Source organism: Cimex lectularius, unplaced genomic scaffold, assembly GCF_000648675.2.
Source record: "Cimex lectularius strain Harlan isolate CLEC.00 unplaced genomic scaffold, Clec_2.1 scaffold198, whole genome shotgun sequence".
NCBI lineage: Eukaryota > Metazoa > Arthropoda > Insecta > Hemiptera > Cimicidae > Cimex > Cimex lectularius.
The window spans coordinates 721468-793556 of record NW_019392853.1 but is presented as its reverse complement, the minus strand read 5'-3'; the positions used below and the strand labels follow the sequence as shown (position 1 = coordinate 793556).

The 72089-nt window shown below is 35.5% G+C and overlaps 1 pseudogene; it reads right to left on the bottom strand.

Moving 5' to 3' along the window:
• Window positions 1–28073: 28073 nt before the first annotated feature.
• Window positions 28074–38044, bottom strand: LOC112127583 (annotated as a pseudogene).
• Window positions 38045–72089: the final 34045 nt, after the last annotated feature.

The following is a 72089-nucleotide window of genomic DNA, read 5'->3' as shown; positions in this document are numbered from 1 at the left end:
GTAAAATAGGGGTAACATTAAGTTAAGTAGAGTTCATTTGAAATTAAGAAAAACTACTTTGATGGGAAAAAGCTATACACGGTGAACAATACGCGTAGTGTGGTAATTATCTAATGGTGATAATTTATCTTTCCTCGATTTTGTTTAAATGAATAAACATAAGTTTTCTAAGATCTTTTTCCTCCTGTTCTTACAAAAACCCACTCCACTCGTGAAGGGCGGCTAGGACGAGGTATGAGCGCTGAAGATGATCTCAATAAAGATCGAAACGTTGGCAGGATAAAGAAAATGTTTTTCTGAAACCCACATCACACCAGACCGCATCTCACGATTTCTAAATAAATTAAGATTTCATTTGGTTTGTTTGAGCACTGCTTACTTTTTATCATTTTCATTTTTTTTCTTCAGGTTCGTGTCAATAAATAAACACCTTTACTGATAACAGCAGGTACATCTCTGATGTCCTCATTTCAAGAGAGCTGAACTTCTGCTGCAGCCACGCCCCGATCGAAACGTCTGCTGTTATTAAAATGAATGGCGTATCTGGATAGTTTCCGGTCTAGGCTTGGCATGGAACATCCACTTCCGGTCATTAGACGGAGAAAAAAATTGAATTAGTAAAATCTTTAAAAAAGATATAAATAACCAGCGCACTAACGACAATTGGGCAAAGGATTGTCAGGATGAAATATGGAACTGCCCGTATTATGTGAAAAAACTGCAATTTGACGGTATCCATCCGCGACTTAAACGTCTCACACGTTGGATGTTGTTATCTAACAAAATATAAAATTATAATTTTATTTATTTGTTTTTAAGATACCAGGTTAAAAAATATTAGACACATGTTTTTGCCACTTTTGTCAACGGGGTCTAGGAACATTTTTTTTTTATATAGGTACTATTATAATATATTAATATCATTATTTAAAAGTGGTTTGCTTTTTTATGTAGGATAACAAAATAATCTGGATGATCGTATTAAATGTGATTAGGTACATAAAAAGTAGTAAAAACCAAAACTCGCTTCCAGTAAATTAGGCCGATAAAGAGTTTCATGGAAAACACAAAAGAACAATTCAGATACGGTTTAATTACATTTTAAGTCCCATAATACGCATTTCCACAGTAAACAAAAATATACCTTTTTTGGCTGGATGTAGGGAGTCGTCAATTTGTTCCACCTTTGTCCAGCGTTCCAAACTCCTCCGAGGCTTATCCAAATTCAACGGTACTACAACGATTCTAAAGTTGAATATCAGGATATGTCAACAAAGTGTTAATTTTATGTCGCATAAATGAGAAAAACAAGGATGAAAGCAACAAAACCTCTTCTCAAACATTTTATTTTTTATCTCCAGTTATAATTTATTGACAGAGGCCAAATTTATGTAATTATGTATGGCTTGTAGGGTTCTAAACCACTGTTAAAGGTTCTGTAGATCAGAAGAGCTGTTTTAAAGTTATCGTCATTTTTGTGATTTTTTAAACAAAAATCGAGGGAAGTAAGGTGAAAATTTTTAACTAAACGACTTATTTTTTTTTCCTAAAAATTTGTACCCAGGGGTTTTGAGGGTGCAGAAAACGAATACCAACTTTGGTTCTTGGTATAAATTTATTTTAATCTAATTTTCGAAAAAATAAATCTATAGAATATAGAAAATTTATTATATGTTTGTCTCAATGCTTGAAACGTTTAACTACTAGCCGATAATTGTATATTGTGGGAAATTTTACCGTTAATAAACGAGCAAATAAACAGACCTGGAACAAAGCATATCCCTCGTAAAAGATGAGATTTTTCCCCATGTATAAGTGGTTGTAAGCCTAAGCCTCACACGATGTACACAACCGTCTATGCTTCCTCATTACGCGCCGTTTGTCTTCCTCTTCTTGTCCCATCCTTTTCAAATGGTAATATAAGCATTGTCACTTAAGGACCAATTTTATATTTGTAAAAGATTCTCAAGTTAAAAGAATAATGCTTTAATTTGATGTTAAATTTTTAATTTTAATTATAATTAATTCTCATGAGGTTTTATTAGAGGTAATTACTCACTCTTCTTATTTCATACCATCTCCTAATTTTTTTTAATTCTTTAAAGAAAGAGTTAATTTGAAATTAAAAAGGGTTAATTGGAAGTAAAACATGTTAATTTTAAATTAAAAAAGGTTAATTTCAAGTTAAAAAAGGTTATTGTGTAGTTAAAAAAAGAATACTTGGAAGTTAAAAGGGTTAATTTAAAATAAAAAGAGTTAGTTTGAAATTAAAACTTTATTTATAAAATAATATGAAAAATGTTAATTTGAAGTTAAAAAGATTATGGTGTAATTAAAAAAGGATAATTTTCAAATTATTTTGAGATCGAGAGATGCGGTCTGGTGTGACGTAGGTTTTAGAAATCCGGCAATGTTGGATTATTTCTTTTAGAACAATTTTTAGCATTGCCCTGAAGATGATCTCAATAAAGATCGAAACGTTGGCACGATAAAGAAAATGTTTTTCTAAACTTACGTCACACCAGACCGCATCTCACGATCACAAAATAATCATTAACTCACGGTCACTAAACACCACACAGATAATTTTAAGTTAAAATGGGTTCATTTAAAATTTAAAAAGGGTTAATTTGACGGAAAAAGCTATATAATACTTTCAGAAGTTCGAAATTAGTTCCTATGTTTGCATCAATTTGGATGTAAAGATTTTTTTTAATGTTTATTTGGAGATCGTGACAGGGGTCTGGTGTGACGTAGGGTTTACAATATCATTTTCTTTATCGTGTCAACGTTTCGATCTCTATTGAAATCATCTTCACGGCAATGTTGGATTATTTTTTTTATAACAATTTCTAGCATTGCCCTGAAGATGATCTCAATAAAGATCGAAACGTTGGCACGATCAAGAAAACGTTTTTCTAAACTTACGTCACACCAGACCGCATCTCACGATCTCAAAATAATCATCAACTCACGGTCACTAAACACCACACAGATAATTTTAAGTTAAAATGGGTTTATTTAAAATTTAAAAAGGGTTAATTTGACGAAAAAATCTATATAATACTTTCAGTAGTTCGAAATAGTTCCTGTATTTGCATCAATTTGGATGTAAAGATTTTTTTAATGATTATTCGGAGATCGTGACATGGGGTCTGGTGTGACGTAGGTTTTAGAAAAACATTTTCTTTATCGTGTCAACGTTTCGATCTTTATTGAAATCATCTTCACGGCAATGTTGGATTATTTTTTTTAGAACAATTTCTAGCATTGCTCTGAAGATGATCTCAATAAAGATCGAAACGTTGGCACGATAAAGAAAATGTTTTTCTAAACTCACGTCTCACCTCCAGAGTTCCTGGAGAGAGAGTTCCTCCACGACATACAATAATGACACATCTACACAGAAAATAAACACTTTGAGCCCTGAAGATGATCGCAATAAAGATCGAAACGTTGGAACGATAAAGAAAATGTTTTTCTAAAACCTACGTCACGATCTCCATATAATCATTAACTAACGACCACTAAACACTAAACATTTTTTGAATGTACATACATCATCATCCCCCGGCCATTCCTCTAGGAGACGGTTTTTGTACTGTATAAGAAATGTTTTTTGTTCATGTTGTGCTGACTTATGAAAATGTATTTTATTTTTTTGAATAAATTTCTTTTTTTTCTTTCCTTAATTCAATAAATTCACGAAGCTGCACCATCGGCTTTTTGCTCGTGCGTACCCAGAGAGAATTTGAATGCCAAACAGGTTTCCAATTTATTAAGGGATATTGTTCATGCAATGTTAGATCCTTTCTTTCGCCACTTGTTATGACCTTCGTCTAAGAAAGCGCTATCCGACAATGCAAATTTAACGCATTAATTAATCCGGATGTTCTCTCTTAAAACAGTTGCGTGTTCGTGAGGGAAAAAACCTTATCGCCGAATTATATATGCGTAGAGAGAGATTAGGGCTCAAAAATGCATACCGCCCCTAGAAGTGACTTCATGAAAAATATTATTATATTTATATGCATTTAAAAAACTTAGCCCTGTTGACAACCAGCCCTTTTTCACTGTTCGAGGAGACAGGGTTCAAAGCAGACGCAATTTAATTAAGATGGACTCGGGCAGTTCTGATTACCACTTCATTGAATTGCAAACCACTGAACTCAATTTAAAATCTAACAATTAATTATTTGAATGGTCTAGTCGAGTCCGGTGGAATAAATAAACTTTTAAAAAATTATATTGATTTTTTCATTTGTCTTTTTATCTTTTAGAACCAAGTAATAGAGTGCCGTAATTCTCAAGGAAGATGATTTATCGAAATGTAAAGCAGAAAATGGCCACTAGATTCGATACTGGTATTTGTGGTCAATATGGGAACAATATAACGCTCCTTAAATATTATTAACCTCGGTGATATTTTAACGAGGACTGTCCTGGGCATTCGCCAAGCCTGCGCGCTGGTGTGAGTGGGTTGCAATTATTGCAGACGAGGTTGAACCGTGGTCAGTTTTACAACTTCCACGCAGCTTTTGAAATTGTACAATTTTTCTTAATTGTACCACAAACAAGGCGTCTCATCGCCGGAGGGTTAAAACAACAAAACCCCGAGGGTTGACATAACATCTGTTGTTGCGAACCTCCATTAAAATAAATAAAAAAACATGAGGCACCTACTAGGCGGAGGTCTCAAGTCATGATGGATTCAGGCAACGAACAAAAAATATTTACACGATACAGATACAACTGCTCTGCAAAGCTATGAAAAGGCTACCTAGGAAAGCTATTCTTGAGCAATAAAGATCACCATACAATATCCGGGAGAAGAATTGGATACTTCATTAAAGAAAGCGGGAAATCCGTTAGTAGAGATCGACACCGGCAGGGTATGCTAAGAAGTGCTATTTATTTCATGAAGATACAAGCCAGATGAAAGTAAGGATCAAAGAGGTCGACAAAGAAGGATAAAATCCATTTTATCAAAAGATTTCCATCCACTTTTCAACAAATAATGTAGTAACTTTACTTTGTTAATTATCTATCATTAGGCATTTTAAAAAATCAATTAATCTTTATTCACTTGCATTATACATCTTAATAAATGATTTCCCATCTCTTAACAAGTATGATACCCTAGTCTTCCGTTGACGACCCTGGCTAATTTGTTGCAATCTTTTTTTATCAAAATTTTCCAGCTTTCGAGATGGCTTTCATTCAAGGGTAAGGAGCTAAGGTAATAAAAATTAGTTGTTTAGATTGGGCAGTTATGCCCGGAACACACCTGATGCAACGCCATGCGACGCTACCTGATGCTACCCGATGCAAATCCAAAGTACATTTTTCTTGTAAGATTGTATTACCTCCGAGCACATCTGCCCGATGCTATGCTACGCTAGCTACCCTACTCTACGCTCTGCGATCCCCACTGTCCAGGTTTTCGTCGAGTAGCATCGAGTACAGTCGAAGACAAAAGAACCGGACACTCATACTTTTATATAAACGACATGTATTATTGCCGTTATATTAATTACAATATACTTATTTTAATATAAACCAAATTAATCGAGATCAAAAATTCATTAGTTTTTATTTAAAAAAATAATTTTAATGGTTTGGTAGAAAATGGATCAAAACACCGGAATACCAATTTCGATATAATAAATTTAACTAACAATTTATTACACGGTTTTACTCATAAAATTTAACTGACAATTTATTTCATGGTTTTGCTCACAAAATTACATCATTTTCGTCGAGTAGCTTCAGAACAGGACACCCATATTTTTTGTGGTTTATTTCAAACTATGTATATGTAATTTTGTCGTTATATTAATTACAACATTCTTATTTTAATATAAACCAAATTAAACGAGATCAAAAATTCATGAGTTTTTATAAAAATTATTTAATTGTGATGGTTAGGCAGAAAATCTATCAAAACACCGGAATAACTTTATTTAAAAACAATTAAATATAACTAACAATTTATTACATGGTTTTACTCATAAAATTTAACTGACAATTTATTTCATGACAATTTGCTCACAAAATTACACCATTTTCGTCGAGTAGCTTCAGAACAGGACACCCATATTTTTTGTAGTTTATTTCAACTTAAGTATATGTAATTTTGTTTATACTAAGTACAACATTCCTATTTTAATGTAAACCAAATTAAACGAGATAAAAAATTCATAAGTTTTTATAAAAACTATTTATTCGTGATGGTTAGGCAGAAAATTTATCAAAACACCGGAATAACTTTATTTAACAATTAAGTTTAACAAACAATTTATTACAAAGTTTTGCTCAAAATAGTGCATTAAGAACAAAAGAGGCGTTGCGATTGTGATAGTGATTATTGTGATACACGTGGCGTGCGCTTGACATCCCATAGATGTGCACACCCTACCAAAACTTGGCAATGCGTCGGGTAGCATCGGGTAGCGTCGCATAGCGTTGCATCGGGTGTGTGTTCCGGCTTTAGCATTTGCCTCGACGTTTGCACCGTAATCGCGCACGAACGCATGGTCGATTCGTAATCAATACGATTCTAGTGTTATGAAAAAGCCGGCCGACAAGTAACATCGATTTTTTTTTTCACTGGGCACGACAAGTTTCTACTAAGGATTTGAAAAGTTTTAGAGGAAAACAGGACATAGAAACTTTCTGAGAGAGAGAGAGAGAGAGAGAGAGAGAGAGAGAGAGAGAGAGAGAGAGGGTGGGAGGGGCGAGAGAGAGAAGAAAATAATGGTGGCTTAGCTGTTAATATGTCTGATCTAAATCGCTATGCAGCCGGATATCTTTAAAGCTTTAAATAATTGAAAATCCTGTTAAAGTATACATAGCTGTTTTCCGTCAAAATGGTTAATTTAAAGTTAACAACGGTTAATGTGACGAAAAAAGCTATCTATCTGAGAATTTCCATTGCTGCTTTGGGTGTGGTTTTAAGAGCACCATAGAAAACTACATGACCATGGGTCTGACAATCGTAATGTATAACTTTAAGAGCTTTTTGGAATTTACCTCTCAATTTCTACCAGCGAGTCTTTGGCATAACCGGAATGTTTGATTTAGTTGGATATTATATGGCTAGGTGGTAACTAGAAGCTTCTCTGTTAGAGTGGTAGACGTAGTAAGGAGTTATTTATTCTTATGGGGACTGGAAAATTTGGACGGGTAGGCTATTCGATTGCTTGATGATACGATCCATATGTCCAAAGTCGTCCAAGTTATGTTTTAGAGAGTATTATTTCGTTCTTTATAATCTGATTTCAGTCCTAAAAGTCTTCGTAGTTGTCCAAGTCGTATGTTTGGTTTTTGTCGATTGAGTCTTGTGCGGTGATTCACGTCCCAAAAGAGAGAAAGAAAGAAAGAAAGAAAGAGCGAGAGCGGGCGAGAGAGAGAGAGAGAGAGAGAGAGAGAGAGAGAGAGAGAGAGCTCAAGAAGAAAATAATTATGGCTTAGCTGTTGGTTAAAATATGTGTCTTCAATCTTTAAAGGTTTAAAAATTTGAAAATCCTATTAAAGTATACATAGCTGTTTTCCTTCAAAATGGTTAATTTGAAGTTAACAAGGGTTAATTTGACGAAAAAGCTATATATCTAAGAACGTTCCATTGCTGCTTTGGGTGTTGTTTTAAGAGCACCATGGAAAATTACTGTGACGATGGGTCTGAGAATCGTAATGTATAACCTTAAGAGCTCTTTGGAATTTAGTCCTCAATTTCAACCAGGGAGTCTTTGGCATACCCATTGTGCCCTTAGTGCTCTGTCGTGGTCTTAAGGTGGGCATTCCACGTTAATATTTGAGCAAGAACTACTCCTCGGAATACATGTTTGGAGTGCTTAAGTCTATTGCCACATTCAACGCAATTAACACGTTTCCGAAAATTATGCTTGAATAACCCCTTATTTCACATATCCGTGTGTACTTGACTTTTAAAACGGTCACGATCAAGATGCCAATTATTAGAAGATTAGTGTCGGTGCTTCGGTAGAAAATCAGCAGGCTTCGACCCAAAGAAGATCAAGATTTATGACTCGGGTCGGATTGGATCGGAATGGACCGCTTCACGAGAACGAGACGGTCAATTCTATCAAATGCCGTTCCCAACTCGACCGGCTAAATGTAGCTTTCGAGAAAAACGGCCAGCATCAGTCAATTGAAATGGATTCGCATCGTCTCCATGATATCGCAGGGGTTCATATTTCCTCGGCGACGCTGAACAAATAGTTGCCCTGAGTCTGAGGCAAGCTACCTCGCCCACCACGATTCGTACGAGACGCTTTCAGACTCCTTCACATCTTTTTAAATAACATATTATCAAAAACTATAATCAATATGTTCAAACGGTGATATTTCATATTGTTTATACATTTTACTTGTTTAACAAAATCATTTGTCCCAAAAGAAAAATAAATAATTTAAGTTTAAAAAAAAAGTTCTATTCCTCTGATACGACCTCTTGGCTGAAATAGGGAAAGTCACGTTCATACAGTAAGGAGTAGCAAATGTTCAAAATCAATTATTAACTGCTTAAAAATGAAAAGGGAATTTGTAATTTATTATTACATTATTAATTTTAATTAAATTAAGCGATATATGGCTTAAGCTAGTTAGATGGATAAAACAAAATACAAAATACAAACAAATGTTAATCCTCATTTTTAATAACGGATTTAGTAAAGAATAGTTGGGGTGTCGGTGGCCGCAACGGTTTGGGCGTTGACACGGCGCTAATCACTGTAAGGTAATGGTCCCGGGTTCGAATCCAGCAGCCCTGGATTCGAACCCGACATACTTACAATGGGCTTTTTTCAAAAACACTGGCGCCCTGAGGGTTTATATGACCCCTGCTGTTGCGAACTCTCGTTAAAAAAAAGTAATCATGAAGATTAATCATTTTGTAAACAAAAACTTTTCTCCATCTTAATCCCGTTGTATTATCTTTAACCAAGGAAAGACTCAAACCGGAAGTTCGCAATATTATTGTAGGGATGAGTCATCGAGGTCACCGGTAAGTGGATATCGCAGAGGCAGTTGGCGAATCTCAGAGCGAGGTCTACAAGGCTTTAGCCCGATTCCGAGAGACCGGAAGGGAGAAAAGAACCTGTTTAGGACACTGCTTTCCGGGTAGAAATGACCAATTACGGTTATAAGTCTGAGGTCTAACCCAATAGGAGGCCTAGTAGTGGTACTCAGCGCATTACGATGAAGGACAGGAGTATAGTCATTGCTGCATGACGGACCCCATTCCATCGTGCCCGCCAGTTCTTAAATGAAGTGCAAGATGTTTTGACAATCATTACAAACGATTCGTTTGTGGGAAGTTGGCCTCATATCGTATGTCCCTTTGAGGCGAACTGCAGCAACAGGCCGCCACCAGCAACTCAGAAGAATATGGTGCGGCGACCGCCTAGAACACCAATTTGAATGCTGTTATGTTTACTGATGAGTCGCATTTCTGTCTGTAGTGATAGCAGGCGCCGAAGTGTTACAGGAACAACCTCACCGAAGTCCATGAAATGATCTAAGAATACATCCCTCAAACCAGGGATATCATTGGCACAGATTTTCGTTTTCTGGATAACAATGTCAGATCTCATAGAAGCAGAATTGTTCATCAATGATTAGAAAACCTGGGAATTTTCCATCTACCCCTTCCCTCATTGTCCCCAGACCTCAATCCCATTGAGCACATCACCATCCGCAGCCGGTTGACCTGCAACAACTGGGCGCAGCGCTGCAACGTCTATGGAGTGAAAGACCTTTCGAAATTAGTGACAACCTTATTAGCAGTATGCCTAACAGGGGTACACAGAGATTTTAGCTAATAGAGAACATTATACATGGTAATTATTGTCTAAAAAAATATTCTGTCTAATAAACAAAATTGTCGAATTAAAACCTTCACTTGTTATTTTTTCAAATCCCTTAATTAAATTTTCCTTCAGTGAAAAGCATAATTTCTAATACATTTTAATTCAATTTATATTAAAATTAAATAAAAATGGTAGGGAAAGAAAATACTACAAAATAGGCAATATCCCTATTCATTTTTGAGCCGTTTAGTTACACTTATTCATAATCATCGTTACGGCATTTCGCCGTCTTCGGGGATATAAGTAGGACGAGGCAACATAGTAAACCCACCGCTGTCACGGTACAGGATATAAAAACATGTCTGGCAAACCGACCAAACTGAAATTTTGTAATTTAATCCTTATCGATCATTATGGCCTCCCTACCCATGAATGTTGTGTAAAATCCATTGAAGATGAGAAAACAAAAAATATCATGGATTAGGAAGACAAAAATGATCACTATCGACTAAATTACTTTAAAGATTACTGAGATTTCTCCTGCTGGTCTGCATAGATCTGGACCTACACGCGTTCCTTCATTCCACCATCTTGAACAGAGGTAAAACCCACTTAAGATGACGAGAAGCCAAAAAATAGCAAGGATAGGCAGACCAAAAATGATCTCTATCGACCAAAATAGCAGTGAAGATAGCCGAGATTTCTCGTTGAGGTCTGGAGTGTGATGGGCTTGATGTCTGACGCGTTCCGGCTTTCCACCATCTTGAGCAGAGGTAAAGCCCAATTAAGATGACGTGAAGCCAAAAAATAGCAAGGATAGGCAGACCAAAAATGATCTCGACCAAAATAGAAGTAAAGAATGCTGAGATTTCTCGTTGAGGTCTAGAGTGTGATGGACTTGATGTCTGACGCGTTCCGGCTTTCCACCATCTTGAGCTGAGGTAAAGCCCAATTAAGATTATGAGAAGCCAAAAAATAGCAAGGATAGAGAATACACCATCGTTCTACACGCGACTGAATGTATTTATTAGCGTGAGCGTGTAGTGCGAGACATTTAGATTATATAGAATGTGCAAAGTTGATGGACAGACATTTATCTTACTTGAGCCAATGGTATATAAATAACAATTAAAAAGAATGTGAGTTTACCTAGGTTTAGACACTGCTTTCGAAGTAGAAATGACCTGTTACAGTTATAAGACCGAGGTCTAACCCCCTATTTGACAATAATTAATATATTAATTGTATATTAAGTTAATTAATATTAATTGTGATAACGTGAATATTCTTTTGGCCTTCGTTTAATTGAAATCTTGGAAAAGAGAAAAATAGCTCAGATCAGAATCATACGCTTATACTAAGGTAAAAAATTACACCATGAATTTGCAACATATAATTTTGTATATGTATAAACCATTTTATCCACCTCATTTAATAGTTTTGTAAATAATAATTTTTTAACGACATTTTTTTAAATCCATTTGATTGTACAATGTCTAATGTGAGGTGGGATCTTGCTCAGGCCGGATGGTCTACTCGGCTATAAACGTTGCACGTGTTACACCTGTTTAGGAAGAACGCCCTGGGCTAGTGTTCACTGGGAAAAGCAAGTTCCTCGAGTCACGGTTCTCATTAAACAGAACATCCGGGCTTTTAAAACAAAAGAGTACATAAATTAATTTAAACATTTAGTCAATTGATGTTGGTGTATTTGTATGGAACGCGAAACCGCAAAGGCTGATGTTAACGTACCCGTTTTGTGGTCGGCCTTTTTGGGTAAATTTTAGATTTACCAAACCGTAAATCGTTAATCACCGCCAATTGTGCCGTTATAGAAATTCGCAAACAAATAACACTAAAAATTCCATATGGATTTTTTAAGAAAACACTGGGTTATCGTGGGTTATACAGAGAGCAGAGCGAAAAGCAGAGGCTGCCATTTTCCCTCCGCTCTCTGACGAGAACAAGTTTTTTTCTTAAACAATCCAAATGGAATTTTTAATTTATATAGCTTCTCTCCCGTCAAATTAGCCCTTTTTAACTTCAAATATTTATTTCGTAAAACGTTTTTTTATTTCGAATTAGCCTTGTTTAATTTCCAATTTTTTAAACTTCAAATTAACCATTTTTAATTTCTTATCTTTGAAAAACTGGATGGAGATGGAATGAAATATAAACATATAAAGAAAAATTTACCTTGCCTTTTTTTCCATGTAAAATAATAGGCCTCTTAGAAGACTTTTGAAATTAAATACAAAAATATATACTCGGATTTTCATTACTTCTAGATTTTTTAAAATATAAATTAATTGGTCAATCAAATAATTATTTTATATTTTTAAAAATCTCGAATTAATAGAAGAATGGGTTGTTTTATAATTAATTTTATATAACTTTAATTTGAATTTTACATAATTAATATTCATAGGACATTTTAAAGAAAGCCCCACTGTATATTTTTAAAATTTAAAATTAAAAGAAAAATCCATTATATTTTATATTTAAGTTTATATAATTTTTAATTGTAACTGTAATGTGTGGTGATTAGTGACCGTTAATCGATATTTATTTAGAAATCGTGAGATGCGGTCTGGTGTGATGTAGGTTTCAGAAAAACATTTTCTTTATCGTGCCNGCCCTGAAGATGATCTCAATAAAGATCGAAACGTTGGCACGATAAAGATAATGTTTTTCTGAAACCTACATCACACCAGACCGCATCTCACGATTTCTAAATAAATGTAACTGTAATATTGTTTTCCTATTGTCTTCTACGAGCCCAATTAATTATATTTTAAAAACATTGGCAAATATATAGGCATTTTACTTTACAATTACTTTACTATCTAAGTTGTTAAAAGTTGAAACTTAATACCTGAAAGAAAGGTTTAATATGAAAGTACAAGAGAGGGTATTTATTTTTTTATTATGTTTATTTTATTATATTTTATTAGATATCAGTATGGGAAACGGGTTTTTGCGGGTTTTTATGATTTCATTTAACTATTAATTGTAATTGCAATTTTTTTTTCAAATGGTCTTCTAGGAGGCCAATATTTAAAAAATCTAATGTATTTTTAAAAAATTTTGTATTTAAAAATATCCGCAAATATAGGAATTTTATTTTACATCCTTATATTTCATTTATCTCCTTTTTTAAGACCCTGTTTTATCTTTAAGTATTTGAAGGCTTTAAAGACAGGCTTAATTAGAAATTAAAAAGAGTTAATTTGAGAGAAAAAAAAGCTATATCAGTCAGTACGAACTAGTATGCCTAATTCTCTAATAAAATAGCATATTTGGGATTACAATACCTTTCAATTTCTTATCTCTTGCAGAGTGTAAGTTCAAAATGTTTTACATACCTGAAACATAAAAATTTTTTGTTAGAGACCACTCTTTTGGTGTAAAAATCGAATGTATGCATAATGGCACATATCATGGAATTTCTCCGTTAAGTTAGGTTAGGTAAACGAATAGAAAGATGAAAAAAATAAAAAGGAGCTTTGAGGCTGGAGCTACTTCCATTTTACCTAGGCCTCTTGGAATAAGTTAGATTAGCCTAAAAAAAAACCCTCAAAAGATGATCTACACGCTTGACTTCAATATTTTCTCGTTAACTTCGTTTTAAACTGAGATGCCATCTTGAGGTAGCTTTATTAGGGAAAGCCGGAAAGCATTTCATCCAGAACGGCCTTCTGCTTGTAACTCGAACGGTGGAACATTAAAATAGATTTCTTTAACTGTCTTTCAACGTAAATAAACTGAAAACTTATCTATGATAAGGCGTTAGAATGCATTCAATTTGTAATCGATATGGTTGTAAAATATTGTGGAATAGGAGTAGATATGTTTTGTGGGTCGTATATCAGAGAAAAAACCTGTGCATCTTTCGGCTTTCTATCAGCATCCTCAACAAGTTCCTGGAGAGTGGGGTTAAAAGTGAGTGTACGAATGTGTGTAATCCAATCTTGTTATTTATGGGAAGCCTATCTCGAATATTTTAAGCCTTGTGGGGAGCCGCTATCGTCTATTGATAGAATGAACTTTGAGGCGGAAGCAAATAATATTCAGATCTTTCTAAAATGTCAAATACCCCTTATATCTTTAAAAATGAGATTTTCTATGAATACATCGCAAATGTATTGTATAAAAAAACATATCGTGCAATTAATTATAAGCGATACTATTTCTGATAAGGCTATCGCAAAAGAGGGGATGTGAAGCAAATTGTTCCATGATTCAATTACCTGGCGAAAAATTCTGCTGGGACTGGTAAATGGTTTAGCAAATTTTCTCGCTTCGAAATTGAGTGAGAGAACGTCACCGAGTATATGACGTCCTTGAATCCTTGGCTACAACAGCAAATAAAACTTTCTGAGGGCATTCTGTCGGAGACGTGCATTCTATTCGCCCTGCCACAATTCACACTCGCGAGGCGAGCCTTTCCCGGCTATATGACTTTTCCTCCCACACATCGAAACAAGAAAAAAGAAATTACCACGAAATTGTGGAATTTTCAAACAATTCCCCTACAAGGAGTCCATTAATCCACGTTCGATAAATCGTGTCTCCGCCCCATTGCGTCTTGGAGAGAATTTATCATCACCATTTCAATATCATCGGTTGAGTAAATTTGATCTGGACATCCCTGCTAAACGCAAACTTAAAATAGTGCCAGACATATAAATATCACCATTATTTTTCTATTTACCTGTAATAAATTTATTGAAAGTGTAATCTAACAGCAATAATATTTACTTCATTAAATTCACTAATTTTCATGGTCCGCTTGACCAATTAATATCTTTCAATTAACTAAGGTTTTTTAATTGAGATAAAAAAGTCAGTGTCACGAGCGGGATTTTGAAAAATGGCAAAAAGGAGGGAAAATTCAAAAGGTGGGGTAGAGATGGGAAGTTAGTGTCCGAGTGGATGGAGTCACGCTAGCTCAAGTGGTAGAGCAGCGGCGTATCTAGCCGAAGGTCGTGGGTTCGAATCCCGCTAGGGACACTGACTTTTTTATCCCAACTAAAAAAAACCTTAGTTAATTGAAAAATAATATTTGCATTTATTAGGAAACTACGGTGAACAATTAGTAGCGATCTTTTCAGTTTAAACATTCATATTTGACTATTAAGCAATACCGTCCATATAGCGGTGCTGTTCGGGTGTATTCCTAGATTTGAAGAAAGCCTGCAATCGGGTTCTCTCGGGACTACTGAGGAAGCTTAAAAGACTCCTCCTAAGCTTAAGGGAGTCTTCAGTTTTACCTACTACATAATTCTAAAATCATACATAACCGACAGATAATTATAAGTCATTGGGTCATCTCTATCAGCCGGCTGTCGCGCAGATGCAGGAGTACCTCGAGGAAATATATTAGGACCAATCCTCTACACAGTATACACCGCGGACATTCCTACGGATATCGTCGTTCCTCTAGTAAAGTTCCAAACAACGCGGTCGTAAACCTGAAAACCAATGCGATTTTGCTTGAGCAGTTCAAGCAGTGTGAAAGGTCACTTCCCTAGATCTGCCATTATTTCCTACGTGAAGCAAAGTGTACCCCATTTTACCCAACTACAAATCCTACTGCACCGATTACTACTTTCAAGTCAGTTGCTCCTCTGTACCAGCCGGCTCCGGCACAGATTCAGGGATATCTCAAGGAAGTATCTTAGGACCTATTCTCTTCACAGCATACACGCGGATATTACTGCTGAGACCACCATCTTTTGCTCTCACAGTGATCCGCCATCGCGACTCTATACCTAGAACCAATGGGACCTCCCTTGAGCGGTTCAATCGATTTGAAGAGACCATAAACGTGCAAAGACATGAACAATTAAATTTCCTAAATATGGCCTTCATTCCTATGTGTTCTTCATTTAATTCGATAATTTTGTTATACATAAAATTTGTTCATGCGTAAAATACTTCATGAAAATTAATTAAAATTAAAAGCTATATAAAATCAAATATAAAAACAAATTATTCTTCTATTAAATCCAGAGTTTTCTTAAATAATTGTGTTATACCATTACAGACCAATTATTTTATATTTCAAAAACACCTCGAATTAATATAAGATGATATGTTTTTATATTTAACTTTAACTTTTATTTCAGTTTAATTTTAATTAATTTTAATATGGTCTTCTAAGAGCCCAATTATTGTATATTTAAACAAATTCGCAAATAGATTATAATTTTACTTTATATACTCTATGTATTTCATACCATATGTTTTTTAATGCTTCAAAGAAAGAGATAATTTGAAATTGAAAGGGGTTAATTTGAAATTAAAAAACGTTCATGTGAAATTAAAAAGGTTTAATTTGAAGTTAAAAAGAGTTCATTCCAAATTAAGAAGGGTTAATTCGGCGGAAAAAAGCTATTACAGGCTTGAATCTCGATAAATACGGTATATTCATAATTAATTATTCAAGGGAATTTAAATCTCAGAATAAAGTTTATTTTTCAATTACAATTTTTTTATTATTACTTCGGTTAATAATTGACAACGCGTGTTGGTTAGAACGCGGATCACCTTATTCCACACATTTCGAACCTACTCTTTCCGTCATTATTATTATTTTTATTTATTTTTTGCAATATACGCTATATGAACGGAAACGGTGAACTGCATACAAGAGGAAAACGTTATGCAATTTAATCAATGACAGTACTAATTGTCCGTATTGAGGAGGCAGAGGCTCGACTGGAAACGTTTGCTACCGCAGTGTCTTTGACCATTACGACTTTGTCTTTTTACAATTTCAACACCATGTTTTGGCGCGTAAGCACTTTTTACAACTGTTTACATGGATGAAAAAGAAGTTTTTTTAGCTTTTAATTACTTCTACAACACAACAATTATGACGCGACTATGTCTGACTATAATTTCCAACATTATTGTACATTTTTCCTTACTCTATTTTTTATTTTACTAATTATGCATTTAGTTTTAGCAGATGTTAAAATTCTTTCTAATATAGCGTCGCTTGATTAATCATTAAAATGGGCGCTTTTAAGGACAAGGGACAGCTTCAAATTGTATAATACGAGAGAAAAAGAAGATCATTCAATCAAATTTAATTTTGTCAACATTTTAATTAAAAACCCATGCGTCCCGATGATAACCAAATAAAGTTTAATTACATCAATTAAATCGCGTTCAACAAGTTGTGATTTATCGGGGCTTGAATCGCGGCTTGCATTGCATTACGGTTCATTCTTGTCGGGTCTTTGTCAAGCCCGGTTAAACTTATTTGCCCATTAACCAAAGATTAATTAAGCAAAGGTCTATCGCCTTTTGACGAAAAAGACTTGTTTAATATTCAATATCTGCCATTTTCCTATTGAAGTCATAAAAAGCATTAAAAATAAAAATAAATAACAACCTTATTAGTTAGCGACAAATAATTGGTCTTGTTTCGACCTATAGGTGTTTTCCATCAAATTAATACTTTTTAAATTGGAATTAACCTTTTTTAATTTCAAATAAACTCTTTTTATTTTCAAATTAGCCCTATCTTTAAACCAAGAAAAAAAAGTTTGATATAGTATGAATTGTAAGCAATCAAAGTACAAGTAATTATGAATAATACAGAAATTCTAGCTTGATAATAATTTTTATCATCAAATTAACCCTTTTAAAGTTAAAATTAATTCATTTTAAGATCATATTTTCCTGTTTTTTTTTCATTAAAAAATAATTAGGTTGAAATACAAGCATGTAAATTAAAATTACTCTAATTTATTATCATTTATCCATCATCAATTTATCAAAGCGTGAACTAAGTTTTATTTATTAACTAAACTTAAGCTATATGTAATTTTTTATGTCAAATTACCCTCTTTAATTTCAAATAAAAATGAAAACTCCTTTTAATTTGAATTATTATTAATCAAGTAATTAATTATTAACTAAATTTAAAATTAATCCTTTCTTTAAAGCAATAAAAACGTAGGAGGGGCGTTGGTGGCTGCAACGGTTTAGGCGTTGACACGGCGCTCAGCAATGTAAGGCAAAGGTCCCGGGTTCGAACCCGACATACTTACAAATGGTTTTTTTTTTTCAAAACCCTTAGGGTTGTATATTTATATGATACATAAGTAAAATTGGCCTGTTATAAGACCATTTCAACATTAATTACAAAAAAAAATTAGAAGTTAATTACAATCACAATAATTACAATTTTTTATAAAAATAAATGTCTCATGTACTAATTCAAGATTTTCTTTAAATATAACATAATTATTTCAAAAGCCAATGATTTTTATAGTAAAAAATCGAATTTAATAAAAGATTAATTTAATTATATGTATATTTAATTTTATATAACTTTTAATTTTAATTGTAATTAAAATTCATGTGGTCTTCTAAGAAGAGCCCAATTATTTTATTTTTAAAAATCGCAAATATGTTGAAATTTTACTTTAAGTGTTTTTTCTTTCATACCATCTAATTTTTTAATGCTTTAGAGAAGTAGTTAATTTGAAATTAAAAAAGGGTTAATTTTAAGTTAAAAAAAGGTTAATTTTATGTTTAGAAAAGGGTTCATTTGAAATTAAAATGGGGTCATTTAAAGTTGAAAAAGTTTAATTTGAAATTAGCAAGCGTTAATTTCATGAAGAAATCTTCAGTAATAAATACGTTATCGATACTTTGTAAGTTCGTAAATTAGGAATGTACATTTTTAAAATGAAATCCATCTAATTTCCAGGCCGTGACGTTTAAGGATGATGTACTCATTCAAGGGGTGACGTTGATAAATGACGTAGTGCCCAAAGGATTAAAACGTTACGGGGTGAGACGTCTTTTAAAAGCTCGGGCCCTCGATTCGGAAATCGTCGATTGGTACTGGTCCCTGTTCGAAGAAGTTGCCGACAAAGTACGACAAAGCGGAAATCAGCCCCTTTCGGGATTAACTGACCAGAAAAATCGTAGCAGATTGTAAAGAAGATAAGTGGTGTATAATTATCTTCTAACGTGATTTCGTACTGAATGTACCTCTTTGGGCAGAGTGCCCGCCTTTATTATTCTAGAGGGAGCGTAGATAGTTTATATAGAAAAGGGAAAATTTACACTAGTACACGATGACCTAAGACAGTATCGTAAATTAATGGGCTTGGACAATTAATACCAATGTACATCAACAATTTTTCTCTGGATCTGGAAAAAGGTGTAGAGAAATAAATCAATAAGCAGTTTCTGGCTATTACCATTTAATGTGGCTGGATTTCGGGGTACGAAGGAGTAGATAGGCAGGTTCGGTTGGGTCGAAAGCTTGATGTGGAACATTCGAAAGTGGGATCGATCAGGTCGTTGTGGATCGTGAGGTTAGTATGTAGTAAGGAGTTGTGAGGATTTGTCTGAGGACTTTTGAATGGAAGGATTTGGATATTGGAAGTCATGGAACCCATGACCCAACAGTTCCTAGAAGTCTGGTGTTAAGTTGTTGGCTTTTAAGTCTTGTGTTGGAAGTCCACGTCAATCTGCTGTCTATGTACAGTATTAAGTATCTAATGTAGCGGAATGTTTTTTTAGCGTAAAAATGATTTAGGTTCATTCATCCATTTTCAATTTTATCTTCCTTTTTCCACCAGTGATAAGCTTAACGTTGGATTTGGATAGTTGTTTGGATAGGGTTCGGCTAGAAGACAAAAATGCGTTATAATGGTGTCGGGATGTATAGGAAAGTCAGCAGTGACGAGACCAAAATGCTCCGTTGGTTAGACCGTATTGGGAGCCAATCTTCATTCTTCTTACTACAACCTTACAAATTTTTGATTTTCATCCAGCCACAACCCTGCTACATACGGCACATGTCCTGAGAAACCTGGCACTCCCGCTGAAGGATTAGGGTACGAATAGTTGGAAGATTCAGGGATGGGGATTCAAACTCTACTAGGGAGCTTGGATTGACTGGATATTGGATGGCTTCGAGGTACCTCCAAATAGGCCGTACTAATGTTTTGTACAGTGTTAGATGTAAGTGCCTGGCTTCACTGGAAGACGGTAGCTTGTTGTTGATGTACAATGGAGACAAGATAAAGAGAAAAGGTGCAAGTGAACAGCATAATATTTGGCCGAGAATTTTTAATTTCAATTCGGAAGGTCATCCTTTAGTGAAATATTAGAGTACAATTAGTAATCTAGTATTAATAAATGTCCATTGGATTATAATTGGACAAATCCCTTCTATGAAAGTATCAATGATCAACGCACAATAAGAGGAAAATCCTTTATTGTAGATCTTTTTTGGCTGTTAATATTTCAATTTCATCGTAGTATTGACAAGGCAGACCAAGCTTTTATTTTACCGTGAAAAACCGATGATCGATCCCGAGGCGTAAGCTGTTGAGTAAAAGCTTTGAGCTTCTTTGCCAACGGGCTCAGTCCCGCCCTAAGACTTGGAGAGACGGGCCTGAAAATCTCGTAGAAAACCAATTGTCCTTTTTGAATACATAAAACCGAATTGATTGAAAGCTGTGTACTCTTTATTCAGGGGGAAAATCAGCTTAAAATAAAAAATGATATAATAACAAGCAGAAAATACTTATCGCATGGGGTTGTCAATATTCCACCATAGACCATAATAAACTTTCACATGAATAAATACGTCCACTCCCAAGATACATAAAACATGGTATCTAACGAGTACTACATACAAGAAATTCCTCCAAAAAATTGAATAGAGGATCAAAATACTCGGTATTATCAAGTGCAACTCTCTTATGGATAGCGTTGCTACACGTTCCCTAATTAGAACCAAGAAGTAACTGCCTTCTATTAAGTGGGACATATTGATCAATTTTATATGGTTCTGAGTCGGTTTTGGATAATCCTAAACCTTTAGGGTTTAGACTCTCTGGGGGTTTATCGACCGTGCTCTTGACGAGCAAGAGGCTCTCCCTTGACACTCTTTACGCATACTATATACCTAATCTAATTGAAGGTCAATGAGGTAATCAATACTCCCCCATAAGTCCTCTCACACAAAACATTCACGCTAATAAATATGTCCACTCTCAAGAAACCCAAAACATGATCTAACAAGACAAGCATTTTCCTCCACAAAAAAATTGAACAGAGTTTCAAAATACTCGCTATCATCAAGCACAACTCTCATATCAGGTGGAATTATTATACGCTCTCTCTACTGAGCCAATGAATGTCTGCCTTCAATTAATGGATACAGCCAGCCACCTTTGTCTACATTCCGAGCACACAAACAGGCCTTGGTCCAAAAGCCTGTAACTTACTCTTAAATTGCTGAAAAAATGAGTGAAAATTTAATATCCTACACTCAACAAAAATAAATAAATAATAGAACAGCGTGGGTAGAAAAGGTAAAGCATCAAATAGGCTCAATATTTTGAAAATGGCCTTTTGAATGCTCCAGTGCCAATACTGGCTGCCATCATGAGCGATTTTAGTAATTAAGATGATTCGGGAGTAATTGATTTATTAGTAATTAAGTTAGTCGCGTTGTTATTTTAATTTTATAATCCATCTTAAATTTGAATTAGAGGCAAGCGGAGAAATAGTAATCCGTCATTCTAGCTAGAAAAAAATTCAGAACTATTTGGAAATCCTACAATGCGGTCTGGTGTGACGTAGGTTGTAAAAAAACATTTTCTTTATCGTGCCAACGTTTCGATCTTTATTGAGATCATCTTCAGGCCTCAAAGTGTTTGTTTTCCGTGTAGATGTGTCATTCTTGTGTGAGTGCTTCTTGCAAGCACTCCGTAGATACACGGAAAACAAACACTTTGATCCCTAAAGATGATGTCAATAAAGATCGAAACGTTGGCACGATATAGAAAAAATTTTTCTTAAACCTACGTCACACTAGACCGCATTTCATGATTTTCAAATAATCATTAACTAACGGTCACTAAACACCATACAAAATTCAGAACGTTCATACAAAATAGTCTCAAATTAATAACCAGCTTGTGCGACGGCTTTCCCTCGAATTAAACCCATTGTTGGACGACGATGTCATACGGCCTGCGTTATGTTGTGGCCCACCACTTCACACGGATACGGAACAATGTCTCGGCACAGCGTCCTTTTCATAGATGTACTGACAACGAGTCATGGTCGAAAGCCATGTTAAATTGGTGATTTTATCCCCAGTTTATATTGTATAATTATGACAGAAAAACCAAATTGGTAACCTGGTGATGACGGATGACTAATACCTGTCACGGTCAAAGTGCAGAGCTGAGGAGAAGCAATTTAATCGATATTGTCAGTTCTCATGTAGTTGGCTGGAATTTGGCTGAAATAGAAAAAGTACAATACGCATTATTATTATTTTTTTAAAATATAAAACCGCTTAATACCACGATGTCTTCAATTATGACTGTTTTAAAAAAGAAATTAATCGGTGCATTTCCATACAAAATAAAAGTATTATTTCTCAGCAGTTACTACTAAAAAAGTTTTCTCTTCTTGGATTATAACTTATTCTTTTTTCAACATTATTTATTTACACCTGATCCAAATGTTACGCATAAGTAAGTTTGATAGCATCTTAGTTTTTCCAAACGGTCACAGCAGTAACAATAGTGCTAGCGATGCACTCAGAGGTCACATGAGAAACTCGCCAATAGTAGCTTTCAGTGTGAGGAATTAAGAGGCAAGGAGGTCTCGAGGCCATCATCGATTGAGGTCCCATTCTCAGGATGGGAATGTGTCGAGAGGGCTCGAGCAGTGAGGTTAGTATGGATCGAGAGGTTGGTGTGAAACTTTTGGAATCGGGAGCGGATCAGTTCGTTGACGGGGGTGTATCGTGTGAGCTGTTCTACCCCCCCCCCCTCGTTCTGTGCCTATAGCACACCGGTAAGTCTAATTCATGAAGGAATTTGATTAGTACACCCGGTTTCTGTGGTCGAATTTCTTCTACGGTCACATTGTACGTCCCAAAGCACTTCCTCCTGCGGGCAAGTGTAGCGCCATAGTTTGTTAGTAGGTGTGTTGTAGTCTCCTCTGCTTCTTTGCAGAATTTGCACGTACCGTGTTGGGTTACGACAGTCTTCTTTAAATGTCCGTTTAGTTTGCAGTGTCCTGTTAAAAATCCTGTTGGGATTTAACTGCTTCCCTTGATACATTATATTACTACTTTCCTTCCAAAATCTTTTAAGAGGTTCTTGGATTGTTTATGTCCAATGAGTGAGTTCCATAGTTCCTTCATTTTCTTTTTATCCTTCTATTTGAGGTACTCTTTGAAGTGTGGGTTCCTATGCCACAAGTCGGGCCCTACCAGCGATATAGCAGCCCATTTTCTAATAAGGGTATCCGCTTTGTCGTTGCCTTCTACTCCAACATGTCCTGGGACCCAGCAGAGTCCGACTTTGTTCAGCATACCTAATATGTTTAGTTTAGTTTTGCAGTTCAACACCATCTTTGAACCAATGATGTTTGAACCTAGTCTTTGATGGCTGTTTGGCTATCTGCCATAAAAGCTATGTCCTTTTTTGTACCCTTTATTCTAGTTTAATTGAGTTAATCTCTCGATTGCGTAGAGCTCAGCTTGGAAGATGCTATTTGTAGGATTCATCTTAGAGCGTAAAACAAAACAAAATGAAAAAAAAAAAAAAACCAGAAAATAGAAAAAAGAGGACTACGCGTTAGTCGTCCACTCTTATATGTTAGCGTTTGTAGCGGACTGTGTAAATATTAAATTTAAAAACAGGAGAATTATATTAATTCAGTGAATGAAAAAAAGGGGTTAAAGAATCAACAGAAATAAGGTTACCCACCATTCGGCGATTCCACACAAACAATAGATTCTTCGGTATTTCGGGTTCCGGGCTGGCGGCATAACAGACGGTGAAAGAAAGTAAAAAAGAAGAGACAAGAAAGAAAATGGTGAGGAAAACCGAAGGAAAAGTCAGAAGATTGAGGGCGGGGCGGAGGGCAAAAGTGTTTCGTCAACGTGTGGTGCAGTTTTACCAACTGAAAACAACAGGTGAGCGGTCGGGTTCCAATAATCGAATTCAAACAGTTGGCGCGGGTAAACTTTTTTTCTTCGGGAGGGGGCCCTCGAAATTAACAGCGCGACCGAACAGCCACTAGCCATCACATTACGATTTTGGACGAAACGTAAAAAAAAGTCAAAACTAAATATTCGGGTATTGGTGGGACAAACATTTAAATTATTAGGTAATTATAAAATACACTGAGAGGCAAAAAAAGTGGCCACCCTCGGTTTTTTAGTAAATACATGTATTCGTTATCATTTTGATTTATCGTTGATTATTGAATATTTATAATAAATCGTTATAATTTTTATTTTTTGTTGTTTACTGGATAGTTATAAAGAAATGTATAAGATATAGCTAAAAAAATAAATAAATAAAATATTAAACTGATTAAAAATATTATACCAAAAATGTTGATCTGGAAACAATAAAGAAAATATTCATGTCAGTACGGAGTATTTCCTCATCTTGCGTTGATCACCCCTTGTATTCGACTTGGCATCGATTTTATGAGGTTTTGACTGTGGTGCTGTGGAATATTTTCTTACTCCTCAAACAGCGTAATTATACAATACATTGAGAGGCAAAAAAGTGGCCACCCTCGGTTTTTTAATAAATATCATTTTGATTTTTCTTTGATTGCTGGATACTTATAAAGAAAAGTAGAAAATATACCTAAATAAAAAAATTAAATGAAAAATTGAACTAAGCAAAACAGTTTTACCAAAAATATTACTACGGAAACAAGAAAATATTCAATTCCGTACGGAGTATTTCCTCCTCTTGCGATGAAACGGCTTGCATTCGACGAACCATCGATTTTATGAGGTTTTGAATGTAGTACTGTGGAACATTTTCATACATCAGTACCATTCTTAATTCCTGCAAATTCTCTGGCATACTGGGCGACTTTTTACCGTATTTGACAACTCGTCCCAAAGATGTTCGATAGGGTTTAAGTCGGGACTACATGATGGCCATTCCAAACATTGATTTGAAGCCCGATCCATGTGGTCACCAAAGATACTAGCTGCGTGAGGCCTTTCTATCGTCATGCATAAAAATAAATCCGTCACCAATTAGTGACATATAAGGAACAACATTTTCTGATAACACATCGTCAATGTATCGTGCAGCTGTGCGACCTTCCATAGAAATGCCTGCCCAAACCATAACCTCCTCCATAGCGTCTATGAAGTGAAAATATGGTGGGGATATACAGCTCTCTTGTTCTTATTCAAACACTGTCTCGACCGTCAGAAGACCAATTGATGTGATTTCTTTCGAAACTTAACCGAGCTGTTCCTCGTCAAACGATCTGGGCCAGTGGCAGGCCTTCTCGCATGTAATCCAGCTTGTGAAAGTCTTCGCCTTACTAGGCGTAAACTGACATTAACTTTTCTAACTTGTTGAAGTTGTTGATCTCAACAGCGGTAGAATGTCGATTGCCGAGTACAATCAACACTCTTGACATGATGTGACATAATGACCCGACCTGATCCATGGATTCTTGAGTAACCTTTAGTATCTTGGTAGCGATGGACTTAACCGAGCTATTCTGCTCATTGGCAGACGTTCTGGACCAGCAGCAGATCTTTTCGCACATAACCCAGCTTCTGAAAGATAGGAAGTTCCCAAACAGGAATGAAGAATGGGTAGAATGTGTTTAAACAAGAGATATTCTAGGCCCATTTGCCCATTATAGGCAACTGAGTACTTAGACGGGAGGATGATGGAAAGTAAATTTTTATTCAGATACAATCGAAATTTTTATTAGTCAGTTTATACACCGTGAAATCAAGTCAATATTCAACGAGGACTTGAAACAAATGACTTTACATATTTTTGTGTTGCATTGGCCTCAGGGGATTTCGTGCAAAGGCCTAGGCATTCGTGTCTTAAGCGACCATTTCTTTTTTTCGCGAATACATCTTTGTCACGAAACCTCAAAGGATAAATATTTAAAAAATCTACTGCTATTCAGAATTTTAACAATTAACCGTCCAACTCACGCTTTTGTCAAAATAAAAATCAATTTCATTTTAAGGTATGAAATTTCACTTAACAAAAATATCCGTGAATTTCCAATAAAACGTGAAATCAAATGGTTAGAGAGGGGGGCGTCGGTGGCTGCAAGGTTTAATCGTTGACACGGCGCTCGTCACTGTAAGGTAAAGGTTCCGTGTTCGAATCCAGCTGCCCTGCATTCGAACCCGACATACTTACAAATGGGCTTTTTTTCAAAAACACCGGCACCCTGAGGGTTTATATGATGCGAACCCTCGTAAAAAAGAAAAAAAAGTGGTTAGAGCAGCGGCGTATTGAACGGAAGGTCGTGGGTTCGAATCCCGCTCGTGACATTAACTTTTTCATCTCAACCAAGACTTTAGATCAAAACAATAAATAATTGAAATAGTTGATTCTCAATTATGACTACTAAATTTTAATTATTATTGTTTCTTTATTTGTTGACAATTTTATTTGTTAAGATGGTTATTTTATTTAGAAATCGTCTACTTGATTTAGACTCATATTGTGTCTGACATTCGTTTATTTTTAGTCGTTCTTGAAATATGGCTGTGCTATTTTTGAAAAATTGGCTGTCCCCAGCAACAAGTGATAAAACAAATTTCTAATCGGTGGCAGGACCAAGAGAACGGGGTTCAAGGTGACCAGTTGTTTAGCATGTGCTAAACGTTGCTTAGAAAAGTGCGTATCACTTACAAAAATTCAAATAGCCGAGGTTTCTTTATAATAAATGTCAATTTGGACAAAAATGAAAATTTAGGTCATTTCTAAGCGTTTGATCAAATAAAACCACAAAATAAGTACACTCCGTGTATGGGTTATATAGTATCCCACTCGTTGAATACGCGCTTAAGAGACATTGAAGTCCATCGGCAAGGTTAACATAACAGCATAGCAACATTTTAAAGTTTTAGCGTTTCACGAAAGTACAAGAAAGTTCGAAAAGTTGCGTGGGATACCACGCTCAGAGGAAGTTCGCTAATTGAAACAGAGTTTTATCAACCGTCGTTAACGATAGAGACCAGTTATCGGCATCGAATAGATAGGAGCTGAACTGTTAGGCTCGATTACAAGAAATTATGGTGAGGAAAGGGTGGAGAAAGAAGCTTCATGCTCTTTGAGGTATGAGACAGGTCGGTCGTTCTGCAGCCGGCAGTATGCGTTGAAGAGAAACGGATATCGACCTCGGTTGGAACATGATCAATAGCATGCCCATAAAATTGAAAAAAAGTAAACACACCGTTTATCACCATTGGCTGTTAACAAGGCTATCGAATTCACAAACTTGTTAATTTCTCAAATTGGACGGTTAGGGTGTCGGAAGTAGAACTGCCACCCCCATCACCCACTTGAGCCGGTGCACTGGCCGCCCCCAGCCCACCCCGCCCGCCGACGTCCACGACCCCCATCACCTCACTAGCCGACACTACGGGATCGTACTTTTTCACGACGCCCGATTCAACCAGTGTCTCAAATCTGGTCGAATTCATACATATAAATATTGTTAATGGGATGTGGGTTAGTCGTGGGTCGTGAGAATGGAAGATCAATACGGGGTTGAGCGTGCGCGGGGATGCCCCTACGGGCGGCAGCCCCTCGTCCCTGACCCTCTCATAGCCGCCCTCGACTACTTACCGAAACAACGAGTAGGAACATAAGTAATAACTTACCAATCGACAACTCAAACATCAATATGTAATATTTTTACTTACATTACAAGAAATGAAAGAAAAAATCTGGTACAAATCAATTTTTACAAAACTCTAAAACTAGTCGCAAATCAACTTTGTCTTCTCAACTTTATTTCACGGTTTGGTCTCTGAAAATATTTGTGCCTGAACAAAAAATCTCAGAATATATTTCTTCAGATAAACTATAGACTCACCGTCGAATCGGTAAAATTCGAATAGCCGTCTAGTACCCAAGGTAGCTCAAATACTAGACGAGCTGGCGTCCCACAAGGGATCTTATCTGGTCCCATTCTGTTTACCATTGGCACTCCTTACTTTCCTATACATTGCAACACTATCATAACTAACCCGAACCTTATCCAAGCAACCTCCTACAGCCGTCAAATTACCTTACTAAGCATTGCTGGGAAAGAAGGATATTGAATTGGGAAAAATAAGATCAGTGTACATTTGCATTGAAAAAACACTCTCCACTGTACTTCAACAATAAGAAACAAACTTAATAATAGTTGTGAAAATAATTAAAATTATGGTCTTAATAACAAGTCAAAATTCTAAGACTGATTCGTTGACAATGTCAGCTCCATAATGCCATTGACATTATTCTGATTGTTAGTGACTAGTTATACTGATTTATTTCTACTGACGATAGTTTGAGACACCGCACCTCGATACCCAAACATCCAGCTCATCTTCTTCACTCTTTTCTCGTATAGAAGAACAACCTAGATAGTGGTAGCACCGCTAACATCAGCATATTGATAAAGATCTGGAGGAGCCTTCAATTTCTCACCAGCGGCTACTTGTGTCTGTTGACTGAGATCTTCAATCTTCGGTTCACCGAAGATGATATGTGTCGGAGGCGGGATTCTTAAACACATCTGGGTATTTATTACAAATAGGATATTTTTTTATTCGCGAATTGCAACTTGTGATACCCCTACGAGTATCATACTTGGTTTAATTCCATGTTTGGTCATGAGTTTCCTGGCCTTTGTATCCCCTCTCGACAGTTTGGCTTTGCTAATGTCTGGAATGGGTACAGACAGATCAAGTGGCTTCTGCATCCGGGGCATCAGCAGCTTCCAAGTCGGTGCTGGAGGTAGTCTCGACAGGCTTCTGATCAACAAAGACTACTTTTGGTTGAGTACGAGCTAAACACCACAAACCACACACAATATCCTTCCGAGCATTTCACGATCCGGCTAGCGTTTTAGCGGGTGAAGCCAAGGCTTTCGATAGTGTTTGGCACTCAGGCTATCCAAGAGTACTCAGATAATCATACCAGTACAAGCGGCGCCCCAAAAAAGCGCCATCCTGTTTATCATTGGCACATCCTAAACTGGATCCAATAAAGCTACCACCAATATCGAAGAACACCTCAAACTCATGGTGCAAAAATGAAGATCTACAACGGTACTTTCACTCAAATCTTTTCTGTTAAAAAAAGCCTGTCCTGGACTAGACCAATTACAAGAAATTATCGACATCTACACATGTGAAACACTTAAGACTATATCTAGGCATCAGAAATGAACACAATTGGACAAATAAGAAGATTGCTTGGACCAAAATCAGGCTTTAACAAACCAACACTCTAAACAACAATAATTCGACCTTATTGCTACATACGGAGCAGTACTGTGGGGTAGTAATCCGTCCAATATCCAACCATTCCAATCAAAAATTGCTTTCTCCCAGCTCCCTACTACCTTTCTAACTTCACCATCCACAATGATCTCAACATTCCCAATGCTCAAAAATTGATGAGTTGTTAAGTTTCATTCCAATTTTTCAGCCCATCGTACTGTCCAAGCCCTTTCTGCTACCTTCCGTTCCAAGAACCACCCTCCAGCAAATCAAATAATCAGAAGTCCTTAGAAGGATTGCACTCAAATCACTTTTACGTTCAATAAACAGACTTGACTTAGACGCAAACACCAATGAATAATCGACATCATTACATGTGAAATACTTAGGACAATACCTAGGCATCAGGAATGGACAGACTTGAACTGAAGAAGACTGCTTAGATCAAAATCAGGCATGACTTAACAAACAACTAATAGTCCAACAAAACAATAATTCGACCTTATTGGACAGAGGAGAACTGTGCAGTACCAATCGTCCAATATCCAACCACTCCAAGTATGCCAATGAAATGTTCTCAGAAGAAATCTCCCATTTTCTTATGACGTCTCTAGCCTCACCATCCACAATGACCACAGCATTCGTTCCGGACTTGGTCCAGCTTTCCTCTCGTTCCCCTCTAACCTTTTGTCTCACACGTTCAAACCTTCAATTATCTCCCATCTCCCAAGATTCCTCAACGTCCCTTAAACGACGTTGGTACAGAGCTCTACTTGCCCCTAATCACCCAAGAAGTGTCCTTCGGGAGCAGTTCTGACCGTAATGCCAGAAACTGGGTGATCCTGCTGTCCTTCCTCGACCTATGCAGATACCGTAATATTATGCGAATACTCGGCACCGACAGTACCCAAGAATACTTCGAGCTCATCTAGAATGTTGTAAAAACGATTACGTTAAAAATACACAAACAACAAAGAATTACGGATTTATTTACAAGTGAAATACTTAGGACTTAACCGATAAACTGTGAGGTACCACGAAGCCATCCAATATCCAACCAATCCTAGCTCTCTATTAGGTCTTGTACCTCAACATTCCCGATGTTCAAGACTTAATCCGTTCCTGCGTAAGTTCCACTCTAACCTTTCGTCTCACTAAACCCTTCCGTTCAAGCTCTCCTCGTAACCTTAAACGATATTGGCCTCAGCTCGACCACTAATCCGTCAGCAGCAAGAGTGTCAGCCTTGCCTGGTTTCAAAAGACATGTGCCCATTGGCAGCAGTGCTCATAGAAAATATATAAATACAAAAATAATTTCACACCATTACCTCATAATATAATAAACGAACCAATAATTTAAAGCTTAAGGATTTGAATGTTGTTTAACGAGGTTAATTATCAAAAAATGATGCATATACTTATTTCTCTCTTGTGCGAACTTCATATTGTAGATAACCACGAACCGTTTGTACCAGGAGGTACTCTCGGCCGTAAAGCCTAACAAAGAGAATACTGATTTAGGTCATATTTTCCCTTAGTGAAAATACATTATACAAGCCCTTAGAGATTTTGCAAGTCAATAAATTTGGCTTTCTGATCATTCTCGTTTGTGTCCCTCGGCTTAACAAGATACGATCCCAGTACCGCGCGCCGTACCGAATTGCAAAATATACATAGAAAATTTTCAAGTATAATCCTCCCTCTAAAAAAAGGTAATCCTTTTATTATTACTAAACGTACAGTGATAATAAAATTAAATGAATTTGTTATTTTAATATGTTAAAGTGATGGAAATACTGACAGTTTTTTCCATCAAATAAACCGTTTTTAATTTCAAATTGGCGCATTTTTAATTCGAATTATCCATTTTTCATTTGAAATTTACCCTTTCTAATTTCACATCAGCGCTTTCTTTAAAACAATAAAAACTTTGGATATGGTATGATATGTAAGAAGTAAAGTGCAATTCATCATGAATATAATATATTTATAGAGATTCAAAGCTGATAGGGCTATATACCTTTTTCCGACAAATTAACCCTTTTCAATTTCGAATTAAACCTTTCTTTAAAGCACCAAAAAATTTAGGATATTTGAGATTTTTTTAATGTACAATAATTGGGGTTTAACATGTGAAGACTATATTAACATTAATTACAATTNATTTTAAAATTTTATACTATTATTAATTTTAATTTTAATTTATTTTCATGCTATTTTATATAAGATTCCATATTGTATTTTTTTAATTACAAATAATAGTAATACTTGCTTATACTTCATACTAACTCCTAATCTTTATAGTGGTTTACAAAAAGGATAAATTTGAAATTTAAAAAAAAGTCAATTTTATATTAAAAAGGGCTAATTTGACGGATGAAAAGCTACATAAAAGAAATTCTGGGAAAAAGGGCTGAGGACACTGTTTAAAATCGGCCAAGTTTTTCTTGCAATGCCATGGATTTAAAATGCAAAATCGATTTCTCTTTCTAAGAATCCATCCTTATCCAATCAAATTGTCATTTTTTTATACTTATAATATAATTAGAATGGCGTTGCCGTCATAGTTCGATTTTCCAGGTTTTTCATTAATTGTTTATACTATTATACGTTTTATGGTTTAATACAATGCCGTACTTCATTTATCTACAGTCTTAAAAAAATTTATGTTTTAATGTCAGAATAAAATAGGGGTAACAAGAAAAAAAGATTAAATGGCTCATGTCACGATGACTGTTATAATAACATGGGGGATTCTATCTCACTTTTACTCTAATTCTGAAATTCACTCGCAGATGCTTAATTAAACTTTTTTTTAAATATGATATAATTTAAGTTTTTAATGTGATAAAACAAAAACCATCATGGTTTCCATTACAAAGAAAAAGGCTCTTTGAGGATTTAACCACTTGTGTTAAATGGAGCTCTAATTAACCTGCTCTAAAGAAGTAAAATATCTAGGCGTTATTTTTCACCAAAGACTTTCTTAGACCATTAAATAAAACGCAAAAAGAGAAAAAATTGCCGTCGGCAGGTGTATAGTTTTTCAGCCAAATTAACCGTTTTTAATTTCAGATTAACCCTTTGTTTAACTTCAAAGTAACCTTTCCAATTAACCCTTTTCAGTTTCAAATTAACATTTTTAATTTCAAATTAACGTTTTTTTTTAAATTTCGAATTAACCCTTTCTTTAAAGCATTTAAAAAACTTAAAAAAAAGGTGCTGTTATGAAATATAAGCATGTAAAATTCCTGTACACTTGAAAAAAAAATTTTAATATAAAAATAATTGAGCTCTTATAAGACCGTATGAGAAATAAGTACAATTAAAATTAGTGGTTATAATATATAAAAAATTATTTTTGTAATAATTCCAGAGTTTTTAAAAATATAAAATAATTATTTTATATACCAATTATAACAACAAATATAACAAATATAGTTTACATTTGACAAAAAAAAATCATCGAAGTTACCTCAGGTCGTGAGGATACTATGAAAAGAACAAGAAAAACATAAACACATAACATAAAGATTTTCAAGTTTCGTACTTCCCCAGAAACACTGTTTTCGCTAACATACACATGCTTATATGTCAAACCATTTTCTATGTTTTTTAACGCTTTAATGATAGGGTTGATTAAAATCAAACAAATTTAAATTCATGGTAAAAGTCACATATTTTTTATACATTTTTAATTTTAATTGTAATTAATTTTCGTATGGTCTCCTAAGATTCTTCTTTGTTTTTAATTGCATGAATTTTACTTTACACATATACATTTCATTCCATATCCAGTTTTTTAATGCTTTAAAGAAAGGCTTAATTTGAAATTAAAAAAAGGTTAACTTGATGGCACGAAAGCGGGATTTAAAATTAAAAAAGGTTAATTTATTGGGAAAAAAATTATAGCCAGACATCACATTTTCATCCACCTTCCTCTTTGGAGACATCAAACTCTTACAGAAGAGTTGTTAATATACCTGGGGCGGGTTTAATCCATCTATTCACGCTAATAAATTACTTTGTCTCTCCAGACATCAAATTTTCACTTTGGAGTAGTCGACATTCCTTGGAGCGTGTCACGCTAATAAATTTCTAACACTCTTCCGACATCAAATTTTTGTTAATGCTTTGAAATTTGAAATTAAAAAAGGTTAATTTGATGGTAAAAAGTTATTTATTTTTAATTGTAATTGTAATCTAAACATATTTTTTCGAACGGTCTTCTAAGATCCCGATTTTTTCTCAAATGCATGAATTTTACTTTAATTTGAAATTAAAAAGGTTAATATGATGCTAAGAAAGGTTAATTTGATTATGAAAAGTTATTTATTTTTAATTGTAATTGTAATCTAAACATATTTTTTCAAAAGGTCTTCTAAGATCCCAATTTTTTTCAAATGCATGGATTTTACTTCAATTTGAAATTAAAAAAAGGTTAATTTGTTCCTAAGAAAGGTTAATTTGAAATTAAAAAAGGTTAATTTGTTCCTAAGAAAGGTTAATTTGAAATTAAAAAAAGGTTAATTTGTTTCTAAGAAAGGTTAATTTGAAATTAAAAAAGGTTAATTTGTTCCTAAGAAAGGTTAATTTGAAATTAAAAAGGTTAATTTGTTCCTAAGAAAGGTTAATTTGAAATTAAAAAAGGTTAATTTGATGGTGAAAAATTTTATATTTTTAATTGTAATGTAAGCATATTTTTTCAAACGGTCTTCTAAGATCCCAATTTTTTCTCAAATGCGTGAATTTTGCTTTAATTTGAAATTAAAAAAGTTAATTTGATGCTAAGAAAAGTTAATTTGAAATTAATAAAGGTTAATTTGATGGCGAAAGGTTATTTATTTTTAATTGTAATCTAAAGATATTTGTCAAACCGTCTTCTAAGACCCCCAATTTTTTCTCAAATGCATGAATTTTATTTTAATTTGAAATTAAAAAGGTTAATTTGATACTAAGAAAGGTTAATTTGAAATTGAAAAAGGGTTAATTTGTTTGAAATAAATTATATGTCATTCATTAAATTGATTTGGAAAAGTGTCGAGTTTCGTCGGTATTATTATTTTTTATTTTTTTCCCATTTTTTATTTAGTTTTTGTTGTAAGCCCATTTGTTAGTATGGTTACCTTTACTAAACAATAATGAGTCACCGTATCAACGCCTTAACCGTTAAGGCCTCCCTAATTCGAAGTTAAAAAGGGTTAATTTGACGAAAAAACAACTAAAATCGCCTTTGTGGAAATACATGATTTGCGGTGGGGTGACTGTGGCAATTCACCTTCTGGAAAAGATACTTACTTCTATGAGTAGAACTATCTTTTCAAAAAAAAGTGAACTGAGGAGTATGGTTATATCCATTGGTTGTTAGACCATCGATAACCTGGACCATCTTTAGTACTGCTCAGAGGGTGCTGGGGCAACGAGAACGACCCGTACCGTCGATATTATTTATATAGACGATACTGCTTACAGATTGTATAAAGTCAAATGGCAAACTCAAGGATCGAATGCGTAACGCAGGTTACGGCCCGAGAAACGATCGAAAATGTGGAAAGGTTTGTAAAGGGGCTTTCACGTGAATGGTTGTATAGTAATACGGGCTGATTGAGCTGTAAGGGATGGGGCGGAGTGGTTCTTCCATGCTAATGAGAAGGAGGCCCAAGGGAGGCGAGAATCATGCGGCGGAGCATGGGCGGAGTTGAGTGAATCCCACCACAACAGCGACCTCTTCTATCATCTATTTGTTTGACAACCGGTATCGATTGTCCTCGTCCGCACACCGATGACCCCGAGCCGCGGTGGACAAAAATCCTAATAAATTCCCGGGGAAGGTTCTAAAATGTCAGAGGCGAACCGCAAGCTGTGATCACGCCTGTTTGAATAAGCTCGGTTTACACAAGTACGGCTTATACTTTGACCCTTTTCCCCTTGACCCCTGAAAATTCGAGAAACGAATCTAATGCTTTTGATTACGCATTTAATTTACTTCAAAACATACGCATCAAATATACAAGAACAACTCAAAAACAGATTAAATAGAGGAACAAATTAATGAAAAGTATAAATCATAATAAGTTAGTTTAGTTTTTATTTACGTATTATATTATACACAAAATATAAACATAAAATAAATGTACAGTGATCACAATTACGGCATTTATTCACCTCTTTAATATTAATATCTGTAACTATATCACAGAAGGAACTTAAGGGTTTAAAAAAAATCTAAGTCCACGTCAAGCTATTCACAAATTTTACGTATTTACCACAAGGTTTTGTGCTTTCTTTTTGCAGGCTAAAGAGTCCCAATGTCTGAAATCAGACAATTAACGAAGTGCGCGCATGTTCTTAAATATTGAGATGCATTTGTTAATGTACTGCTTAATTGTCTCATTCTCACAGACCTCATGCAAATGTCTAATCTCTATAGACAGAGGAGAGTCGGCGCATAACAGGAGAAACTTGTTCTGGGTAGTTCGTAGTTTCTTGTAGTCAGTTTCGCATGTTGATTGCCATGCTTGAATATGTTAGAATTGTTGTGATCACCACGCTTTATAATAGCAGTTTGCTATCATGGCTCAAACCTGATTCACTGCAAAGTAGCGGAAACATCAATTGAACAGCTTTTTTACTGTTCGCAACTACTACATTGACATGAGTTGTGAAGTTCGTTTTATTGACAAGCCATAATCCCAAGTAGTTTTCCCCCTTAATTCACCCATGTGGAGAAGGGTATCTGAGAATGAACAGCCTCATCCGAGGTGTGTGCCGGGCGGTCACACAACCTAGGATTCATCCTTCGAGATGACTAGTCGGAATGGCGGTCTACTCGTTCGACTCTTGAACGGCCATCTCATCTCTTATATCCACCCAGGGCAGCCATAGCCCATTAAATGTGGAACTACGGTGACAATGGGTGGTACTGTATGGTCAAGGCGGGGGTGCAACCTGAAAAGGTGAGCCTCGTGTCCTCGGTCACTTCCCTTTCTCATTCCAGGCCCTTCGGCATACTTCCTCGAGACCTCTCCCAACCCTTCGATGCAAGTTAGGTATCCAGGCACAACATAATGGTGTTGCCTTTGGAATGTGGCAACATCAATAAAGCACAAGCTTCGTGTCGGCCGGTCTGCATATACGGGGGAGGGTGCATAACCATCTGAACTACGGGGTAGCAGAACATGTTCCAAGTCCAACCCTCTGCACGGGAATGGACTCGTAGTGGCGTAGTGGCGATGCTCCTGGTGAGAACTTAGTGTGAACCTGTTGCTCAGGGGTACCCTTTACGGTTTCCTTCCGAGAGCAGTGTTCTTCTAGGGGGTGGTTAGATATTCCACTTTAAACAATACCGCGGCCGGAGCGGATCCGTAAGTTCTTACGCTGGAGGAACCCCAATAAAGGGTCACCTTCTCTATCTAGAGAACCGGCGGGATGACTCACGCTGATGCATTTCAGCCACCAGTTGCCTTGCGGCACACGGTCTGGTGCTTAATGCAGTCCCATCCACTCGGATTGAACAAGAAAAGAGTGAGGTCTACTCCAAAACTTGCATCTGTAACACCATCCAGTCGCGAGCGGAGGTGCGTCATCTCTCATCTTGAGAATTAAAACGTCCGGTAGGGCCGAAAAAGCTAGTTACGGACATTAAATATCCTCAAATCCTTTTAGGATCTCTGAGTCCCAGGTAGCTTACAGAGTTAATCCAAAATATCCAAAAGACATCACCGTTAATGCTCACTTCACCTTCGAAGGTAGAATGAGGGCGTAAAAAGGGCAGAATCATAATAAGACTTTTAAGAACATAAATTCACAAAATTCACATTCTTTGCATAAAAATTGGGAATAACTTCAATTAATTATTCTTTTTATGTAAGGTCTTGGTTGAGGTGAAAAAGCTAGTGTCACGAGGAGGATTCGAATTTTCATCTCTATCAAGACCTTACATAAAAAAGAATAATTAATCGAAGTTATTCCCAATAAGAGTAAAAATGAATTAAACAATTGCTTTCCAAATACAATGGAACGGCACTTTCAATTCTTACATAAAAAGAATAATTAATTGAAATAATTAATATGGTCAATTAGACCATAATAATTTAAGCATAAATGGATTGAAAATAAAGTTCACAAAATATTTTTTAATATTATTTTTAACTCGTTAATATAAAAAATATACTATTTAATAAAGGTTCGGAGTATTTCTATCGCACCATATTTTTTTGTAGGGTTATTATCAAGATCATTGTCCAACACCTTTTGTTTTCTGTTGCCATGGATCATTACGATTCCAATCCTATATTAGTTAATGGATAAGCCACTTATCCTTGAAAGGTCGAAATGGATTCGGCAGGAGATAGGAACAGTATTTGATAGAATTGACCGTTTTCTCCTCAGGGAGTGGTTTGTGGTAAAGGAATCCCCTCCAATCCCGTGAAATGCATAGAATGATCTTTGGGTGAAGTCCGCCCTTAGAAGTGGTCAATGGAGGTTCATTTGGCTTTCCCCCTGATTGAAACTGTATTGTTATCCATTTTTCACGTCCCGTTATTATTGGCTTCAAATTGTATGGCGTTGTAATCAATAAAACCCAACATTAAAGTGTCGTTTTTTTTAATTTCCACGATGCTAAAAAAACCTCAAGCATAAAATAGATATTTTCAACCTCTTATTAAAATATGTAAATATACACGACAGTAGAATAATGGCAAGGAAATTGTTCCGAGATATCAAATAAATGAGTCATTTTCAAAGACAATTTGACTTTTAAATTAAATTATCGTTAATAGGCAAGAGTAAAAATGAATTAAACAATTGCTTTGCAAATACAATGGAACGGCACTTTCAAAGCTCTCGACCCAGGCCCATTGTTCCTCATGACCGGCTCTTTCCCCACAACGCCCCCCATCATACCTTTTAAAGGGAATCCACGAAAAATCAACTTTCAAAAAGCTTCCCTATGTGAGGAAGACAGAAAGTTTAAATGTGGAATAATTGCGTGGCAATAATGACGAAGCTGATAAAACGGCATCACCGGGCAATTTACCATTCCCAATTTAAATTTTGGACCACATAAAAGGAAGTTAAGTCTTGTTATTTATCATAGCATGTCGCCCCGACATGAAGCACCTCTCGGCGGAAGTGGATTCCCACTTATAATATTGTGTTCCAAAACAAAAATAGTTGAAAGTTAACTGTGAACATTAGTATGCATTATTTATGGGCCGACAAACATCTAGTGGTCATCGGTAGCCTTCTGCGCATGAAACGGTAAATTCTGAGCTTTTTTTTCTTTCACGCATCTTTCTCCCTACCTCTTTTACTCACCTTCACTCTGCAGACATCAAACTCTCACCCAAGAGTTCTTAATATTCCTCTAGGCGGGTAATAGACCATCTATTCACGCTAATAAATTACTTTTTCTCTCAACGCATCACACCTTTACCCATGAGTACTGGATATTCCTCGGACAGGTTTAAACCTTGCACTCACGCTAACAAATTACTTTCAGCCTTCACAGTTCGCATTAAACTCCGTAGACTTCGATATTCCTCAATGTTGATTTACTTATAAATTTATACTTAACTTACTCTCTGGAGTAAACTCTCACCAAACATTTCTTGATATTGCTTAAACACTTCATTCACGCTAATAAATTACTTTCACTCTCCAGCCATCATACTTCCCAGGTGATATGCCTCGAGGGCGGGATTACTCCAGAATCCTCCACATTCCTCGCGGTTGGTTTAAAACCTTCAATCACGCCAATAAATTACTTTCACTCTCCAGACATACCACTTTCGCCTGAGAGTGCTCAATAATCCTCGGGAGAGGATTTAAACCCTTCATTCACGCTAATATATGAATTTTGCTAAATCACTAGGGCATCCACCGTTCATTTCTCTAGTTGTATCTATTGTAAACTAATCTCAAGCTTATTAACTCGGTCCATAATGGGTCTCTTTCATGTCAGGAAGTGTCCATGCGTTAGCCAGTATGGCCTACACGTAACATCGTTAGGACGAGGCCTCCGTTGTCAAGGTAGCCGACACTCTGTAGCATCGTTAACCCGTCTATGACAATAGTGAAGAATAGTTTTATAATAAATTCCATCGCATTCTTCTGTTTGCTTAAATTTCAGTACTTATTAACGGGTCGACTTGGTTATTGGACATTATTTACGAATATGAACATAATAAACACTTGCGGGAGGTGCGGAACGTGGACTATGCTCAACAAAAAAAAAACAGGATACCAAGAAGCCCTAGATTTCCATAAACTATCAATATAAACGTCATGACTGAAAATTCATATTCACGTTCATCCAATGGAGGATTATCGGCCGGATTATGTGGTTTGTAATCCAAGGCTAAACCATCAGCTTAAAAAGCTGAACTTGTGGTTCACGACCCACCCTCATCAATCACCGGAGTTTCAATGCAAACAGCGGTTAGATGTGTGCAAACATCGGCTTCAAATTGCACAATATTGTCTTCATTTTTTGTCGGAAAAAGGAAAGGGATAATTTAATTAATAACTCGCGTTCGATTTTGGCAAAAGATGTGTGTTGGGCGAAACTTTGGGGATGATTTGCACTTTGGTCTTACGCCAAATGGCCGAGTATTATTCTAGACTTTATGTGTAGTATTTAGTGACCGTTTATTAATAACGGATACTTGACAAATAACAGTCATTTTTACAAACAACTATTTGGCATAGCCATGGGTAGCTTCCTAGGCCGGGAGCTTTCACATTACCCTTCCTCAGTAAATACGAAGATGATATATTGATATATTGATTTAAACTATATTAGATACATTTAACAGCTTTCATTCACGCTTACAATTTACACATGAAATCGAAAACAACAAAACAATACCAATTTTAAACACACTCGTGATAAAACTACCAGATGGGCACATTAATCATAAATTGGTATACAAAACCGAGAAACACAGATCGCTACCTCAAGTTTACATCATACCATCCCCTTCAACCAATAATAAACACAGCCAAAGGGATAATTCACAAAATTATTACCCTGAGACATGAATCATTTCACCACAAGAACGAAAAAGATATACAAAGATATCCTACATAACAACCACTACCCAAAACACATAATCAACAGAATAATCAACAACAACAACTCAATGGGGGGGGGGCCGCAATGGTTCAGGCGTTGACACGGCGCTCATCACTGTAAGGTCCTGGGTTCGAATCCAGGAATCCAGCGGCCCTGCATTCTAACCCGACATACTTACAAATGGGCTTTTTTTCAAAAACACCGACACCCCGAGGGTTCATATGACCTCTGCTGTTGCGAACCCTCGTAAAAAATAAATTAAAAAAACTCAATACTAACATCATCAACCATCACTAATAACACTACATGAATTCTATCAAGCACAGGCAAAACAAACATACCAATTCCATTCGTTCACGGCCTATCATACGAATTAAACACATTTCTTTCTTCAGAAAACTTTGGAATAGGCTCTGAAGACTATAAAACTATTCACAGCCTTTTTTCCAAAATTAAAGATCCCACTCCTGTAACAAATAAGTCTGGTGTAATTTATACAATCAATTGTATAAATTGTACGGCAACTCACGTCGGAATTACATCCCAATAACTGGATATCTATGATTGTAAAAAACAAAAGCAAAATCCTACAGCACTAGCTACTAACCAGTTTGAACAACAACAAAATTTCTATTTCAACAATCCAAAAATATTAAACACATAACAAAACAAACATAAACATAACTTTTTAGAAATGGTTTACATTAACAGAGATAAACACAGCACAATTACAGAACTGAAACACGGAAACTTAGCCGCAGCTTCGCTATAGAAATGATAAATGGAGGAGTGAGTGTGGTGTTCAATCCTTTTTTAAATCTACTCACAGTAAGCTGTTTTGCAACGATCCGGATTTCGAGCCTTTTAGCTCATCATCAGGTTGAAGGGCTTCTACAACCACGTCTCTCGACATGAACATGTTATAATTTCCGCGTTTCGCACGTTCAAATTGAGCGCCATTAAAAAAATCAGCTTCTCATTGGAACGTCACGTTGGCGGAGGTATCAGCGGGTTCACTTTGGCAATTCATGTCGAGAGAGGTAGAAATCCTTCAACCTGATGATGAGCTAAAAGGCTCGAAATCCGGTCGTTGCAAAACAGCTTCGTTACTCAAGAATGCATTGATCAGGTCAGGTCATTACGTCACATCATGTCAAGAGTGTCGATTGTACTCGGCAATCGACATTCTACCGCTGTTGAGATCAACGACTTCAACAAGTTAGAAAAGTTAATGTCAGTTTACGCCCAGTAAGGCGAAGACTTTCACAAGGTGGATTACATGCGAGAAGGCCTGCCACTGGCCCAACGTTTGATGAGGAACAGCTCGGTTAAGTTTCGAAAGAAATCACATCAGTTGGTCTTCTGACGGTCGAGACAGTGTTTGGATAAGAACAGGAGAGCTGTATATCCCCGCCATATTTTCACTCCAGAGACGCTGTGGAGGAGGTTATGGTATGGGCAGGCATTTCTATGGAAGGTCGCACAGATGCACGATACATTGACGATGGGTTATCAGAAAATGTTCCTTATAAGTCACTAATTGGTGACGCGTTTATTTTTATGCATGACAATAGAAAGGCATCAAGCAGCTAGTATCGTTGGTGACTACATGGATCGGGCTTCAAATCAATGTTTGGAGTGGCCATCATGTAGTCCCGACTTAAACCCTATCAAACATCTTTGGGACGAGTTGTCAAATACGGTAAAAAGTCGCCCAGTGATGCCAGAAAATTTGCAGGAATTAAGAATGGTACTGATGTATGAAAATGTTCCACAGTACTACATTCAAAACCTCATAAAATCGATGGCACGTCGAATGCAAGCCGTTTCATCGCAAGAGGAGGAAATACTCCGTACGGAATTGAATATTTTCTTGTTTCCGTAGTAATATTTTTGGTAAAACTGTTTTGCTTAGTTCAATTTTTCATTTAATTTTTTTATTTAGGTATATTTTCTACTTTTCTTCATAAATATCCAGTAATCAAAGAAATATCAAAATGATAACGAATACATGTATTTAATAAAAAACCGAGCGTGGCCACTTTTTTTGCCTCTCAGTGTGTTTTATAATTACGATGTTGGAGGAGTAAGAAAATATTCCACAGCACCACAGTCAAAACCTCATAAAATCGATTCCACGCCGAATGCAAGCGGTGATCAACGCAGGATGAGGAAATACCCCGTACTGACTTGAATATTTTCTTTATCGTTTCCAGATCAACATTTTTGGTAAAATATTTTCAATCAGTTTAATTTTTTTTATTTACCTATATCTTATACTTTTCTCTATAACTATACAGTAAACAAAAAACACATTAAAATAAAAATTATAACGATTGCAAGGATTTACTATTTAAAAAAATTGGGTGGTCACACTTTTTTTTTTGCCTCGTAGTGTTTATAAATTTAAAACTCTGATTGTCCTGAGGTATTAAAAGAGCCATGCCACGCATAGGACAGCACTCCGTAACTCATCCTGCATACTTCTAGCTTTCTGCTTTGTCAAAATATGCATTTTCACGGTGCATAATGGTAATAATTGTTCTGTACGCACCTAAAGATTGAAAATTACATTGACATTAGTTTGTTGGTGTTTTTAAAAAAGACGAGACGGTCTAAACAAGCATGCGAAATTGAAACCATTTAATATAAATCGAGTGTATTTAATAGCAGCAATAATTCGCAGCATTGAAAGCGTTCGTATTATTAAATATCGTTTGCATGTTCGCACCAATGACCAAGCAGCAAGTGGATAATAGTAATCGCTCAATATAGCTTATATGGGGGGGGGGGTTTCATCTCTATTGACGAGGGTTATCAAAACGCCTGTTATTCCAGTAGGGATCAATATTACAATTAAACTCGCAATGTTTTGGATGCAATGAAACGCTCATGGTTTCGTTTTTTCTGAGTGCATAACGCTTGGCTGGCTAAGAAGCTGAAAAGAAGCTTCATTTTTAAAGCGCTTAGAAACAATGACGAGTAAAACAAAAACTGTTCTGTACATGACGTGTAGTAGTTTGCCGAGGACGTATAATAAAATTCATCTCTTTAAAAAAAAGAGCTTAAAACTTTAATCAAAAGACCGTTAAGGAAGAGAAATTGGGAAAATGATTGTTCGTTGTTTGTTTTCAAAGGGCTTAGGATAACGATCCTTTTCTTAGGAGATGAAAAGTGGATAACAATGAAATTTCTATCGTGGGCCAACCGAATAGAAACCCCCATTGACCACGTCTAAAGGACTTCGCCTAAAGAAGTTTCGTTCTATGCATTCAAAGAGGACTTGACTGCAAACCGCTCTTACAGGGAAAACGGGCCCGTTCTATCAAACAGGGTTCCAAATTCTCGTGCAAATTCCTCGTGACAACTTAAGGACTCGTTTTTCGTTTTGTGACGCTGCAAAAATTCTTGTGCTACCTGGGATCAAAACAAAACCGGCCGTAGGTCCAATCGACCTTCTGTTCTAGTCAATTTGTACATATTTTAAGCAAATTATCATGTCACACTGTCGTTAGAAACAAAAGTGACTCATTTTCATTACTATTATTATGTCTAAATTTATGCCTGTAAAAGTTTCTTTATTAATAATGAATAATTCAAACCTTTCATAGATCGTAGGGCAGTGGCTACTGTACGTAATAATTTGCAGTGACTTGCAGAAGGATAAGAAAAAATTTAATGTTTTCGCACATGAAAATCATTGCAAAATACCGATGACTTTAATGAGGGACGTGGGAATTTAATGAGTAAATTGATAATCTGACAAAACCCGCCACAAAACACCCACTATTTTTCACCAAATTAACACTTTTACGCGCCAAATTACCATTTTATAAAGTTCAAATTAACCCATTTTAACTTCTAATGAAACTTTTCCTTAAAGAGTTTAAAAAAACTTAGGAAATCATATGAAATAAATAAGATAATCCTTGTATTTTTTGCGGTTTTGTAACGTAAAATAATCAAGCTCTTAGAAAATGTATTAAAATTAATTACAATTACAATTAAAAATTATATACAACTAAACAAAAAATTCTTTTTCTTTTAATTTGAATTTTTTTAAATATAAAATAATTGCGCTCTTACAAACCATATGAAAATCAATTTCGATTGAAATTAAATTTAAAAAATTTGTAAAATTAAATTTAAAAATACAGGATTCTTCTTTTACTATGAGAAATTAGAGAATTGGGTTTTTAAGACCCCAATAATTTTATACTAAAAAGCCTCGAACTCAAAGAAGAATCATTTGTTTTTATACTTTTTATACTTACATTTCGTACAATCTCCTAGGTTCTTTCTCTTTGGTGTTTTTAAGAAAGAGATAATATGAAATTAAGAAAGGTTACTTTGAGAAGAAAGTGTTAATTTGAAATGAGAAAGTTTAATTTGGAGGAAAAAATATAAATTGAAATTTAAAAAAAGTAATTTGAAATTTAAATCGGTTAATATGGAGGTAATAAAATTTAATTTGAAATTAAAGCGTTAATTTGAAGTTTAAAACGGTTCAAATTAAAACCAAAAAGGATTAATTTGATGCTAAAACGGTTCATTCGAAATTAAAATGGGTTAATGTAATTCTAAATGGTTAATTTGAAATTAAGAAGGGTAAATTTGATTGCGAATATGATTCATTTGAAATTAAAAAGGGTAAATATGATTCTAAATGGTTAATTTGAAATGAAAAAAGGTTCATTTGATGCAAACTAGTTAATTTAATACAAAAATGTTTAATTTGAAAGTAAATATGGTTAATACGATTCTAAATGATTATTTTGAAATTAAAAACGCTTAATTTGAAAGTAAAAATGGTTTATTTGATAAAAAAAAGGTTTTAATTTGGAAGTAAAAACGTTTAAGTTGAAGGTAAAAATAGATTATTTTAAATTGAAAAGAGTTGATTTCGTGCAAAATAAAGGTTAATTTGGTGCAAAAAAGGTTAATTTGAAAGGTAAAAGTGTTAATTGATACGAAAGAGGATGAATTTGAAATTAAAAAGGTTTAAGTTAAAGGAAAAAACTTTTACCCATAAAATTGAGCCTTGTACGCGCCAAATTACCATTTTATAATTTGCAAATTAAATCGTTTTAACTTCAAATTAACCTATTCTTTAAGGGGCTAAGAAAAACGTAAGAGATGTAAAAAGTTATACTTTTTCCATCAAATTAAACCTTTCTTTTTTCAAATAAACATTTTCACCTCAAACTATACCTTTCTTATTTAATCTTATCCATAAAAAAAGACCTCGGAGATTGTACGAAATGTAACCATGAAAGACCCTTTGACAATGAATTACAACAAAAATTTAAGAGTTTCCTTAAAGGTCCTTCCTGAGTACTCAAACAAGGGTTGGCTGATATTTTACGTCGCATTGGAAGAAAGGTCTATAGCCACCAGTGACCACACGCAATTATTATTTTCTGTCAAAAACTGTTTCAGCCGCAATAAAACATTTTAATACTTTTTCATAACCGAATATCCGATCCTTATCAACATTTTCAATCGCTGGTGAATATAGTATATATAAAATGCAAGAGCTTCTCACTGTCAATTGGTCAAATCAACTCACATCGACTTAATCACCAATCGATTTGGATTCTATTTGGCCTACAATTAGAAAAGCAAATGGCATCCCTAGAACGATCTATTGTTTGATGAGATCGGAAATCGTAGAGTCTAATGCGAGTCTTCTATTTTATTGTTGCTGCCCTCTCATTTCACTGACACGCAAACCCCTGAGAATCACATCAGAGAGCTTTTGCCTTACTTTCGGTAACTCCTTAGTTGATTAACACCCCTTAGGGAATTTATTGCATTCGAAAGTTACAAAAATAAAATTAATCGATAAGAAATAAAAATTATTGCAATTATCTCAGGTGATACCTGGGAAAAGGTTGTAATTCAGCATGATGATCTTACCTACTTATCAAATAGGCTTGCGTTAAAAAAAACACAGCTGTTCGGTCTTCTTGAATAGATAACAAATTTCGTTTTGTAAAATTTCATTACAGATTTTAAAAAAACCTTTGCACCAATTCTAAGGGAGAGGTTAGAAAACAAGTTAAGAAAAATAAGAACCCGCTTTAAGATTTCTCATCTTGGTGAATAATGTATCATCAGATTGCGTGAGCCTTTTCAATTTTCTCTATTGGAAATTTACCATTTTCATTTGTTCGCAGTATAGTGTTGTAAAGAAGAAGTTGATAATAAACCTCCCTTCAAATGGTGTAATTGTAATTAATTAGATGTAAATTATTAGAGATTACCACGAGGCACATCGAATGATCTGGGTTAGTGTGAATGAATTGTGATGTTTAGATGAAATTTATTAGCGTGAATGGAATGGTATATCCCAGCTTGGCCTAAGGTTTAGTTCGAACGCCCTGAACACCAAAACAAGGGTGCCAACGAGGGTAGCGGCTATCCGCTCCTTATCTGGCGCCACGTGGGGAGCCTCGTACAAAACGAGACAAGTCTACAACACGGCGCTGTGCGAGTCTGTAATACTGTACGCGGCGCCGGCGTGGACTCGCGAACGACTGGGCGGTGCTTGAGCAAGCCCAACGTGCAGCCCTGCTTGCTGTTACCCAGGCGTACAGGACGGTATCCTCGGTGGTTCTACAAGTCATCGCTGGACGACCGCCCATCGACCTAAAAGCAAAAGCTCTGTGCGCCAAATGGGAGATAAAGAATGGAAGCCCACCTTGCATCCCTGTCACGAGCATCGAAGAAGCCGATGAGTGGATGGTGAGAGAATGGCAGCTGAGATGGGATGGCTCTTCTAAAGGTCGTCACACGTATAAGCTATTCCCTAACATAGAAAGTCGAATAAAGATGAAACATCTAACCATCGACCACTACATATCTCAGCTACTAACAGGACATGGAGACTTTGCCGCGAAGCTCCATTCCTTCAGACTCAAACCTAGCCCGATGTGCGACTGTGGTGAAGAAGAAACGGCGGAACAAGTCTTACTCAGTTGTGAAATCCACGTCGTTCCCCGTGTGCGCTGGCTCTTCGAGATAAATGAGCAGACGGCGACCATGGACGCCTAAAGAGCAGCGATCGCCACTCGGGCGGGACTTAACGCAACACAAAAGATGTGGAAAAGCGTTATGAGACAGAAAGGATGGCCGACATAATACAGCAATAGATAAGAAATCAGACAAGCCTATACCTCCTCCACCTGAACATCCCGAGCGAGCCGCCTCCGCGAGGCCCATCCCGGACGCAGCTAACTAAACTGTGACAAAGCGCTCGCCAGGTGGAGTAGAGATGCGACCGTCTAACAGACAAAAGAAAGATCATAGCTCCCGTCTATAATACAAAAAGCTATATAGCAGCGCAAGCCAAGAAGCTGCAAAGAGCCAGATATGGCTTAGGAGCGGCAAAAACAAAAAGGCACAGACGGTATATCCCAGCTTACCTCAGCAATATCGGGTAATCTGTGGTAGCGTGATTTTAGTTTATTAGCGGGAGATCTTATCTCCAATTACCCCGAGGAATATCGAGTGATCTGTGATAGTTTGAACGAATTGTGTTGTGTGAATGTAGTTATTAGGTGAGTGTAAGGGATCCTTCCCCAATTATCACAAGGAATATCCCGTGATCTGGGTTAGTATGAATGAATTCTGATGTGTGAATGTAATTTCTTAGCATGAATGTGAATAGATAGCTTATATTAGGAATATCGAGTAATCTGGGGTAGTGTGGATGAATTGTGGTGTATGAATTTTAATTTATTAGCGTGAATTTGAATGGGGGGGTTATCCTAAATTACCCAGAGGAATATCATGTAAAACTTGGTAATATGAATGAATTGTGTTGTGTTAATGTAATTTATTTTCTTCTCTACATATTTGAACCCTAAAGATACAAAGTGTTAATAGTATTCCCTTTGATTTTCAGATCAGACTCGTTGGGGGTGTGTTAGAGATTTCCAAATTTTTGAGGTTTGCCCCCAGTTCTTCAGACATTAGCAGTTCCTCTCAATATCAATAAACTACTCAGTTTCTACTAATACGTTCAATCAAATGTAGTCAGAATAATTTTCCAAGCTTCTCAACGTCTCTAACCTCAATATCTACAATGACCATAACCCTTCGTTTAAAAATTCATCCATTAAATTTCACTCTATTATACTGCTCATGCCTTTTCTACAAGATTTCATCCCAACAACAGTCCTCCTCAATCCTTCTAATCAAAAGTCCCAAGCAAAATGTTAAGTTTTCTAAGTCACTAACTATACTCTCTTCTTCGACCTCAACGTTAATTTTGTCCTGAGCTGATCCTTCTCCGTTTTCAAAAGTTCTACATCAAGCTCTTTTTCCATCTTAACTATACTTCCCAAGCCTTATCAATACTTTCCCATCCTGAGAGCCCTCCAGGTCGCTTTAAAGCTGGATTTACACGGGAAAGTTATTCGCGTGAAAAAAATTCTTTAAGTAGTTGATCCTTTTCTGCTTCCTTTAGTTTTACTCTAATTTTTCAACACATCATACTAATCAAGTCCTTGCTTAGTATCCTCCATTCCAAAAACTCACCCTCCATGTCATCTCAAACAACGATGGCCCCCGAGATCTCCTTAATCGACTAACTCCGTACGGTTGGTGGTTTGTTCAGGTTTTTGTAGCATAAAGAAAATAGTTTGTTATGTAATGTATTCATGTATAGAATATAAATAAATAAAAAGTACGAAGGTTGAATAAGGTTCAAATATGCATTTTTTAATGGTTTTGTGTTTACTAATTTTTTAGAGGAGGGGTCAGGGTAGGAAATTCCAGGGGCGATGGGTGAATCGAACCCACGACCTACGACACCACGGTCTACTATCCTAGAGTGGGGCGTTAACCAATTAGGTTCCAAAACATGCATGTAAAAATGGTTACAAATCTTTGAGAAATTTATATAGATTTATATGCATATAGATATTTATAAAGGTGTGTGGTGATTAGTGACCGTTAATCGATAATTATTCAGAAATCGTGAGATGCGGTCTGGTGTGATGTAGGTTTCAGAAAAACATTTTCTTTATCGTGCCAACGTTTCCATCTTTATTGAGATCATCTTCAGGCTGGCACTCTCAACACGACACGCAAGAATGGCACAATTACATAGAAGAGAAACACTTTGAGTCTGAAGATGATCTCAATAAAGATCGAAACGTTGGCACGATAAAGAAAATGTTTTTCTGAAACCTACATCACACCAGACCGCATCTCACGATTTCTGAATAAATATTTATAAAGGATGTTTAATTGTAAAATTTATTTACCTAAATGTTGCTTCCTTAACTTAACCATGAAACTGGAGATTGAGGAACTTACCTGTAAAATAAAATTAAATAGAATTAAACAAATGTACATATGTATTTTACATAGGTAATAATATTATGTCGAAAATCTTGTTTAAGTTATGAACTTAGATTATTGCATGACAATCATTCCAAACAGTTTTCGACATTTTCAGTGCATCTCGTCTCTAATTTATTAACAAGAGGTGGCTATGGACGTGGGATCACCAAATTTAATGAGTCTTTTTTTCGGTAACACCAGGCCGAATAGGAGCCGAGAAAATTAAATATTTTAAATAATTACAGTTTTATGCATCGGCGTGTATTTCATGGTATTTAAAATTAATTCAACGGGTGCAAAAACGGAAAAAGAATCAATCGCCAGCGAGAGATAATTCGAGCTGCCTATTGAAATACAATACATAATTTGTAATGCAATACGTAATTTAAACACAGGTTGAGTGCTCTCGAAACCCTTTTAAACCACCTACAAACCATAATCAAAAAATATAAATAATCTCGCCCCGACGAATAACGAGTTTTCTGGGGTTGTGAATGTAACCAGATATCTATGTTTGTGGTGATGAGTATGATATATATACAACAGATCTTTTCTTTCAACATTAAACCCAAGTAATCCCTTGCCCGATACTTTAACGCATTTCAAATCCACTCTGTCAATAGTACTCCAATCATTCCCAACAACAGTACTGCACACCTGACCAAGAAAAATCCTATCTCATGGCCAATTCCATAAAAGAAATCCACAATAAAACTACTCCTTAGGGACTCCTCACACATAAAAACAATAGACGGCAACACTATATCGGTAGTTGTCAGTATCAGCTACTGAGTCTAACCTCAGTATCATCACCAGTCCCAGAGAAATGTCAAGAATTATAAAATCCTGCAAGAATAATAAATACCCTGGCCTTGGCAACATTCAGAACATACTTCTCAAAAATTTTCCACAAAAGGTCATAGTCGACCTAACAAACATCTTTAATCAAATCTTGGTACTAACCCTAGAAAGTTCTCTAAAGTTATCCTCATTTTGAAACCAGGCTAGTCTATAGCTGCCTTCCTGTACGAAAATAGAATTATTATGCCGAAGCAGTTACAGGCCTCGACAATCTAACCCGCTCAATTAGCCAGGATACTAGATGCCATAACGCTGGCCTTTAAAGTAATAAAGCATACTGGCATGGTTTGGTGGCATGTTTTCATAACGGACATAGTTCATAGTTGGCAGGATGATGGAAATAGCTTCCCTACGTAATGAAAATATACCACTCCTATCTCTTAACCAGACAATTCCGAGTTTCCTTTCAATCGTCCCTTTCCGAACCGAGAGACATTGTGGCTGGTGTACCTCCTTAAATTTATAATATCAATATAAGATCAATTTATTTTATATCTCCGGTTCTGATTTATTTACGGTTGCCAAATTTATCGGATTATGTTTGGTTTATAGGGTTCTATTTTATTTATTTCCTACCAATCATCTTATACTTTCCTCAGTCGCACGGTCACAAAATAAGAAAATGTGAACATATTGCATTTCAATAGACAGATCTTTGATAAGCTTTGATAAACAAAGATTTTTGCAAAATTGATCAAAATATTTTTTAACAAAAAAAAATTTGCACACCGAGAAACCTCTGAATACAATTTTTTTGTGAAAATGAGACGATAATTTTTCTAGCAAATTTTCTACCTGCAATTTTTGCCGAAAATCACAAAAATGGTGAGTGTAGAAAACGAATATAAACTTTGTTTCTTGTTTAAAAAAAATTGTGTATCCAACTTTCCTCAGTCGATCGGTCGCAAAATAAAAACATAAGGACATGCCGTACTTCAATACATAGGGATTTGATCAGCTGAATTATTATTTTTCTGGTTTTGCAAAGTTGGTCAAAATACATTTTTTAACAATACAGAAAGATTAAAATCGTTTTCTGCTCACCGAAAAACTTCTGAATACACATTTTTATGAAAATCAGAAAAATAATTTGTCTCTGACAACCTTCTTCTGTCGAAAATCGCAAAAATATGGTAACTTTGAAATAACACCACCGACCTAGTAGACATATTGCCGGAGTTTAGCACTGTATTAACTACTATTAATAACATAAGTTTGGCGTCCGTAAATAGATATGAATTGGAGATGTGGAATTAAACAATTCAAAAGTTTTTTGTTGGCTTTAACCTTATTTATCTCACTTATTAAGTCATTAAGCCAAAATCTTTTTAAAATAGCGTGAAAGAGGAAATATTCAACTTTTCGACAATAACTTTTTCAATTAATTAATCTTTATATAAAGTATTGGTCGAGATTTAAAAAAAACTTGGAAAAATGGACAAAAGGAGGGAAAATTCAAATGTCGGTTGAGATGGGAAGTTATTGTCCGAGTGGATCGAAGTCACGATAGCTGGTGGTAGAGCAGCGGCGTATTGAGCCAAAGGTCGTCGGTTCGAATCCCGCTCGTAGCACTAACTTTTTCATCTCAACCAAAACTTTACATACAAATTAATTAATTGAAAAAAGTTGTAACAATGTTGAATTTGGATAAAATACAAAGGAGTTACGCTTTTTTGTAAGCAAACACCGGACATAGGAGATACAATTTTACCCAGACTACATCCCGTCAAAAAATCTTTTATTCGCTACAAAACTTCAAATGGTACTAACATCGATACGGAATAGTTTTTTCTAATAAAAATGGTTTTCAGCCTAATTTACTGAAAGGTTCATTTAGTTTACGTAATTTTTTACAAGTCTTATCGTATTTAATACGACACTGCACATTATTTTCATATTCAAGGCATAGAAACAAAGTCGATTGACATGTAATAACACTGAAATACATATACAAAAAGCCAGAAAACCAGAATTAAAAGAAACTTATATTCAAAAGTGGATGTCTGGACGATGATGGACTTTCTTCTTGACAGACTTCTCGCCAAGTCTGTCACTCGACTCCAGACATCCACTTTTGTACTTATAAAAATGTAAAAAACAGTCCAACCACTTTATATAAAAAAGTCACTGTTGTTCAAGTGGTAGAGCAGCGGCGTTTTAGCCGAAGTCCGTGGGTTCGAATCCCGCTGGTGACCCTAACTTTTTCATTTCGACCAATACCTTACATAAAGATTAATTAATTTTACCGAATATAATTTTTTGATGGTGTCCATCCTGATTTTGTGGAACTCCATAATAAGAGGATGGGTAGGAATAAATTGTCTTTTCCACAATAGGCATTTATTTAAATAGGAGTTCCACAAAATCAGGAGGGACACCATCAAAAAATTATATTAAGTAAAATATTTTTTCTCAGCTCCTAGCTACAATTAGCAAGAACGATTGGACACGTATCTAAAACTTTTTGATCTAATATCACCCAAAAAATTAAGTACATACACAGCTTTTCTCTGAAAGATCATTTTAAGCTTGCCGATATGCTCGATAAAAATTTCATATAGTTTTATATATGTTAAGTCGGTGATATAAGGATAAAGCTTTTTTTTTTCTTTTTTTTCGGAACAACCTCCGGCAATCATGTAAACGCTGTAATATATTCAATATCAAGCTCGAATAAGCGAATGAGGAGGAAAAGAGCAAAAAAGAAAGGTTGAATGGCCACAAGAGGTTTTCATTTCATTCATTTCCCCGACAATCCTAATGGTCTGTTTAAAACGACGTTCCACCATTATTGAGAAACCTTTGGAGTAAAAAAGGAGCCACAAGCACACTTGAAGAGGGCGGGGCGCGGTTCCGACAAGTAAGTCAAACTTGAAATGGCACCCGTTTGAACAATGAAATCCTGCATGTATTTTCCCCCTTTTCCTATGTGGACGTCAATCAAAGATTTTGAAGGAAAAAAGATAAAATATACTTTAAACTGTTAAATATTTAAATAATTTAATTGTGATTAAATGAACTCATTCAAATAACGATTCAAATAAACAATTCTAAAAAGTTGTAGGTGAGACGATGAGATGGTGTCCCGGGGGACCTAAGTCACGTAGCCCAAGTGGTTAGAGAACCGGGGTTCGAGCCGGAGGTCGTGGATTCCAGTCACACTCTTGGCACTAATTTTCATAAAAATAACCACACTTTACATAAAAATAAATCAATTTAAATCATTACTTTTGTTAAATAGGCATAAGTAAAAAATTTTGGATTAACATCAATAATATTGACATAAATTCACTACTTTCGTGGTCCGCTTGACCAATTAATACATGACAATTAATTAAGGTTTTTAGTTGAGATGAAAAAAATGGAAAATGGCAAAAAGAGGGAAAACTCATAAGGTGGGGTTGAGATGGGGATTTGATGTACGAGTGGATCGAGGTCACGATAGCTCAGGTGGTAGAGCAGCGGCGTATCGAGCCGAAGGTCGTGGGTTCGAATCCCTCTCGTGCCATTAACTTTTTTTCATCTCAACTAAAAACCTTAATTAATTGTCAAATATTGACATATATATGTAGACAACCACAAAAAATGATATTTGTTTTATATACGTCTCTCACTCTCTCTCTCTCTTCTCTCCCTATCACTCTCTGTCTGTCTCCCTCTCACTCTCTCCTCTCTCTCTCTCTCTCTCTCTCTCTCTCTCTTTAATTTCTAACTACCTATCTATCTATCTCTATTAATCTCTATCTCTATCTCTCTCTCTCTCTTCCTCTCTATCTCTCTCCCTCTTACACTCTCTTTCTCCTCTCCCTATCGCTCTCTCTCTCTCTCCCCCTCTCACTCTCTCTCCCTTTCTCCCTCTCTCACTCTCTCCCTTTAATTTCTAACTACCTATCTATCTCTCTCTATTAATCTCAATCTCTATCTCTCCCTCTCTTCATCTCTATCTCTCTCCCTCTCTCTCTCTCTCTCTCTCTATCTATCTTTCTATCTATCTCTCTCTCTATCTATCTATCTATCTCTCGCTCCCTCTCTCCCCTTCTCACTCCCTATATCTAACTATCTATCTATCTCTATTTATCTCTATCTCTATCTCTCCCTCTCTCCTTTTCTAACTCTCTCTCTTCTCTCCCTATCGCTCTCTCTCTCTCTCTCTCTCTCTCTCTCTCTCTCTCTCTCTTTCTGCCCCTCGACCTACCCATACGTCACTCTTTTTATCTTTCCCACTCTCTTTCTTTGTATTTACTGTAATTACTTACTTTCAAACCTCTCTCTCCCTATCACTCACTCTCTCTCTCTCTCTCTCTCTCTCTCTCTCTCTGCCCCTCGGCCTACCCATACGTCACTCTTTTTATCTTTCCCACTCTCTTTCTTTGTATTTACTGTAATTACTTACTTTCGAACCTCTCTCTCCCTATCGCTCTCTCTCTCTCTCTCTCTCTCTCTCTCCCTCCATCTTCCTCTCTTTGTATCAATTTTTATATCTATCTATCTAACTATTTATGCACCCGTAGTGCTGGCGTGTATAAATAAGTAAGAGTTTCTCACACTTTGGTAAATGTTTTTACAAAGAACAAATATCAAAATTGCACTCATTCAATTCCTCATTTTTAAATCTCTCGTTTTTTTCTCGTTATCACAAACCCACTTTACATCTGTATTTCTTAATGTTTGTCTTGTGGCATTTTCCCTCTTTTCACTCTTTTGTCTTTCTCTATGTACAGACATACATGGTGTCATGTAAAGCGTAGCAAGGATTGGAGGGACTTGATGATTGGTGATCAACTGCTCGCAGGCATAGCAACAGTAATTATTACGCCTATAAACAAACGAAAAGTCCTTCTCAGTCTCCTCGTTCACTTTGAGAAAGACGAGTAGTTAAAATGTTATTAGGCCCCGCCATTAGGATATTTCGTTTAATCGGGTCGGGCTTATTGTTCGGAACGCGTTTACAAAGGAGGGGAGTTAAGGCAGTTTGTTTGATATATTCGGAGATTAACGCGGGCTTATGACTCGTGGTGTATTTACACTGGACAGCTCGGCCGTCAAGGCTGGCTAATGGCGAAGGCACGACTTTTAATTACTCTTCTCGCATTCCTCGTTTTTCCCCGGCCGGGATCACAGCCCGGGCCCCTATCTTCGGCGCATCTCCTTCATCTTCGGTCCCGTAAAGTTTCCATTTTGTAGTCCTTCCTTTTTTTTCTCCCTCGTGCTTTAATGAAAAGGCGTGAGCACGAAGATTAAAACCGGCCGCCGGGGGGAAAAGCGGGTCTCCGGGAAGATGAGGCATCGACGAGGCGAGTGTGAATGGAGCTGAGTGGAGAAACGACCACAGCAAAAAGCCAAAACCATGTTTTTAAGCATTAAATCACAAATGAACAAAAAGTGAAATAAGCAATTATTTTCAAACGCGTTTACATGTCTTTGAAACTACCACTCCTTCCTATTGTTCATTAATACAATTTAATGGATACGTAAAAGTAGATATGCAGTATAAATGGAAAAAGTCTTGTTATTGCGACTGTTTCAATGAGATGGTGAAAGTGGGGAGAGAGAAGGAAAGAAAGAAAGGAAAATCGAGAGAAAGAAAAAAAGGAAAACCGAGAGAGAGAGAGAGAGAGAGAGAGAGAGAGAGAGAGAGAGAGAGAGAGAGAGAGAGAGAGATACACATAAAGATAAAGGTCTCAAGGATCTTTCTTAAATTTAACGAGATACGTTGAAATTATATCATGTTATGGTGTACAACGTCTTCCAAATAATTTGTACAAATCAAAAGTGAAATTCTTTAGATAATTATGTTTTCTTAGTTATTAATTAAATTAAATTAGACTCGATCTTACAAGCATAAAATTCATTACATATTGAAACAGAGAACCATGAACTACTTACAATTGCACGAAATCAAACTTATATACATATTATGAAGAGGAATAAATAAATAAAACTAAATTGCAAGTATCCATAATAACTCTTGCAACAAAAATAGACATAATAATTAGTGTAGTTAATTTTTATTAACTTTTTATTCATCAAAAAGCAAGATAATTAGTTGTACTTTAAGCTTGTAAAATGTAATACGTTCTGCAAAGTACAATTATAATTGCAGTACTATTAAAGTGCAATCTTATTAATTATGTGTGGTGTTTAGTGAACGATAATTAATGATTATTTGGAGATCGTGAGATGCGGTTTGGTGTGACGTAGTGTTACAAAAACATTTTCTTTATCGTGCCAACATTTCGATCTTTAATGAGATCATCTTCAGGGCCTGAGATTTATAAACATTGATTAAATCCCAGGCCCTGAAGATGATTTCAATTCAAACGTAGCACGATAAAGAAAATGTCTATACCTACTTCATACCAGACCTCATTTCACGATCTTCAAATAATTACTTATTAATTATATAAGGAGTACATACATGAGAAATATACTTTTAGGGCTTTTTTATACGGATATTGGGATTCACGTGTTTTTACAGAGTTGGTAAGTTCTTTATATAAAATTGAACCCTTTTTGGAATAAATGAATTTTTACAGGATTGTGTTCTACTTAATGGATTTCTATACATCATATTTAAACATATTATACGTCAACCTCATATTTCACCTCGTCAACAATGTTAATACGTTATTATTTGTTCTATAGTCTAAAGGTCTAGAGCTTTATTCTTGTCACGTATTTTAGGTCACATATACAGGGTGAATTGCTACTCGTGCTACAAACTTCTCCAGTAGATTCTTCACCCTAAAATGAACAAAAAAGTTCATATTGTCCATGGTCCGATTCTCAACCATTTCAGAGTAATTTCGCTTTTTATCGATTTTGAAAGATATCACGTCCTGGCGTCGGAAAATCGTGATATCTTTTAATCTAAACATTTCTCTTAAAATCTATAAGCACCGTTGAAATCCCCGTTAATTTTTAGAGAGAATCAAAATCATAATTCCATTGAAATTTTTTAATTTAATTTAATGCCCATTTAGTATGTAATGCTTAAGAAGTTTACAAACAGCTAGAAGGTCAAGGAAGAAAGACCCAAACGTTTTGCCACCTTCATCTTCTTATTGAAAAATTAACGGGGATTTCAACGGTGCTTATAGATTTTAAGAGAAATGTTTAGATTAAAAGATATCACGATTTTCCGACGCCAGGACGTGATATCTTTCAAAATCGATAAAAAGCGAAATTACTCTGAAATGGTTGAGAATCGGACCATGGTCAATATGAACTTTTTTGTTCATTTTAGGGTCAAGAATCTACTGGTGAAGTTTGTAGCACGAGTAGCAAGTCACTCTCAAACATTAGCAATCCTTGAACCACCATTTTTTCTCTTTTTGTCATCAACATCTTGGTCTCACAACCACTAAATAAGAAAATGACGAGTGCGTTGGAAGCGTTATTAAATCAGGTAGTTTTCCTCAAATTTGCTGCCTTCTGAGACTAAAATTAGAAACTCTGGATTACTTTATACACTTTCCGATTTACACAATTTTCCACTCTTTTTGTAGTTCTGGCTGAAATAAAACACAAAAAATTAGCCCAAACATTTTGCCACCGTCATCTTCTTATTGAAAAATTAACGGGAATTTCAACGGTGCTATTAGATTTTCAGAGAAATGTTTAGATTAAAAGATATCACGATTTTCCGACGCCAGGACGTGATATCTTTCAAAATCGATAAAAAGCGAAATTACTCTGAAATGGTTGAGAATCGGACCATGGACAATATGAACTTTTTTGTTCATTTTAGGGTGAAGAATCTACTGGAGAAGTTTGTAGCACGAGTAGCAATTCACCCTGTATATATTCTGCATGAGTTTAGAACTTCTTTTAATTTATGATTATTGTTATCATTTAGAAACATTAAAACATTATACAATAACATTATACTTAATGCTTTTATTATTAGTTCTGAAAAAAATTTTAAGTTGGTATAAAGTTGAGTTTATTTTGTAGCATGTTTATTGATTTGTATACTCCCATTTAAGTGTTTATCCAAAATTCATCGTAGTATTTTAATGCCATGAGAGAGAGAGAAAGTGAAGAAGAGGGTTTGTGAGCGAAAACAAAAAAAGGCGATACTTCGGGAGGTCGAAGAAAGAAAGATAAAGTGGAAAGAAAAAAATATACCCACTAGATACTCACAATAAGATTCAACCAGAAAGTAAACGACGGAAGCAAGAGATAGATAGATTGATAGCTANAGAGAGAGGGAGAGGGAGAGAGGGAGAGAGGGTGAGAGGGAGAGAGAGGGAGAGAGAGAGAGAGAGAGAGAGCGAGGGTGAGAGAGAGAGAGAGAAATATAATTAATAAGAGGCTGGCAGACTGGCCGACAATTATATCTGGACAGAGACCATTTTGTAAATATACTACGCAGAAAGATAGTCTTCTCAAAATTTAGCCAAGTTACTATTTAAAATTCCCGTTTAATTTCTTTTATAAATTAACTGTTGGCAAACATGGTTAAGGGAAACAGAGGAAGATTGATACCGATTTTTCTCGTGAACACATCCAAGCCAAGCCAAAACACCCCCACATTACATTTCATTTTGATTTATATATTTTACTTTACAAAACGTACTTTTTATACGTATGAGGTCATTAAAAAATAATTGGTTTTTATTTTTAAAATGACGCGGTCTTTGATATATATTCCATGATTTAAGTTGGTAAAAATAAATCTTTGGTAGTGTGCCGCCGGCGATTATATTTAGATCTTGGGTTTATTTGTCCTGTTTTTGCATGAAATTTTGTGCGATGCTTTTATACTTACAAAGTGATGTGAATGATAGAAAAATTATTATTGTTCTAAGGTTAGCAACGGCGAGTAGTTAGTTCCCCGGAAAGAAACACTCTTGAGAAAACGAACAGACCTTATCAGCTTAAAACGGAAGCAGATTCCCATGTAATAACACTAACTCATATGCAGCACCATAGACGGAGTTTAAATAAATTAAAAAGAAATATTTTTCCCTTTGTCTAATAAAGTTATCACGATTCCCGCTCATCCCATATTCTTATTCATGAACCAGTTAATTCCAGCGACTCTTTATACGGCCGTAACTTTAGCGTAGGGGCGTGCGCTGAATGTAATATCCAAACTGGTAATGGACAAAGCCTTATAATCTGATAAGAATTATAATAAAAATTAGTCTTAATTTAAAATTTCCCACCTGAAAAACACACCTGTAATTTGCGCGGCCTTGGGATATCGCTCGGAAAGACGATTTATCAACTTCGTGTGTGATAATTTTGTGACAGTTTCCTCATTTATTTAATACTTAATTAAGTTTTATTTATAAAAGGGTAAAAGGTGAAAATTAACGGCCGAAACTGTCGACGTCATGCGCGTGCAGTATTTGTAGAAAGCACCCCAGAACATGCAGAAATAAAAAAGAAAAAAAATCACTCATTTTGGATTTCACGTACTCTCCTCCGGTCTTTAGAACCCTGATACATATACATTATTATAATTTATTTAAAATATATCGCAATAATTCAAATGATTAGTGTTACAATATTATGTTAATTGGCCGGTGTTTTAATGCAATTATCTTATTTTGAAGACGGTTAACAAACCGGGCTGTGAAATTTGCATGTGTGGAATTTCTGGACATGCAAGTTTCGCTGATGCGAACCTTTTTCTCGCACAGTGGACAACATCGGGGTAAAGCTGTTTTTTAACAATTTTCAAAAACAGCTTTCTCTAAAAGATCAATTTTATTCAGGGTATTGGATTTTGCGAAACAAATTTTCGGTATACTACCACTTCCAAACTAAAGAACAAAAATCTCTATTTATAACTGCTATGTCATACAAAATAATGTCTTAATAGCATTTAAAGATATTAAGAAACGAAGTATTCTATAAACACGCAATATAAATTATATAGCCCTAATAAAACCTACCAATTTCCTAATTTAAAAAAAAAAGTCTAGTGTTCATATAATATTTTGTGTGAAACGGTCTAATTTGAATAACAATAATTACACAAAAAACTGGAAAACTTCTCTATCTAGTTATTTTTATCTTGAGCTTGGTAAGTTATGGAAAAATAGCCGAACTGGGCGGTCAGGCCTGTAATTTTTTTCTTTATCGCATGAAACATTATTCCGATCGACAATAATCCGCTCAACCTCATCGGTTAAAACTGTTCAAAACTGCTTACAACACTCTGAAGAATGAGTCAATTATGCAAAACTCCAGGAAATTTGTTCTATCATTTTGTATTTATAATTTTTCCCCTTAAATAAAATTATTTCATATTTTATTTTAGGCTTCGTATATTTTTTTTTCAAGGTTGGACTATATAAGATAAAACGGCTACCTGGCGTACTGATGACCGCAGGCCTGACCGATCCAACCATGCCCCCATTCATCATCATCACCACGTAATTATCTCTCTGTAGAATTGAAATCTTAAGAACACTGACGGGGTTACGAGCGCAAATAGTCCTCAAACTGTTAAATAAAAATTCTAAAAAACAAAACTATAAGTCACTGTGAAAATATTCCCACCGTGCCATCATTTATGGTAATGGAACGGATTTACATTTAAATACGGTTTTTCAGTAGATTTCTCTCTTTACTTATTGGTTTTTTTAATGCTCATCGCTTTTTTTCTCCCGTTAAAATAACGTATCAACTAGCCAACAAATATATATACTTTTTTAAAGTATAAGTGCTTTTAAGTTTTTAATTTAGCAAAACCTCTCTTATCGGTACAATATTTTTTCTTGATTTTTTGTTTTTTTTATTTTGATATGAACTCATTGAACAACCGCTGGGTATTCTCTGAGGTAGGTAATCGCTGATTCAAGCAATATTTGCACGAATAGACTTGCAACTTCATCAATATTCAGTTATGTAAATTCTTTCCCCCTAATTTCCCGGAAGGACGCATGAACCTCAAGCGAGTGAGTGGATCCGTTTTAAATGCCTTTTCATAAAAAATATATAACACACATATTTAATTAAATAATAGGTAAAAGTGGTTGATTGAAGAATAGCATAAGAGTTCTTTTACCTCCCTTGCCTTTAAAAAATGTTGTAATTTAAAAAATATATATACATTTATTTGTATCCTGTACATATCACAAATTGTTTTGTGCCAACGCTGGCACTCAGTTTGTTAAGGTGAGGAGGTCGGGGGGGGCATCGTTTGAGGCGATATGGAGGGTTGGAGGTGGTCTGGAGACGGGCAGTAGAGGAGAAGACTTGAGCACTAGGTTAGAATGGGTTCAAAGTTTGGAGTGAAACTTGAGGAAGCCGGAACGGATCAATTCTTTGACAAAGGGAATTAAGGTCTTCTCCAAGAAGGTTGGAGAATTCTTTTGAGGCCTTTTGATTGGAGTGTTTGGGTTCGTTGTATGTTAGATGGCTTGGTGGTACCCCAAAGTTCCGCTACCTAATTCCAAATAGGTCGAAGTAATGTTTTATACAGAGTTAGTTTGTTCTTTACCGCCATGTCTCATTCAGTCCTATAGGTCTCCGTATTTGTCCAAACCATCTATTTCGTTCTTGTCGCTTGAGTCTTGTGCGAGAATTCAACGTCAGTCTACTGTCTAGTATAGCCGTAAGTATTTTACTTCGGTGGTCGTTTACAGTTAGCTTATAGACGTGGGCAAGGTCTTACGTGAAGTTAATTTGAGTGCTTTTTTCCTAGTTCAGTTTCATTTTCCACGTTTTGCGCCATTATTCAAAGATCTCAAGAGGCTCCTGGATTCTGGGGTTGGGTTGGGTAGGATTGGAGTTAGAAGATAAAATTGCAGTATCGTCCGCGTAGGTTGGTGTTGGGTTGCATACTGTATGTATACTGCATGTTGGCAGTATAAACTGTATATAGGATGCACCAAGAATACTCCATTGTGGGACGGTCTGACTCCGAAAACTCGTTGCCCCGTTTAACTTAAAGGTCAGTTAGATAGGATTTTAGGATTTGGTAATAAGTATTGAGTTGTAACTGCTTTGGTTTTAAAAGAACTCCCAGGTGCCTGACCAAGTCAAAAGCTTGGGACATGTTTAACAGTGAGTTACGCAAAGGTAATTTGTAATTGTACTTTTCACCTGAGCATGATTGTGATGAATTTGGGTTAAGTTCAGCTCAAAGGCTTCACCTTTCATTTAATACTTTAGCCTACCCATCCGAAAGACATTTCCAGGCTTGTGAGGGCCAAGCATTCTCTTCTATTTTCATAATTATGTCGGTGTTTCCCAAGGATATATCATAAGACCTACCATTTATTCACATGGCATTCCTACATATTTAGCTGTATTGCCTACTTTTCGCTGATGGTACAGCGATTCGTTCTCCTCATAAAACTTCCTGCCATCTCCAAGTTTGGGACAAAAGTATGAAATGGAATGTAATCATGTATACATGAGATTTACTCTTTAAACCTCATTCCACCATGTTACAATTATACTTCAGCTCAGCCTGGGGCTTGAAGTCATCTTCTACTTGATAATATATGCTCAAATCCTACTTATCCCAAAGTCATTTTCAGACTAGTATGGATCAAACACCATCTTCAAAATATGCCTTTGTTTTCCAATGATTTATCCTAAGCCCTACGCTTTTTCTCCCTTCCATTTTGATGCTTTCTCCTCATCACAAATCCGGTCATCATCATAATTATTCACCCTAATAATTTATCCTGAATTACATTTTTTTGAAAGATATTTTCGGACTTGTGTAGGTCAAACGCCATCTTCAATTTTCCAAATTATACACGTGTTTCCTGAGGAAATAAGGAAATATCTTATCCCTAACTTTATTTCATTTATACAAATGGCATTCCTGCTTCTTAAACATTAATGTCTGTTACTCTCATACTGTAGACTACTTAAGATTTTTCGTGAATAAGAGATTGACTTAGAACCTGCTCAGCCGGCTTAAAACACAGTCTTTAACTGTCAACACAATATGGACCTAAAGAAATAAGCTCTGTAGTTCAGCAGTTGTAATATCCAAACTATCCCAACAACAAGACAATACTCTTCAAGATAATTCTGAAAATATTCTATTCTTTTTCCTCTATCTAACATAACTAACTACACTTATATCTTAACATTCACCTTGTCCCCAGGACCAAGCCAAAACCTGATACCATAAATTTCAGTAAATCTTTTCAATCATTTTGCCGAAAAATCAGCTATTTTTGTGTGTAGTTTCACATTCATACTTCACTGAATACTGGCGTATCAGCAACACTTTTAGTATTTTATCAAAGCTGTTCTTCATAAATGGATTAATTTCTTTTCAATCATCTCTTTAATTTTCATAAGACTTACCTAGTTCTTGTTTACACTATTATAATTTATAAACGTCAAATACCCATAAGTAATATTAATTAAGCCAGCCTAATTCTTCCGCTTACCGTCTTATCGAATTAGGTAGGCCAGATTTGCTACTTATTCCTTAGAATTATCCTTTTTTTTTTGTGAAATAATGAAACAATTACTATCGCAATTAACGTTCGAACCGGTTCAGTTTTCTAGGAAGTTATTAACTTTTTTTACCCGTTGCATTGCGTGTCGGTATAAAAGCGTGATTTGCAATTAACTTTTCGATCAGTTATTTATAAAAGATTAATTATTGATTAAAAAAGCACCAAAAAATCAGGTATCGTCATAATTTTAAAGAAATATAAGGATCAACGTACAATTTGGGAGGCCAATATAGCGCTGTGTTAGTCGTGGAGATGGTTGAAAAAATTCTCTGACTCACCTGAAAAAAAACAAAAAAAACAATCAAATATTAATTTATAAAATATAAAACATTAAAAACTATTATACTATAATAATATAATTAATTTTCTCTTGAGGACTGCGGAGAAAGGAACCTGCAGTTTGGATTTTATTTTCAAATGTGTCCTTCTCAATATCTTCAATTGACCGAACCCGTTGAATCGGGAGTACCACAAGGTACAGTCTTAGGCCTAATTTTGTTTCTTTTATATATTAATGATTTTTTTAAAATTAAATTCTATGGAAAAATAGTTATGTAGGTGATACTTGTATCATTTTCTCAGGTGATAATTTAATTAGTTTAACTAAAACTATAAATAATCAATTAATAAACCTTAGTTTTTAGTTGAGATAAAAGTCATTCTCACGAACGGGATTCGAACCCACCACCTTCGGCTAAATACGCCGCTGCTCTACCACTTAAGCTGTAGTGACTTCGATCCACTCGGACACTAACTTTCCATCTCAACGCCACCTTTTGAATTTTCCCTCCTTTTTGCCATTTTTCAAATGTCGTGTAATCTATTTGATTCTCGGCGAGCTTTAGTGAAGATATACTTCATTTTAACTTATTAAATTCACTAGTTTTCGTTGAAAAGGAGGGAAAATTCAAAACGTGGGGTTGTGATGGGAAGTTGATGTCCGAGTGAATCGAAGTCACGATAGCTCAAGTGGTAGAGCAGCGGCGTATTTAGCGGAAGGTCGTGGGTTCGAATCCCGCTCGTGACACTGACTTTTTTATTTTAACTGTAATGTTCTAAGTAGCCGGAAACGAGAATGAATGGACTAGGATGGCCATGCGACAAACTGATGACAGGGCCAATTTCGGTGAAGATTCCTCTTGTTCATTGCACAGTGTAATTTCCAAAAGATAAGTTCGATTTACTAATCCTGTTTCATTGATTAGTTTTCCAGGCAGCTTCGTTAAGACAGGAGCTTACAATTTTCAACTGAAAGTTTCTCCAAGTTTTAATATTAATTTTGAAGGTCGTTCAATAAGATTTGACGACCGACTGCTGAAACTTCGGAGGTCCAGAAAAAACTGACATTTGTAATTTGCTTCATATCGAACAATACGCTAAAACTTAACCCTTTGAAATATACTGTCGTAGATAGCATTAAACGGCCGGTAGGCGTGGAGCTGTGTCGTAATTAAAGAAACTGTGACTAATAAAGTCCCCCGGGGGCCTTCCGACTGGGGGCTGAGTAAACATTTTATTGCCAAGAGGAGGGGCCACACGCTAAGAGCTCGTAAATGATATTCAACAACAAAAACGACTCGTTAATCAAATTTTAATCGCTTACGACACGGCGCGCCGAGGCGGCTCGAGGCCGAAAAACGTCTCTCACGAGACATTGTGTGTGCGGATCGGTCAGGCGGAATGTTTTTTATATTTTTTCTTGGCATCTCATGTCTTTGAGATTAAATTTTTCTTGGATTTAAAAGTGTATTTATAAAGTAAATGCCGTGATTTAAAATAGTATTAAAATTATGCCACTTCGAGTATGCAACGTGAATCAAGGGAAAATCGAACATCCCTGTCGATGAAAATAATTTATTCCAAAGAGTACTATAAATAAATATAAAAACTTACAGTTGTTTTATTTATAGCTGGTTTGTTTTAGGGTACTAAACTGTTTTTGAAAAAAGCCCATTTGTAAGGATGTCGGGTTCGAATGCAGGGCCGCTGGATTCGAACCCGGGACCTTTATCTTTACCAACGACGCCCCCATGTTGTTGTATATGTTTTTAAATTTTCCAGACGTGTAGTCTGATGAGGTTTATGAAAATAACACCCATGATGAACTCAGAATTCAATTGTTTTAAAAAGTATTTTTTAGAGGAATGGATTATTATGGATTACTAAAATAACACCCTTGATAAACTCAGAATTCAATTGTTTTAAAAAGTATTTTTTTAGAGTTTGTGTAAATTTGTTGAGAAGGGGCAACAGAAATCACCGAAACCAGTCCAAGAATAAAAATGTTAATCATTCAAAGTTCATCAAGGGTATTATTTTAATAAAACTCTTCAGACTACAATAAACGGCCATAAAACTTTTTTAAAAAATACACCACAACATACATTATAGTACCATCTAAGAATATTTCTTACCCAGCTTTGCTAACCAAAACAAAATTAATTTCCGGTTTCATATTATTTAGCATTTATACTTTCATATTATTTTAATAAAACTCTTCAGGCTACAATAAACGGCTAGAAAACTTTTAAAAAAGTACACCACAACATACATTATAATACGATAAAAGAATATTTCTTACACTAGAAATAATGAATGATGGAGTGAGTGTGGAGTTCAATCCTTTTTTAAAAAGATGGTTCCTACTCACATTAAATGTGAGTAGGAACCATCTTTTTAAAAACAGGATTTATTTCTTACACAGTTGTAGTAACCAAAAAAATTTAATTTGCGGTTTCGTATTATTTAGTATTTATAGTTTCGTTCCGGCAAATGGCATTGAATGAACTTAAATTCATTAATTTTGATATTTGTTTAAACTTTGAATCAAAGTTAGTGCGAGAAACTCTTACAGATAAAAGATAGCTAGATAGACAAATAGATAGAAATAGAGAAAAAGGGTGATAGTAGCAGTTCCCAGAGAGATAGAGATAGATAGAGAAAGTGATAGAAAATGGAATAGATAGATAAAGATATACAGGGTGGTCCAACTGAAAAAATGAATTATAGTACATCCTAAATAGAGTAAAATGCAGCCAATAGAACTGTTCTGATTCAATCCCGGTCGGAAGTTATGAATTTTTATGTTTCTTAGAAAAATCCCGACCTTAAGCAATAAATTGCTACTTTTCAAGATCTAGATCATCTGTTCCAATTTTTGAATTCTGCATTAAATTTCCTATAAGAAGGTTCCTTTTTTTAATCTTATCAAACGTCGATGAATTTTATTAATTCAACCGAATATGAATAATTTTAAAAATTGAGAAGCTTTTGATAAATTTCCAAAATTAACTGTTTTGCAACAAACAGATTTGTAGCGGTGGCAAACATTATACAACCTTCTTCATATAGTTAATATTTAATTAAGGTTTTGGTTGAAATAAAAAGTCAGGGACACAAGCGGGATTCGAACCCACGACCTTCGGCTAAATACGCCGCTGCTCTACAACTTGAACTATTGGGCTTCGATCCACTCCGACACTAACTTCCCATATCAACTTCACATTTTTGAATTTTCCCTCTTTTTTGCTATTTTCCTTTTTATCTCAACCAAAACCATTAACCATTAAGACTAATTAATTGAAAAGAATTTATGTGGTCAAGCGGACCACGAAAACTAGTGAATTTAATAAGTTAATTGAAGTATATCTTCACTAAAGCTCTGCGTGGCCATTTCATTTGGTGCCGAGAATCAAATAGATTACACGACATTTGAAAATGTTGATTAAATTTAAAATTTCTAGCATCGTATAAATTCATTTTTTTACATCTTACATGTATTTGTATAATTTAAACAATGTTTATAAATACCAGGCCCTGAAGATGATCTGAATGAAGATCGAAACGTTGGCACGATAAAGAAAATGTTTTTCTAAAACCTACTTCACACCTGACCGCATCTCACGATCTCCAAATAATCATTAACTAACTGTCACTAAAGACGACACATTAAAAACTAAAATAATTCGTATTAATTGAAGCAATCAGCAAAGACGATTTTTCCTATTTTATCCATAAACGAAAATTGTTCAACCAACTACTTTTGTAGGTCGGCATGCTTGCATGTTCATATTTAATACAAAAAAAAATCCCCTTCATGGAACGCCTCGGATCAAATATTTAAAAGAAATCCTGTTGCGGCGTTCCGTATTGTCGGTTATTAGAAAAGAAAAAGAAAGTCAAAAATGGAATAAAGAGGCGCCACTCCCCTGCAATCAAAGCGTAAAACACCACATTAACGGACGAACATATCGGAAGGAAAAACCACAAATTTATTAATTCATTAGGTCGGTCGATGAAAATGGTAAGAAACAGGATACTAACCACATGTCACGGAGGAAACCGCCTATTACGCTAAACGATTCAATGAATAAATAAACCAAAACGTTATTCAGCTAATAACAAATACCAGATAATTGGAAAATTGTATTTAAATTAAACCGGAATAACTCAGGACAATTTTCCTTTTCTACACTGTTTTTTAATCAAGTAGGGGTTAAATCTATGGGTCTTATTAGTGAAGTTCATTCATTGAAGAACTTGTTTAATCTTGCAAAATCAATTTTTTTTTAATTAGTAGCAGTTGTTACTTCATAATAAAAAAAAATCGTTTCCATAATTTTTTTAAAGAGCTTCTCGACTGTTTTTGCCATTGCTTGTGGGCGTCTTTCATTCTATCAATCATCTCGACTGTTACCCATCTAAAGTTCGGATAGCGTGATCGCTCAGCATCCAGATGCGTATGTGGCGAATCAATTAGACGGGGGGATGATAGACAGGAGGAAAATCGTTTCAAAAGCAAGCAAACGAAAGAGGGGGAGGATTAAAAAAAAAACTCTGCGGCCCCTAATGGAGATTTGATGGTTTCTTGTTAAGGGAGGTTACGTCCTAATCTGACCCCTCCTAGTCATACATCATCAGGAGAACGAGCCAGGTTTATATCTAGCCGCGAGCCGTCGGCACCACTTTCTCAAAAATTTATAGCACGTCGGACCCACTACGATTTACTTATGATGTTCATTACTCTAAATTAGCCAATGGGCATATACCGCCCTGGAGTACTGACGTTCCTAAATCAAAGCAACTGCCAAATATTTGCTTAAAATACCATTTGGAATGGTGGTTCACTGGTTGGTGGTTAAAATGGTTAAAAAACAAAACAAAGTTTCAAAAATCGTCAAGGTTTTTGATCAAGACCATATACTGACTGGGTGTTGTACATTGTGAATAATATTTAGTAATGAACACACCCTCTAAATTTGTTTGCTACAAATATTTGGCATTTCGGTTCTCACCGTCAGTACTGTATCGGTGTCAAGTCGTGAACTCTCTGAAGATAGAAAACGACCTAACAACAGCAGAAAAAAATGTATATTAAAGCATACATTTGCTTTGTAGTCTTATCTTCTCTGATCATTTTGGTCCGACTATCCTACATCTTTCTGCCTATCGAATGAGTTTCAGGTTCTCACCGTCTTCATTGTGAGGTTGGTGTTTTGTGGCAAACACTCCAATATGATGGGAAATACCCAAATGCAAAAAGAAAAAACTGATGTTAGTATATCAAAATACATATTTGTAGTTCCTTTCTGATTATTTCGGTGTGGCTGTACTGTTTTGGTCGGTTGGACGCGTGTCATTGCTTTCCCTATCCTAGTTCATTCTGCCTGTCAGACACGTTTCAACTTCTCACCATCTTCAGTAGTGGGTTTGTGTTTTGTAGCAATACTTCGAAGATGTTCGGAAACGACCACACTACAAAACAAAAAAAATTAAAGTTGGTACATCAAGAAACAACGTCTGTCGGACGAGATTCACTTCTCGCCGACTTCAGTGAGGGGTTGGTGTTTTGTTGCAAATCTTACAAAATGATTCGATATGCCCAACGTTAAAAAAAGGGCGTTTGGTTTATCAAACTATAAATCTGATTTGTAGTTTTGTTTCCTCCGATCATTTTGGTATTTCTATCCTCTCTCTTTTAGTTTGTCGGACGCATTTCGGTTCTCACCATATTCAGTGTTGGTTTGTAGTATGTTGTGAATCCCCGGAGGATCATAAACAATTTTAGAAAGGTCAACGTAAAGTTTGTATGTCAGTACACAAAGTTAATTGGTTGTTTGATTGTTTCAGCTTAAAATTCTCAACAGTGCGCCGCGGGCAATACTTTGAACACATCAATGGGTTACCGCAACTATGAAAACATTGAAATAAAATTTAGATAAAACACAACAGATTATATTTTTTATATAGAGTTTGTCCATGTACTATTTTACATTTGTATTTAAATTACATAAATAAATGTTTAACCTAGACGCCAACAGATACCCCCATATTCTAGCCAATCAAATAGTAAATTATTCTCGTATAATAAGGTAATGTCTCTGTGAAAAAGTAAATTTTGACATAAATGAGGTTTTAAGAGTCAAACCGTTGATAGCAAAGATAAACTAATATAAAACTGTAATAAATATTGAGTTGTGGCAAAGGAAGAGGAATAGTTGCGTCATCCTATTTATACACAGCTAAATGTCATTAATCCTTCAATAAAATTTAGATGTCAGACGAGCTTTAAAGCTGGCTTACAAAAGTTACATTTATTTAAATAAATATCGACTCGATGATGGTTTAAAAATTTGTCCGCAAAGTAATAAAGGTGTGGACGAGGACGTGTATCATTTTCTCGATTTATGCCCTATACTAATAGAATATCGCTTATTGTATTTTAAAAGGGATATATTAACTTTTCAATAATTTTTTGTTTATTTGAACGGTAAAGAAAATATTGCAAAGCGCCCTAGAATCGTAGGTTTAATCTGATTTTTAAGATGAAATTATTTATGTTAATCCTCTTACACAACTTGTAGAAATTTTTTAATTTACACTAAATCATAATCATTTACATAAAATATGGTGTGTATATATATNTATATATAAACATGTTTGTAATGTTGAATTACTTCTGCTTGTCTTGAATTAATTTTTCTGTTGGCGACAACCTCTCTGACGATCAGAGAGCAATGAGTATGTCGGTCAATTTATGTAATAATGAAGAATGTATTTTATTGTGTTTTTCTCTTTTAATAAAGATTTTTAATATCATTGTTGTTACTGTTTGATCGATTTCAATTATTTTGGTCTGACTATCCTAGCTCTTCCTGTCTGTACACATTTCAGCTTCTCGCCGCTCTCAGTGTGGGTTTGTGTTTTAATGTAAACCGTCAAAGGATCAGAAACTACAGAACTACAGAAGGAAAAGTAAAGATGGTGGTATCAGTGTACCAAATGTATTTTTTATTGTTTGGTCTTTTTATATCATTTTAGTGAGACTATCCTCGCTGTTTTGGCCTGTCGAACATATTTGGGTTCTCTCCATATTCAGTGCTTAACGGTATTTTCGGAAAAATTCTTCGAATAGTTGAGCCCAAACGAAAAAGTAAAGTGGGTTCGTTAGATAAATTTCGTAAGTTTGAAGACAACGAGTCCTACAGATAAAAGAATAGTCAGAACGAAATGATAGGGAAAGAGGAAATTAAAAAAAAAGGAAGACATATACAGAACACAAAGTAGATTTCTGATCATTTTGGTCACCTATACTATCCTTTTTGGCCTGTTGGATGTATTTGGATGTATTTTATTGGCTGTCATCATCTTCATGGGGGTTTGTGTTTTGCACAGAATCCCTACAGGATCATAAACAACCAACTACAGACAGGAAAAATGTTAAGTTGGTAAATCAGAATAAAAAGTTTATTTTTTAATATTTGATCTTTTTTATCATTTTGGTCTGACTATTCTCGCTGTTTTGGTCTGTAGGGCACGATTCGGTTCACACTATTTTCAGGGTTGGGTCGGTGTTTTGTGGCAAATCTCCTGAAATGATTGTGAACGACCAAATGAAAAAATGATGTTGGTACATTAGAACATAAAGATTTGTCATTTTATCGTTTTATATAATTTTGGTCTGACTATGCTTGTTATTTTAGCCTGTGGGACGCGTCTCACTTCTCGCCATCTTCGGTGCTGGGTCGGTGTTTTGTGGCAAACCTCCTGGAATGATCAGGAACGACCAAATGAAGAAAGTACACGAAAATGATTATTAGTTTTGTCCTTTACGATCATTTTCGTTTAACTATCCTTGTTTGTCTAATTTTTTTTCGGATTGTAACTACCTAACTAGAAAATATAATCCATTTTATGTATAA